Here is a 71,872-nt window from a genome sequence, read left to right as displayed (position 1 = left end):
CCACTGTTCTTCGGAGAAGATATATGTTTATTTATTGCATTTATGATGCACCTTTCTACTAAAGTCATGCCCGAGGCAATGCACAATGAAAACAGGCTAAGAGGTATACTCAGAATACTACAACTTCATATTTTATAGGATGAGTAACCAGAACTATGCTGTGCTTGGATTAATATGACACTCATGGAAGGAAGGGGAGCTGCGGTGGCTCAGGTGGTTAAGACGCTGAACTGCAGGCTGTGGAAGGTCGGTAGTTCAGCAGTTCGAGACCCGAGTGTGCCGCATGATGGAGTGAGCTCCCGTCTCTCTAGTTCCAGCTCCTGCCAACCTAGCAGTTCGAAAGCAAGAAATTGCAAGTAGATAAATAGGTACCACTTCAGTGGGAAGGTAACAGCGTTCTGTGTGCCTTCGTGTTTAGTCATGCCGGCCACATGGCCACAGAAATGTCTTCGGACAGCACTAGCTCTTTGGCTTTGAAACAGAGATGAGCACCGCAACCCTAGAGTCGGATTTGACTGGCTTTCGAGCAAGGGAACCTTTACCTTTTACATGGAAGGAAAAAGCAAGCAGAAGGCAGTGATGCTTTTTTCCCCCCAGTAGTAACAAATGCTCACTTTGAAACTGGTTCTTCAATAAGTATGTCTAGTATATTTAAGCCATAATATAGTAAAGATCCCAATATCAATCCTAAATCATCTCAAAATTTTATCTCTGTGTACTCTTTATGTTCACTGCCTGTATTGAGCTGCATAACTTGCTCTTGTAAAATCTGTTATGTTTTCCTCTTTAAAAGTTCTATACGGGAACAGGAAAGGCTGTAAGAAGCATAGACGTGCCGTGAAAATGTTGGCAGACAAGACTTCTAAGACAACACCATGATAAAAAGACTCCCTCCTTCTTCTGCATTCTATTAGTATTGTCAAAACATACCAAGCAGTCAAATACTACAAGAAGAACAGAATTTCTTAAAATTAATTGTGAGCAAAGAATTTGTTTCCTTGGCATGGCGAACCAAAGAACATCAAGATGATCTCAACCTGCATCACAGGCAATTTGGGTAGCCTTCTTCTACCTGATGAATTCCATAGTTCATAATTGCAAATTGCAACAGCCTCTGGATTAAACTTCCAAAACCTATGCTGTGGAGTCAAACCCTTGTATGCATTGCCAATGCACCACATCACACAATGGCAATATTTCCCCCCTGTTCTCTGTACTATTTTAGATTTCACCTTCAATAATCTGGGTGTTCATGTTTAGAAGAAAAAGAGAAGAAGAGATTGGATTTATACTGCAGCCTTCACTACCTGAAGGAGTCTCAGAGCGGTTTACAATCCCTTTCCCTTCCCCTTCCCACAACAGACACCCTGTGAGGTAGGTGGGGCTGAGAGAGCTCTCTCGAGAACTGCCCTTGAGAGAACAGCTGTGAAAGAACTTATAACTGACCCAAGGTTACACCAGCAGCTGCATGTGAAGGAGTGGGGAATCAAACCCGGTTCTACAGATTAGAGTCCGCACTCTTAACCACTACACTAAACTGGCTCTCCAGTTTGTCACTTATCCTGCAAGATTCTAGCCTGACCCACCAGTACTCCAAACTTCAGGCATGGGAGTGTTCCCTCTAAGCGTAGTTAGTGTGAGTTAGAGTTAGCTCACACATTTTTGTCTTAGCTCAGGAAGGATGGCTCCAGAGCAAACTGATTTATGCAGTAGCCAAATGGCTCGCTCACAACTTTAATGCCAGTAGCTCACAAAGTAGAATTTTTGCTCACAAGGCTCCACAGTTTAGCGGGAGCACTGGAGAGAACAGTACCGCTAAATGTAACATCTATTGCTCAATAAGAACACTAGTGGTGAATCCTTTTGCAAAGGAACAGTAACTTGGAGTTGTTTCACAGTGATAACCCCACAAAAGACAGATTCAGGTGGGTAGCTGTGTTGGTCTGAAGCAGCAGAGCCACTGGACTCAAACTTTGTTCTTTTACCCCACAGAATCAGCCTTTGTATGAAACACAAAATAGCAATAATCCAAGTTCAAAAGTGGAGAATCCTGTCTTGAAGGAATGAGTTACTGAAGGGGCAGAATGAAAGAGTAAATTTCACACCACACTAGAAGTCTCTAAAAAGTAATGAAAGTGATCAATTTGGTCACTCGCATTATTGCTCAGAAAGCTGTAGGAGGTGTGAAGTTTACACTTTCATTTTGCTCCTACAATAATGCATTCCTTCCAGACAGCATTCACCACTTTTGTTCTTGCAGTATTAAATTTCATTTCAATGTACGCACCGCAAGCAAGCAAGTCAAAATTAATCTCTGCTTATTTCAGTGCTCGTTTCCCATCAATACATTCTAGATTAATGACCTATATCTAATACATGTCTATTCAAAACTACCTGTATCTAAAAGACCTATATTCAAAAGGTGTACAGAAATCTGCAGGTTGGTCAACCAGCACATGAATCACTGACTAGTGAAAACTGCTAACAAATAAATGGAGTCATAAACATAAACTACCATGGTCACTACATTTAAGCATGGGGGGGAGAATACCATTTTTGCTTTGAAAATTCAAATCAGGCAGCAACAATGCCATTTTAGCAGTTACTTTCAGTCTGCAGCTCAGCATCTTAACCTCTGAGCCACCACAGATTATACTAAATACATATCCACACAATATCAAGGAACCTATTCTTATTTATTATTGCCTATCACTAGGAGTGTATTATGAAGCCAGTCAGAAAGTTGTTGTTTTTTTACTAGGTGCCTGAATATTTGCTGTCTTTTTACGGCTACAACTGGACCAGACAGCTACAAAAGTTACATTTCTTTTCTCTATACTTGAAAAGGAACAAACTTGCTGCATCTCCATTCTCAATGACTGAAGCAGCTAATAAATACCAGAGAATGTTGCTTTTCAATTCCTCTACCATCATCTTTATCTAAAAGGGCTACAGAAGGGATGTGGGAAGTGAAAGCACAACCTGGACTTCCTGAAGAAATGCAAATGTATCATCTGAGAGCAGCCATCTCAGCACTCATCTTGTGCTTCCTTCTTGAGTGGTAGGGCAGCTCCTAACGACAATTCTTTACAGAGATTCTTTAACCTGCATTCAGTTTAATCCTACATAACCTCCCTGTTTCTCCCTCTCAATTTAATTCACTCTCAATTAAAAAACGAACAAACAGCAACACTAAGGGGGGGGGGATCCCACCCGGGGATCCCACCCTGTTTCAAGCCTCCAATATCAGAAGTGGTTGTGCATTTCCACCATCACTGCAGATTCTGGTAACACCTAATCAATTTCTCTATAACTTAACTCAGAATTTGCCTAAGAACCCTACCATCCCACTCATGTCCATACTTCTGTTCATCTTATGCATATACTCCTTGATATCATACAACACAACAGCTCTTGTTCACTAGTGCGTCCTCCTTGGATAAACACATGGAGCAGAGGTCCATCAGTGGCTATCAGCCACAAGGTATAGATAGGAACTCTCAGTCTGGGGCAAGTGCTGAACAATATTTTTGGAGCTGGGGGGGGGCAACAGTGGAGGGGCTTCTAGTGTCCTGGCCCCACTGCTGGACCACCTGATGGCACCTGGTATTTTTGGCCACTGTGTGACAGAGTGTTGGACTGGATGGGCCATTGGCCTGATCCAACACTGGCTTCTCTTATGTTCTCTTATTTTTCACTGTGGAACTAAACACATATGTAACCTTGGCATTTGACACATCAGAATTACACTTCCCCTGAAAAGTGCCGCTTTCCTGCCAATTTTTCATGACCTGAAATGAAAGAATACATCAACTGGCCATGCACACACACATCAGCTATGGGGAAAAGATATGAGATCCAGTGTAGTTTTCTGGTTATAGGGTGTCAGACTAGGATCTGGGGGTCCAAATCCCCAAATCCTCTAGATGACTCCGGGTCAGTTTCTTTCTCTCAGCCTAGCCTACCACACATGGTTGTTATGAGGATAAAGTGGAAAGAGGAAGCACCATATACACCACCCTGAGGTCACCGGAGGAAGGGCAGGGTTAAAAAAAAATGTGATGCACAGACAGAAAAGAGTGAAGCCTTGGAATGCCTTTTATCACAAGTACTTCGAAACTGAATGAATGGCCTTAATCCCAAGGATATAAGGCTCAAAAAACTCCCTGGAGAGTAACCTCTCCCTGTAAGGGCTCAAACACAGTCCTTCTATAACATATACTATATTAAATTTTCTTAAAGGTACAACATTTCGGATAGACAGAAAAATGTCTCACAAGTATTATAAACACACACAACCAACAAACTATAATTTTTTGTATGTACAGTTTACATACCTGAGGGACCGCCTTTCCCCATATAGGCCCCAAAGAGCACTTCGGTCGGGGTCACAGCCCAAAAGGGGCCAGGCTAGCTACCACAAGGGCCAGGTCCTTTTCGGTGGCGGCCCCTATCTGGTGGAATGAGCTCCCAGAGGAGATCAGGGCTCTGCGGGACCTTTTACAGTTCCGCAGAGCCTGTAAGACGGAGCTCTTCCGCCAGGCTTTTGAATAGAGGCCGCCGCCGCCACTACCACCACCGCATGTATGCGGAAGCAGGACTGTCAGGGTAGGCCTATGAGAAATTGGAACAACACGGCTTAGGCCGTCCCTCTCCCTTCTGATTTCAATCTCGGACCTCTTCCTGTCATGTAATGGAGAAAGTGTAATTTTAGTCCTCCATGTATCTTGTGAGTTGTAATTTATGCTGTTTTTAATGTATTTGGTTTTATAGCACTTGTGCCTTGTAAGCCGCCCTGAGCCTGCGTGCGGGGAGGGCGGGGTAGAAATGGAATTAAATAAATAAATAAGAAAAGGGGTCAGGGAAGAGCTCTACTGTTGTCCCTTTCCTAGAAAACATACAGCACCCTTCCACTGCATATTCAGAGGGTGGCCAGGCTGCTAAAATGGGGGTTGTTCCAACAGCTTCAGTACATCACTACTGTGCCTCAACATGGGGGGGGCAGGGAGAGAGCCTCTAATTTCCAAAGTTAGGGTGTGCTCCAGCAGTTCCATCTCCCTGTATATTTAGAAAGGAATCACTACCCGTTTGCTCCGGGAGCTAGGGATTAGGTCTGTGCTCACACCTTCTTCCACAAATACACCTAAAAGATTCCAATTACACCCCCACAAATGCCAGAGACTAGGTGAAGCCCCCACCATTACAAAATACACCCTAGAAACAAAGAAAGACATCCCCTTCAAGCCTACCCTCAACAAAAGAACAGGGGAATCTGATGGAAAGTTTTCTTCCATTTCAGCTAAATTCCTACCCATCCCCAAGAACATATGTTCAGAAGCTGCCACTCCTTCCTTCTGTATGTAATCAAGATCCTACAAAAGCATGGATTAGAACCCAGTCCACATACAGGCTTTGTAGTTCACATGTACCTCACCCAAGCAATGGCACTAAGAACCAGCTAGGGTACGACCACACAGACTGCACCACAACTGGCATTTCATTCACAATTGTTCAAATGAGAGTGCATGAGGGAAACCCCGCAAAAGCTACTATCAAGGGACTGGGGAGAAGGGGAGATTGCTTCTCCCCATGGCTGAAACGAGAATCACAAGCCTTTGAATGGGGGAGGAGAGAAAAGCCAGACGCAGAAAGACAGCCCATCCGCTGGATAAGCCTGTGGGCAGAGAAAGAAGCGAGCAGATCCATTCTCTTTCTTGTCACATACACAAGCTCACACTCCCCTACTCCATGTCCACAAGAACCTCACACGCCTACACACACCCATGCAGTGGGGTTATAAATCCCATTGAGCCTACAGCATGTCCTGAAATAATTAATAAAGCATTAAACCCAATCCCCCCCCTTTAACTACAGGGTGGGGTAAAGTACAATTAATCCATGTTAAGTGACAATTTACTTCGTTTATATCCTGCCTTTCTAAGACACCCTTTAAATACTCCCCTGACTACATTAGTCGATTGAGAGGAAATTATTTTCTACCTACTGTTGTACTAGCAACAATTTTAAAAACTATTAACACCAAAAAGAAGAATCCTCATTAAACTGTTCTGCGACCCTAAATACCCCCTGCTCCAAAGGAGGACATAGGGAGCCCCCCCGGGGGGGGAATACTTCCAAGACATATCAGGCCAGAGGGGGCAGGCGACGACAGGCACCCTCCCCACCACTCACGCTCAAAGTCGGAATCGGACTCCTCGTCGACGTCTTGCCTCCGCTCGTCCTCGCCGTTGGACTCCGTCTGCATGGGCTCCCCGTCGAAGACGACCCCTTTGCCCCTGGCCACCTCCCGCAGCTCCTGGTCCCGGGCATCTCTCAAGCGACTGAAGTACTCTGCGGCGAAGTTCAGCAAATCCGGCGGCCGGTGCCGCAACACCTCCACCGTGTAGCCCTGCAGCAGCTCCGTCAGACCCGGCGGGATCTCGATGCTCATCTTGCCGCCTCGGACGCGGCACCCCTCCCCCGGCTAGGCAGGATCCGTCCACCGAGCGAGCGCGAGGACGGGCCCGGTTGCTGCTGCGGCGGGGGCCTCCCTCGGCGCCTCCCCCCTGCAAGCCCCGCTGACGCCCAGGAGAGCTGCGCGCGCTGACAGGGCTACCGCCGCTCTCTCTGACACGCGAGAAAGAGAATGGAACGGAGAGTTAGAAGAGGGGAGGGGCCGCGACGGAAGCCCAGGCTCATCTGCGCACGCCCAGCAGGAAGCGGCGGCGGCCGCCGCTCGAGGAAAGGGGCAGAAAGGGGGCGGGGTACCCGAGAGGCGTGAAGAGGGGAGTGGGCGGGACACCTGCGTCACAATGAAGAACAAGAGGCGCTCGAGCGATAGGAAGAAATTAGGCAGCGACCGGGGGTACTGCGCGTGCGCAGAAAAGGGCTTTTAAAAAACCGAGTCCCTATGAGGGCTGGGCCAACTGTCGTTTGGCGCGTGGAAAGGCGATAGTGGGGGGCGGGGAAAATGGGAGCCAGTTGATTCGTGGTTAAAACCGCTTTTAATTGCCCTTTCGAGCGCCGCTTCAGTCTGAGCTGCGGAGACCTTGGAAGTTTCCCGCCCATTTAGATTCAAGGATTGTAACAGCTTCAAGCTTTGCTTTCACCGACCGAGAAAGTAACCAAAAGCTAGTGCGACAAAGAGTCCGTTAAGAAGCGTTAATTGGAACATGTTACTTAGGTTTTCTGTGCCTGCGGTTTTAAGTGTTTCCTGAAGTAGACTGGCCCTCCCATTCCCCTGGTTTTCTTTCACAGCCCAGGAAAGTAACCTTTTAATACCAAAGGTGACGTGCTTCTTGTGGCTTTTATAGTTTCGGTGGTAAGGACGCCGGGCTGCTGTCATATTGGTTGGGTTTTATATCTGATCATGTGTAACTCCAGATAAAAGTAGACTATCTTTAGTTGACTATCTGTTGATTAAGAGGCAAAAAAGACGTTTTCTCTGGGTGCTTTGCTCGATCGTAGTTGGAAAGCAGATCCCTTTGGTTTCAATGGTGCTGACTTCTTGGTATAATGCTGGCAGACCCCTGATGGTTCACACTTCTGTGTAAGTTTTGGGCTACACACAAGCCAAGCCCTAATGTCGGTAATGGAACTAGAAATACTGATAATATCTTAGGGCTATATATGAAACCAAATGCTGTATAAAATAATTATAGGTGGATAAACAAGAAGCAAGTTGTTCTCTGGCCTGAAATGGAATCTTGCTTTGCTCCATTTCATGTATGTTTGTGTAGTTGTTACTCCATTTGTGTCCCTAAATAGCCATAAGTACCAGCATTTCGTAGATGAAATCTGTAAGGCCCCTGCTCTGTACCAGGGATCACTACTTGTTTCAGACTGCAGTATATGGGACTGGAATACATTCATTTGCTTCAGACTACCCTTTTTTACACTGATTCGCTTTTGGTTAAAGATGTGCTACAAGTAAGTGCCCTATAATTTACCAATAGGTCCTAAATGTGTACCTGAATGCTTGCAGTATATGAAATGCCATTGTGCTGGGTTGTCCCTTTGTGTTTATGCAGCTGCTCTTACATGCACGTGTAGTAGAATCAAGATGCAGGCATGCACACCCTCTAGGATTTAGCAGATAATGTCTGGCAGAGGAGGCTGGGAACCATAAAGAATGACAGTGGCAGTAATTCACACTTACATAATGGTATCCCCTAAAGGCACAAAATAAGTACAGTAATTTAGGATGGATAGGGACCACTGGAGTGTATGGTACAGGGCACACACCTTTAAGGTGCAACAAAATTTGCTATTTTGGCAGACAGCACTATATCTCAAGCTGGAGTACATGAGATAGCCAAGGAAGAGGGGATGTAAGGCATTGCTTGTGTCTGATTGTACCCTTGTAAATAGGTTCACAAATGTTACAGACCTGCACATTCTTGGCCACCTGCCCACACATACCACATTAGTCATTTGTGGTACAGTGAAAGATTCCACTCTTTTCCATTTTTAGAAAAGCTTTCTTGCCTGGAGATTATTCATGCTCATTGCAAGTAGCTATGTGCAAAGCTGTCTTATTGATAAAATGCTTTTAAACAATCATGGGTGAAGTTTCCCAAAGTGTGATGCAATCATTTGCTTCAAGCTTGGTAAGGGGAGAACAGAGTGTAGAAGCCAGTGTAAAAAAAATGGATAGGAGAAATATGATAATATCTATAGCCACTGTTTTTTATAAGCTGGGTTGACTACAAAAGACCTAGCAAATGTATGTAGTTCCATAATGTTTGAGGAACAGTGTTTTAAGAAGTTAGGTGTATGTAATGGTTTACAGGATCATTTTGGATAAAAATTCCAAACTACCGTGTTTCCCCGAAAATAAGACACTGTTATATATATTTTTTTTTCCCAAGAAGACACACTAGGGCTTTATACCACAAATGCATAGAAATCCTGCTAGGGCTTATTTTTGGGGTAGGTCTTATTTTCGGGAAAACAGGGTATATATCTTCACAAAGCTAAGGTGCAAGTATGTTACACATGAGCATGTTTTTCCACAGTCTTGTATATTAAACATCCAAATAGCCAGATTGCTTACAAATGATTTATGGGTTTCTATGTTGCTCATAAATAGGAGAGATCCTGTATCTGTAAAATCTGTAACTTGGCCTTTCATACTTTTTTCTATAATGCAAAGTCTTTATTTTTGTACACAGGAGAAGAAATTAATTTCTGACCTCTCTGAAAGGAAAAGTCTGGTAGATATACAAGCACTTGGCACTTTTCTGCCCTTAAGATTAAAAAAAATCAAGTGAAGTAGGGCTGTTGCTTTGATGATGCCACAATGTGTTCTCACTATAAATGTTTCTACATTGCTACTCTTTCATTTCAGCAATAGGAGGAGGAAGAAACCAATCCATATTTGAATTAGAAGTTCCACTCACAGATATATTTTGGGCTGAATGTTGATACTAACAGCATATTGATTTTTTCGTTGTTCCTCAAGGAATCATATACATAGCTTTCGGCCTCTTTCCTGCTACCTGTTCCACAGAAATAAATACTGCTTAATTGTTCTTATGCATAGTTTCACTGAGAATTTTATTTATTTTTCAAATTTATATGTTCCCTTGTACGTAGCTTTTGTTGAGCGTTCATTCTGGCAGCTTTAAGAGAGGCTGCTTAGAAATCCTACTAGTGTTAGTTGTAGTGCCATTACATTTATTTCCTATTTATTTATAGTATTGCTTTCACAATTGTGTGTATTGCACATTTTCTATCAGTAAATGGTGGCACATTAGCTTAGCTGCTATGATATTGTGGACTATTTCTAAATATTTTAACTAACTAGAGAGAAAGCTTAGTCATTAACGGACAATATAGCATAATAACGCCTGACAGAGATAAAAGGAGAAATATCCTTGTGCGATACATCAGCCAGTCAAGAGAGCCGAGAGATAAAGGCCAAGGGGGCAGAAAATGCTCTGAACAAACTAAACTTAATTCTGATAAGACAGAGATTCTTTGGGTTAGTAGAAAGGCAGAGCAGTGACTTGAGATCTCTCCCATATTGGATGGGGTTTTTCTCCCCTTGAAAAGCCAAGTTTGCAGCTTGGGAGTGCTGCCTTTACCTTTCTAGTCTTCAGGTTGCAGACAAACTTCATATACCCCTGAAAAATGTAGAATGGGAAGAAATAAAGAATTTTGATGTAAAAAAATAATCTTGTGCGCATCTACTATTTTATAGCCATGGTTTAATTTTACTGTGTATGTGAGGGCGTGTCTGCATGTGAAAATGTGTGTTGGCAAGCAACAGATAACAAGCCGGTAGTGGTATGCTATCAGTGAATGCCACTGGTAGTAGATCTTGCGGCATGTAGATGTATATCAGAGAATAGTATATTCTCTCAAACACAGTGGTAATATATGGCATATAGGTATAATAAATGAAGGTAGGAATCTGCTTAAACTGCTGAGGGTGAGGAGGACTCTCCAGGCCTCATATAACTTCTTTAGGTTAGGATCATAGAATTAAAAGTTAGAAGGGGCCTAAAGATCATTCAGTCCAACCCCCTGCACCATGCAGGATGACCTAGGCATCCCTGACAAATACTCATCCAACCTCCTCTTAAACACCTCCAAGGATGGAAAACCCACCAACATCCCTGGGCAGCTAATTCCGCTACTGAATTGCCCTTATTGTTAAAAAGGTTTTCTTAATATCTCACCCATAATTTTAAACCCAATATTATAAATTCTGTCCTCCACTACCAACTGAAATAGCTCTCTCTACCCATCTCTAAAAGACAGGAAGAATTATATCCCGCCCAACCTTCTCTTCTCCAGGTTGAACATTCCCAATTCCCACAGCCTTTCTTCATAAATCTTAGTCTCCAAACCCCTAATCCATCCTCATTGGTCTCCTCTGCACCTGCTCTAGAAAGTTTCAGAGGGCTACTGAGGTTCCCCATCCTGTTTCTCAAGAAAAAAAATTAACTGACATAAGGATATCAAGATTTTTTTATCCAGCCATAACACTACATTACTAAGGGTAAGGCTGACCATGGGAATTCGTCTACCACTAGGTCATAGAAGGACGCTCCAGGCCTAGAAAATAACTTCCCAGGTCTCACCAAAGTAAGAATAATCAGCACAGAATTTAGGTTACACACACACTTGTACTAAGGGCAAGCTTTTTTAATATGAGTAGTTTTGGAAGCTTATCTTAATGCAGTGCCAGTCTGAAATATTTTAAACCTGTGCAGTCACCTTATCCCATGTATCATAATAAAAAGTGCACCAGATTGCCTGACAGCTGTCTCTGTCTAGCACAGAAAACACACAACGCGTTGAAACAAAATTGGGGGGGGGGGTTTAACATTGTTGCCACATTCTAGGATTTTAAATTATGAATCTGATTTTTCCTCTTTTGGGTGTTTGGGTCCCCAAAATCTTAATATTGTTGATATGTTGTCATTTGAAAGATAATTGCTTGAAGCACCATCTTTGGAACCCAGGGAAAGAAACAGAGCATGTAGTTCTAACACATTATTTTCTCTTTCCAGATCTCTTACACAGCAGCCAGCTATTTGGCTATGTGCTGCTTTTGGCATTGATCTGTTCTTGCTCCAGTTCTGCATGTTTGTTGGCAATTTCTGCTAATTTGTATTTTGTATATAAATCTGGTTGTTTATATAGAAGAAAAAAGATGTGTTGCCAGTAAATATTAGCTAGTCTCTGAATGGCTGTGTTGGGTTCTTCTGATGTTTATATGTCCATACATGGAGAACAAGGACATATAAGAAGCAGCAAACTAGTTTTTCTGCAGTATCTGAAGGTCATTTAACATAGAGGAAAGACAAAAGGTATTTCCTCTCCCCTTATGTTCACCTGTTTTCAGGCATTGAAAGGCAGTAGGGGAATTATACCAAGTCTGTTGCAGGGACTTAAGTATTGTACCTGTATCCTATTCTTTCTCTGAAACTCAGAACAGTTTACATGTGCCTCTCATCCTAGTAGCTTAAAGGGCTCAATATTCATAGCTTCAGAAATAAAACTATATCACATGCCCTCAGAGCATTCTCTTACGCTTCATATACAAAGCCTTCTGCTGTACTAACTCCTGAGTCCTCATTTTCTTGAGCTCAGACTGCTTAAGGCTATTTGCACCCAAAACCTCATGCCCTGCTCTTTTGCTAGTTTGTTTCTCTGATGTGCTAGGTCTGATCTCACTCTGACATTTTGCTTTCATGTTGTGTTTGGTACTTGCTGCTTCTGCTTGCAGTGCATCATTCTGCAAGAGCAGCTTCAAATTCTCCTCCATTCGTAGCTGCGACAAATGTTGATGGCTTGCATCCTGGGCATAATTAGACTGCTAAATCCCATTGATTTCAGTAACATTGAAGCAGTCCATCTGTGTACAAGATTGCTGTCAACCCCACCAACTCTCTTACATGCAGCCACCCCCCCCCCATGCAGTTGTTCATATGAATGTGCATCAGCAGCATGACAATTTACAGTACTCACCCAGTCCCCACTGAAATGCTTGGTTGCATCCATCAGTGCAGATTAGGGAGGCACAGTCCCATCTAGGACCACTCATTTTGCCAGAGTAGAGCTGAACTGGTGCCAATAACTTTAAATGATTTTCGGATCAACAATTTGCTTTCCACTCCCACTTCAGCCTTTTGGTTCTCATATGGTACTCATACACTGGAAAAAATTACTCATTTTTCCATTGCTATTTGTATGGAAAAGAAGATTTACTGTCTCTTGACAGCAGCTTTTAAATAAACTTTAAAATGTTAATATAAAAAGGTTCAGCATAAATAACTTCTGTAATAGTATGTAATCCCTGCAAGACTTCATTTGATGCATCCAAACAACAGCCAATTTTGGTAGTAAGGTTGTACCAAAATAGGCGCTTTTTTCCAGTGGGCATGTTCCACTGTGTAAAAAGTTGGGAATTTAGTTGCAGACATTTGACAAGAATTCCTCAACTCAGTATCAGAGAAATGTCAAAGCCGTGCAGCTCTACCATTCTGAACAAAATGAGACTGGCTTCTTAAATAAAGAACTCTTTAGGCAGATATATAGTGCAATTAAACTATGCATACCTATAAATTGGAAATTTCCTCATCAGTCTTCCATATCAGAAGTTGGCTGTTACATACAAACCTAAGTCCACTGTGGCGTTGCAGTTAGAATGTTGGACTAGAACTGGGGACAGTTGGGTTCAAATCCCCACTTAGTTATGAAACTTACTGAGTGAGCTTGGGGTAGTCATTCACTTCATTCACTGTTATGTACGCGGACCGCCACTAGGGGTTCGCGGCACAGGCAGGAGCTTTGCTCCCTTGAACAATAGGAACATATGATCCTAGTTCCCCCAGCCCCAACCAATAGCCACTTTGGCAGGAAATTCAAACCCTCCAATGGACTAGGGGTGTGCTGGGTGGGTGTGTATATAGTTGGCCTTGCAGGGCCGTTTTAGTTAGTCTGATGTTAAGTACAATAAACGTGTGCAAACACATGTCACCGTCCGAGTCCTCCATGCAGCGAACCCAGTACTTTTCATTCACAACACAGGATTATTGTGAGAAGAACTGAGTACACTGCCTTGAAGTCCTTGGAGGAACTGAGAGATAGATAGTAGGGTCAAAACAAAAATACCATGGCCTCTTGGTTGCCCTCATCACATAAATTGAATGGTCCTTTTATTTTTTTTATTTGTTATTTATAGTCCTCCTTTCTCATTGGGACTCAGTGCAGGTTACACAGACTAAGTCAATACAGTCAACAGGATGGGACATTCAATAAAAAATGAAATAGGATTTGGGTTGTACAATCAACCAGAACTCTAAAAACAGAACTGAAATAAGGTATAAATGTTAAAATGATCCATTAAATTATGCAAAATTACATAGCATGATCCATCTTAAAGCAAACTATATATAGTAATATAGACCACAGTCTCTAATGATGTGTCCAAGTAAAATTTGTGAATCATTTTGTACAGTGCTACCCTATTGGCCTGCACAGAAAAGCCCTCTTGAATAATTTAGTTTTGCATAGTTTGTGGAAACTCAAGAGAGTGGAGCCTTCCTGACCTCCTGAGGCAGACCATTCCACAAGGTGGGGGCTACCACGGAGAAGGCATATGTACAGGTAGTAATTGGTTTTGCCCTTTTGCAGGTTTGAATGATATGACATAATACTTTACTCCACCTCAGCTTGCTTGGCTCATCAACTAGACTCAACATTTATTTAACTTTCCTATTCAATATTCACCCTCTCCCTTTGGCTCCTCATTTTGCTTAATAGATTTTTCTTCTGCATGTTGAAAACCCATTCAGGAAAACTGAATAATTAGTTAAGTATCTGTGAAATCATTTTGTTTTGTTTACTTCAACACTTATTCGTATATTTAGTATTTTAAAACACACGTAAATCAAATTAATGTTTAATAAATTCAACCAGAAAACTGAATTTCATCTGCTACTATACCTCAATTTTGAAGGCTTTTTTTTCAAAAACCCTTGGCTAAACACCATTATACCTGTTACTACTTGTTTTAATTAAGCTTGTAGCACAGCATGTCATTCAATTTACTGATAATTTAAGGAGCAATTTTGTATTATTATAACCATTTTTCCAGAGAGTATTAGGAAGTGTTCCCTGGGGCTTTGTTCGTGATAGCCACCACCTGCTGGGTTTTTAGCATACATAATAAATCAAAAACATCCATAGGTGAGTGAATGGCTCAGAAGTATTGCTAACAGGGCATGGAGCTTCCACTTCTTTGAATCGTGTTCAGGTCCCTAACTAACAAAACTAATTTGCATCCATCTATTGTTCAGTGAAATGAGTTTGAAATCTAATTAAACTTTCTAATGAGGGAGGTAAAATATCAATAGTTATGATGGATTGCCATGACAGCCTGGAAATTCTACCTCAAGCATGGAAGATCCCTTTATCATAAGTCATTGGAGCTAAGAGAGTAAAAAACAGGAGAGAGAATAATTTATTTCCTTATTTGTTTCACCACTATTATAAAGATGATTCATTAGATGGACAGTTCAAGAGAAGGAAATTAGGAAGGTGAAATTATACTATGGGGTGGAGAGAGTTGACAAAATGAAATTTTTCTCCCTCTCCCAAAATACTAGATCTCGAGGGCATCCAATAAATCTGATGGGCAGTAGATTCAGGACAGACAAAAGGAAATACTTCTTTACACAGAGAGTGATTTAAATGGGGAATTTGCTGACAGAGGTTGTAGTGATGGTCACAGGCAGTGTTCCCTCTAAGCTGAGTTAGTGTGAGCTAGCTCACAGTTTTTAAGCCTCTGGCTCACAAATTTTCGTCTCAGCTCAGGAAGGATGGCTCCAGAGCAGACTAATTTATGCAGCGGCCAAATTGCTCACTCACAACTTTAATGCCAGTAGCTCACAAAGTAGAATTTTTGCTCACAAGACCCCACAGCTTAGAGGGAACATTGGTCACAGGAATAAACAACTTTAAAGGGGGATTTGATAGATTCATGGAGGATGTCTATCAATGGCTACTAGTCATGGTGACTAAGGGGAACCTCCACATTCAGAGGCACTAATCCGCTGAATCCCAGAGACAGGAGGCAACATTAGGGAAAGCCCTCAGCCTCTATGCCCCTGTTGTTGAGCATTCAGAGGAACTGGTTGGCCACTATGTGAGACAGGATGCTGGACTAGATGGACCGTTGGTCTGATCCAGCAGGGCTCTTCTTATTTTCTTATAATGTGATACAGGGTGAGTTCAGCTATCCTCACATTGATTGGGTAAACATGTACTCATGTCATGCAATATAAGTGAGATTCCTAGACAGAATAAATGACTTTGCACTGGAACAGTTGGTCACAGCCAATCAAAGGGGCTGTGATCTTGAATTTCATTCTGAGTGGGGGTTCAGGATCTGGTGTGAGATGTAGCTGTACCAGTTGGGAGCAGTGATTGCAATGCTATTAAGTTCAGCATTTATGTCAGTGGAAAGTTACCCCTGAAGTCCACAATAGTAACTTTCAATTTCAAAAGAGGGAACTTGACAAAAATGAGGGGAATTCAACTAAAAGAATGCTGAAAGGAAAATGCAGGAGAGTCAAATTTCCAGACAATGCTTGGAAGCTATTTAAAACTACACTTGTTGAACCCCAGATCAAATACGTCCCCCAAATTAGGAAAAATACTGCCAATTCTAAAAAGATACCTGCATGGTTAACCATGCAAGTCAAGGAGACCATAAAAGGGTTAACAATGCAAGTCAAGGAAGCCATAAAAGGGGGGAAGGATTTCTTTAAAAAGTAGAAGGTCTGCCCCAATGACATGAATAGAAGGGAACACGGTCTGAAAAAAGAAGCATGCTAATAAGCAGGCAAGCGCAAATAGAGAATTTGAGGAGCAGATTGCTAGAAGCATCAAGACAAACAATAAGCATCTATTTAAATTTATCCAGAGTAGGAACCCAGCCAGAGAAGCAGTTGAGTATTTGGATGACCAAAGAATAAAAGGATTGCTAAAGGAAGATGAGAAAATGGCAGAGAAGCTCAATGAATTGTTTGCATCTGTGTTTTTGGAAAGTGTGGGGCATGAACCCAGGCCACAGCCACATAATCTTTGTCTTAGATTTATCTTCAACCAACTCTTACCTAGCCATTCCACCACTGCATCCAGGTAGGAGGCCAAGACTGGAATTCTGGCTACTGGTTGCTCCTTAAATAAGAGGTAGAGCTGGGTGTCATCTGCACATTGATTAGCACCCCACTCCAAACCTCCTTACAATCTTTGTCAGAGGGCATGTATAGATGTTAAATAACATTTGGGAGAAAATCGACCCCTGTGGAACTCCACAGATTGGCCTGCAGTGACAACCTCTCTCCACCCATGATGACCCTCTGGGACCAACCCTGGAGGAATGAAGAGAACCAGCTCAAGGTCGTAGCCCTCACACCAGGGCCAGATGGTCTACTGTGTCAAAGGCAGCAGACAGGGCCAAATGGTCTACTGTGTCAAAGGCAGCAGACAGGATCATTAGTGCCATCCTGCCTGCATCAAGGTATAACCGGAGATTGTCAACCAGAGCTGTCTCAGTCCCGAACCCCAGGCAAAAGCCAGATTGGAAGGGACTGGAAGGACCAGATAGTAGATGATATAAAAGACCTCTGCCTGAGATCTGAGCCACTGCCAGTCTACATAGACAATACTGACCCTGATGGACCAATGGTCTTGTAGGGGACATTCAAGGGTTCAAATGGTTGTCTATTGATTATTGCTGACTTCCAGGAATCTTAGGGAGAGATTCTTTGGGGTTCTCCTGTTGGCCACTAAGCAGATTTGTAGAAAACAGGTGTTCTAAATCAAATTTAATTGACAACAGAGGAGTTTTTCTAACGGAGTGTTTCAGTTCTAATGAGCAGGTGCTCTCATGACACCTTTTTTAATTGGACTGATACAAACCATCCCAGCTAGACCTGTCAAAAGTGCAGATCAATGTTCCAGCCTTTGCTTCAAAGAATGAGGTTAAAAGTTCACAGCAGTTTATGACTTTTAGCAACTTTAAATGAGAAAAAATCAACTAGGCTTCTCTTTCCTTAAGTTTAGAATGCTTTAATATATCAACATTGAACTATTGGAGTCTATAAAGCAATATCTATCTATCTATCTATCTATTTGCCTTTTTCAGCCTATTTTGAAAAAGGAAAAGACTTTGTTTGTATAGACACTTAGATGAACTGAATTGGTGTGATGTCAGTAAAAAGGACTTTAATTGAAATAACAGAACACTATTATAATTAATTGTCAAAGTTAAAGATTGATAGTGGCATCCTTTACTTCAAAGGATCTAGAAATAATTGGTCAAGATGTTTTTAGAAAAGCTTAATCGGGGAAAACCCCTTTTCTGATTTGTGTGTGTGTTTTAGAACTTTATATTATGTTTAAAGCTGAATATTTACTAAGATTATGGTAGCAGCAACAAGCTTTGCTATAGAAAGTTATCAAGCTTAAGACAAAAGATGCTTGCTTAAAGAGAGACCATTATACACTTAAAATTAACCTGGCAAAAATCCATAAGCTACTAACAAGCAGAAAGTTAAAAACAATGACCAAGAGCCAAACAGATGTGTGGAAATTCAGCTAAGAACAAAAGTCATTAATCATGGTTATTGTCATTAATTAGGAGCCAATTAAAAAGTACAAAAAGTACAAAATTTGTATTATACAAGAAGGACCCCTGCTGGCTGAAGTATAATAATATATTTTGTAGCATTATAAAGTTTAATACTTTATAAAATTAACAAAAAAAATTCTGATGGACAAAAATAAAGGATAATAGATAAATTCAAGTTATTTACAAAGGCTTTCTGCCGTAGGCTACTTTGAAACACTAAAAGAATACATGTAAAGGGTTTAATTCTTTAGAATGTCATTATAATGATATATGTTTTTATATTTTTCATATTTTGTATACCCTTAGTGAAAATAAGCTTATAAAATGCTTTAAGAGTAGTTATACTTTATGTACATGCATTAATGTAAAGGGGGACATGATAGAGCTTTATAAAACTATGCACATGGTAGAGAGTAAACAGAGAGAACTTTTTCTCCCTCTCTCAAAATACTAGAACTTGAGGGCATCAAATGAAGTTGACAGTCAGTAAATTCAGGACACAAAAGGAAATACTTCTTTATTCAATGAGTGATTAAAATGTGGAATTTTGCTGCCAAAAGATGTTGTGATGGCAACAGGCATAGATGGCTTTAAAAGGGGATTAGATAGATTAATGGAGGATAGGTCTGTGAGTGGCTACAAGCCATGGTGATCACTTTCAGAGGCAATAAACCTCTGAATATCACTTCTGGGAGGTAGCATCTGTGGAAGGCCTTGGCCTTTATGCCCTGTTGTTGGCCGTCCATAGTAACTGGCCTGCTACTGTGCAAGATAGGATGCTGGACTAGCTGGACCACCGGTTGTTATGTTCAGATGATAATGTAAAGCTGTGCCAGACTTCTCTTTGGAAACATAAGCGAAGAGGAACAGGGCTATACGTCAGCTACAAGTCCAGCTTGTCTACTGGGCAGATGGATCCTAGGCATGGAATCTACAGCTGCCACCACAAAGTTCTTGTGGTGTTCTTGTTGGCTTCATCCTTGTCTTAGCTGAATATTTGGCCTTTTCAGGTTAAAAGGAAAAGCTAGTGGTGTCTACTCAACAGTGCAAATCACCTTCCTGACCATTTCTTGAAACATGTCCCACAGTGTGACATAGAGCTGGTATAGCACAGAATGCTGTAACAGTGTCGTAACCAATGACCAAACCTTACAATTTGTTGTGTATGATCAGATCTCTTTATGTGTATTTTAACTTGGGAGGGATCAATTTTGATTGGTGTTATAGCATTGGGACAGAGAGGGTTTAACCCTCCCACACACACCATTTCCCTGATCAAAATCTATGCCCCGCAGTTGTTATTGTAGATTATTATACAGAAAGGTATATTATACAAAGAAAACCTATATTTTCCCTTGCCCTATATATAGCTATCTCTTTTCCCCATAGGAACTAATAGAAAGTGAATGGGGGAGATATTTCTGTCACAGAAAAGGCATAAAAGGGAATGGCCATGTCCTGACTGCTCTGGCATTGTGGTCCTGATCCAGTTCAGGGGCACCAGTGAAGGCTTTTAACTGCTTCAATATATGTCAGGAGATCTGTTCATGGATCTTCAGTGTGATGTCTTGTTTCACAGTGTGGAGTCGACCTGTGAAGTTTATAAAAGGCACTGCATGCCATTGAGGAGAGCGGAGCTTCCAGTTGTAGGCTGGATTCCATCAGCGCTCCCAAGCTACAAACTTGCTCTTTTGGGTGGAATGCAACCCTCTCCAGGACAGTGTAGCTCCTCAGTCCTTAGACAGCTTTGTCACTGACCATTAGCACTTCAGTTTTGTCTGGGCTGAGCTTCAGTTTATTGGCCCTTATCCATCCGCATTTCTTCAGGACCTTTGCAGACTCAGGTGTTAGGGAGAAACAGCCGGGTGTCATCCATATATTGCTGTCACCTCACTTCAAATCCGCAGATGATTTCCAGGGATGTGGGGCATGTAGGATAATGACCAGGTGGTGAATGATTCCTACACTATTCCTAGATTTTTGCTGAGCAAATTAGTTCTGTCCCTCCCTGTTTGGTACTTCCCAATGCTTACAGGTTTTAAATGACAGCAAATCTTAGCCAGTGTCATGATGTATGAACAACCAATTTAGAGTCCAGTGGCACCTTTAAGACCAACAAAGGTTTATTCAAGGTATGAGCTTTCGTGTGCATGCACACTTTATCAAATACATAGAATGGCAAAAAAGTTCAGACTTATAGCCAGAGAATGAGCAGCAAATTAACATGCAACATGATGATGATCAAGATATGCAAAGTGACACTAAACAGCAAGTTAAGGTTATAAGGTCAAAAGTTGTAAAGAAATAAATATGTCAAACTAGCAGAGAAATGTCTAAAGGTGTCTTTTGTAATTGTGGGAAGCGACTGGGAATCTTCATTCTCTCCTGTCAGGCAGGGAGGGCACTTAACACTACATCCCCCTCCAACAAATGCTGCTATGCCAGCAGACATATGAACGTACTATTTGAACAAGAAAGTTTCTTTTTTACCCTGATGATGCCTGGGTGGTCTCCCTCAAATTTAATAAGGGACCACTGTCTTGAGGGTTACTGGCCGAGTACATTCTGCTGCCACAGAAACACATACAAATAAAGCTGCCTTTTTCTATGTTGTAGAGCCTTTAGTGCTGTGGTTTCAGTTCATCTCTCTGTTGACACCTAGTGTCCTGCGCAGAAAGAACTCTGTTAATGCACGTTACCCAAAGACATTCCATTCCACTTCACTTGATTCTAATATTTACCTTTGCAAAACTTAGAGACTCTCCCCTTTATAATTGCTGTAGACTTCTGCCAACAACACTATGACAATGACGCCTTAAATCCTGCACTTTGTGAGTTTGTTTGCCTCAGTTGGTTTTTTCCAGATTTCTTATAATAAATTCTACTCACTTGCACAATCTGTACCAGATACCTGTGTCAGTTCAAGCTCTTCTTGTTTTTTTTTTGGACCTTGCTGACTCACAACTTAGATAATGGTCTAACTAATGGTTGCTTGGAGAAACATTTTGCAACTCCTTCCACCCACTCTGCCCTCTCCCTCCTCCTCCATGTTTAGCAAGCTTTTCCTGTTTTTTAAAAATAAATTATACTTCTTTTGTTGTTTCTGAACTATGACTATGTGCATTTCCACTTGTTCACAAATCTTCACTACTAAGAGACCTCTTTTTCAACTTTCTTTTTCATTTCTAGGGGGTGAGAATCACTTCTTTGCAGCTGGAGTGGAAATGTAGCTTTCTGACATGTTTAAGTTTTAAAAAAGAGATTCCTCTCCTGACAAAGTCAGCTTACCCTTCATTCTCTCTCACTCCAGCATACAACAGTGTCCTGTCCCTGGCAAGCCAATCAGAACCATAGTGCGTAGCCCCAGTTCCCTCAAAAGTCACTTTAAAATTTGTTTCCTACCATATTTTACTAGCACTATATAAGCAGCACTAAGTAGATTATGGGGATCTAGAATAGTGCAGTATAGTTTGATCTTGTCTGATCTCGTAAGCTAAGCAGGGTTGGCACTTGGATGGGAGATCACCAAGGAAGACTGTAGAGGAAGGCAATGGCAAACCACCTCTGCTTTTTATTTGCCTTGAAAGTCCCTTGTTGGGGTCACCATAAGTCAGCTGCAATTTGATGGCACTTTACGCACAAAAAGTAGATTTTATTTGGCTAGAGCTAGCTTTGCACAGCGGTACAGAGATGCTGCTTTAGGAATAAAAATTTACACTAGGCTTATTGCTTTAAAAAAGAAATAAGTTCTTTACTGTGAAGGAATTACATACAGGATAGGAAGGAGAAGAATTAGTAGTGGTAGTAGAATTAGATGGGAAACAGTAGAGTAGTATTCTAGTTATCTGTCTAGGATGGAGAGAGACTATGGAGAGATTGCTCTCATGATGGTGATTAGACAAAGAAGGGGCAGAGATGAATGTGTCACCTGAATGGAAATTCCATGTGAATAGCAATCCAGATAAACAAAGGGACAGCAGCAGAGCAGACAAGAGGGATGGTACAGAGAGACCTGACCTACTTATCTTTCTAGCTCTATTGCCCCTTCTGAGGTCCTGGGGTGTGTTAGTATTAAGAGACTGCACAGTTCATTTCTCCCAACAGATTCTAGATCTGCTCCAGCAGCCCCTTAGAAAGACACAGGGAACCAGTAACATTCCTGCCTTCTCATTTTTCCTTCGTACACCTTACATAGAGAAAAGCAATATTGTCCTGGAGCACTGGCACAGCATTACCTGTGGACACTTCTGGCTGAGGACAGGGATGCTGGACTGCAGCAGCACCATAACCATATAACAAGTTGTCCCCACACACAACGAGCTTGGTACAGTCTTGGAGCATAGGATCAGACAGAATTTTTTAAAGATGGATGAATGACAGGCAGTTCCCCCAGGGCATATTATGTGTCTTAGGTGCTGTCATGAGAATCCCCAAAGTAAATTTCTACACTTAGTGTTGCCAAGATGCTTATGAAGATACAATGGTAATGACTCCAAATTGTTTCCAATTATTTGGTGTCTTTACCATCATATCTTCAAACGCATCTCAACATCCCTGAGACAAGCACATCACTGGCAGCTGTCATTTAGTACCTACTGTGTTAACGTTATGAAACTTTTGTCACAGTAATGTTGATTACATCCTATTACAGATGGCCTGAGATGCAATATGATATTCCTGGCATAGTTCTCAGTGCTGATAAAGTTGTTGGCTCTTCAATTAAAAATTAAAATTAAAAAACTACTTTTAAACTGGCAGGACTGTGATATTTTTAAAGAGAAGAAGAAGAGATTGGATTTATACCCCGCCCTTCACTTGGCGTCTCAGAGCGGTTTACAATCTCCTTCCCTTCCTCTCCCCACAACAGGCACCCTGTGAGGTAGGTGGGGCTGAGAGAGCCCTTTCGAGGACTGCTCTTTCAAGAACAGCTCTGATAGAACTATGGCTTGCCCAAGGTCATCCAGCAGCTGCAAGTGAAGGAGTGGGGAATCAAACCCAGTTCTCCCAGATTAGAGCCTGTGAACTTAACTACTACATCAAACTGGCTGTTTAACATCTACATGAAACTGGTGCGAGAGTTCATTCAGGGGTTCAGAGTGAGGGGTCAAGAATATATGTGGATGACACCCAGCTCTTTTCTTTCTAAATGGATGGTCCAGTGGCTCTGTGGAGATCCTGAACAAATACCTGGGAAACGTAATGGGATGGCTGAGGACTTATAAACTGAAGTTAAATCCAGAGAAGACTGAGGTGCTGTTGGCCAATGACAAAGCTGCTTGGGGGGCTGAGAAGTCAGCTTGTCATGGAGGGGGGTTGCACTAACCCTTGAAGGAGCAGATTTGTAGCCTGGAGGTACTGCTGGATCCTAGCCTACAGTTGGAGGCTCAGGTCTTCTCCGTGGCACGTAATACTTTTTATCAGCTTCATCTGGTATGCCAGCTATGTCCATTATTTGAAAAGCATGACCTGGTCACAGTGGTTCATGCTCTGATCACATCCAGGTTAAATTACTTTGAAAAGTTTTGAAAGCGATCTAAAATGTTGAGGCTGGATTCAGGGGTTGTACCACCGCTGTACTGAAAGGACTGCACGGTCTGTCCATCTTTTTCTGACTCATGTCTGATGAAGGGAGCCTATACTCTTGAAAGTTTATATGCTGAAATTCTTGTTGTTCTCTGAGGTGCTACTGGACCGGAATCGAACTGTTCTACCGCAGACCAACATGTCCACCCTCTGAAACCATCTTTTTCTGGGCACAGTTCAAAACACCAGTTCCTACCTTCAAGACCCTGAGCAGCTTGAGGCCGGGATACTTGAATTACTGCCTCCTGGTGTACTGTCCCCTCCACCAGTTAAGAGCCTCTTCATGAGTCCTGCTCTACGTGTCCATCTGCAAAGGTGAGACGACAGGTGGCAACCAAAGACTGGGCTTTTTCAACGGTTGCAGCTTGTAATTAAACAACATTGTAGTACCACCTTTTCTTTTTAAGGGGAAAAAAAGTACAACTAATATACCTATGCCTCTTCAGGTAGTTTGATTGCCAAGCTGCAGCACTCTTCTGAGAATTCTTCATCCCAGGCAGTGTAAAGTGCCACCAAGTCACAGCCATCAAGGAATGGAACAGAAGTGGTTTGCCATTGTTGGCCTCTGTATAGCCACCCTGGACTTCCTTGGTGGTCCAGAGCTGGTCCTCCTTAGCTTCCATCTGACAAGATCAGACCAGCTTGGGCCATCCTGGTCAGGGCCTTCGTCTCAGAGCACCTTCTAATAGTTAACCTGTTAGTGACTACAACTTAAAGGAGCGGTGGCGCAGGCGGTAAAATGCCTGCCTTAACAACAACTCTCAAGCAGCCACTATGGCTGTTCGAGAACCACCACGGTCGGGGTGAGCTCCCGACCCTTGTCCCAGCTCCAGCCCACCCAGCGGCTCGAAAGCAAGTAAATAATGCGAGTAGACAAATGGGTACCTACCCTTAGAAGGGTAGGGGGCACCCTCCTCTGGTGAGGTGTGTGGTGAAAGCACCAGCAATGGCGATGGAGGTGAGACATCGGCTGCAGCAGGGTACCGGCAGTGGAGACGGTGTGGCGGAGCGGCGGCAGCGGCGGCAGGAGCGATCCCTGGTGGCCAGCAGCAGAACACCGTGCGGCTGTCGTCGGCGGAGGTGGAGACCGGGAGGCGCACGATGACGTTGAAGGCGAGCGCGGCGGAGCCTGAAGGACACAGCCAAGGCCGGAGGTAGACGTGGATCGTGTGCTGAACGGTCTCACTGGAAAGGAAGCTAACCCGCCTTGAGCGCCAGATGAACATCCCGCCCCGAAGACTGCCTGGGAAGAAACTGGAAAGAGCCGAGCTGGAGAAACAACAACCACCACCTGGATGTCGGTAGGCAGCCCTGTACCTACACAATGTGGCCCTAGTCAGGGAGATGTGTTCTTAGAACCTTCTATGTAAACCGCCCAGAGACCCCCAAGGGGGTTAGGGCGGTATAAGAAATCGAATATATATATAAATATAAATAAATAAAATATATAAACTTTCCTCTCTTCCTGGCGTTGCAGCCACTCTTCCCTCGACTTTGTACATCCCGATTCCAAGGATCCCAGAGAACCCAATTCAATTGAACGAAGCAACAGCAGCAGCCAAGAGCGTCCATCTGGTTGCTATGCAACATGTCTCCGCTTCCCTATGGGATCCTTTTGGTTGCCATGGTGACAACAGGGTGAGCAGATATGTCACATTGAATTGTGTCTCTCCTCCTTAAAAGAGGCAACAGGGACTACTCTGTCCTTCAGGAGCATTCTGGAAGTGAACAGCAGCAGCTGGACCTGCAAGTTCAAGACAAGGGCTACTCTCACTCTCTCTCTCTCTTCTCACCAAAACCCAACTAAGTGTTTTCTCTTCTTCCCACCTGCATCCCTTTCCAATGGTAGGTGAAGAAACACTTGGTGGAAAGCGCCCTTCTTTGCAGTCCATAGTGTCATAGGAACCTTTTGGGACTCTGGGGTCAGCCACCTGAACTGCGATAATCCCTTGGCCAGGAACTGTGATTGTGGCAATACAAATACAAGTAGAAAGAACAAACAGACCTTTTGCAAACCATTCTGTCTTGTTTTATTGACCTACTTGTGCACAGTATGTTAAATATCATTCTTGGTGACCTGGGAGGAAATAAAGTGGATGTGATGCACAGGCACACCGGATTGGATGAGACCAGGTGGTACAGTGTGCTTTTTAATGATTCATAGCAATCTATAGGGATACAGACTGAGTGACCTCTCGGGTCTTTCCCAGTGTCATTATGTAGGACTGCTCAAACAGCTTTTCTTCATGGCTGCAGCTGTCTACCACAGAGCAGAAAGTGATTGCTAATGAGGACAGCCGAGATCAGATTTGAGCTCATTTGGGAAGGGGATGGGGATGAGGATGATGGGCCTTTCTGAGCCTGAGTTGCTGTCCTCCTGATCTTGAAGGGCACCCGACATGTCAAAAGTGGGATTTTGGCTCCTTGGATAAAAGAGTGGAAACCCAGAACCCCAAACGCTGGAGGACTATGTTCCCAAGCCTCTACAGACAGACCTTTGCTACTGAACCAATAAAGCTGCAGCCAGCACCCCACTTTTCTTCTGCTTGTCAGCCAGAAGGAACAAAACGTTTACGGTATGGAAAGTAAAATGGGTCCTTGGTCAGGGGGAAAGTAGCTGCTCTTTCTCATACAGAAAGGTACTAGGGGGACCTCCATTTTCCTTCCATGGCAGGCAGAAACTGAACAGTTACAGTCCCCTCCCCCACCAATCACAGTATCTCTTCAGTTAGCAATGTTGTGCCTTCTTGAAGCTTTTATACTCACAGCTAGCATTTGGTTTTTTTAAAAAACATCTAAATTTTAATCCTTTCCTTTTTTTTCTTAGTGAGAACTGTTTTTATCAGGCTTTTGGTATTCCACTAAAATCTAGAATTAATGACAATGGTATGAAAATGAACTAATCCTCACTCGTCTGCTTCTCTCAAGAACAAATTAACAGAAGATCTTTCATGATATCTCTGAAAAATACATCGTGGAGGCAATAGATTTTTATTGTACAATTGTACTAAGATGCGGCCTTGTTAGCAGATACAAACTAGTAATTGTACACAACTGGCAAGAAGTTTTGTGTGTTCCCCCCCGGGCAGTTATCATATCACCAAAATGTCATGATAGCATCTTTACTTATAATTCATACCATCATAATGAGAGTCCAAATCACACAATATGTAGTTACAAGTAGTATATATGCATGTTTTACCCACAGCGTGTGTATTTTCACATATTTTCACATTTTCTCATGCACCTATTTTCATACACATAGTTATAACAGCTGTTTTCACATGAACAACAGGAATCCAGTATTCACCTTGCTTTGACAGGTTTCTTCATCCGATGAATGCAAAATCAAGAGGATGAATTGCCTATATAATGAACACAAAACACATATACCTTGCGTATACCAGCAACGTGCATTGCCCTTCACAGACTGACTTATCTCTGGCTTCAAAAGCTTACCCTTTACATTTCAGCAGATGGAAGGGAAGACAAGAAGAATGTGTACATAGGTGACAGTCATAATAAAACGTTTACAGCAGGTTATTTTATAACTGATAAATTTTCTTAAAGCATTTTACTGGGACAGAAAAAATCTATGCAATGAATTGAGTGAGGGACAGAAGTACTAGGTAATTTCAAATTCTACCATCACAGAAACTCGTTCTGGACAGGAAACACAACACTGCACAGATGGTTAATTTCCAGGCTTTTAAAATGTTTATCTGCCACACTTTCAAATGCTGAATTAGATCGCTGGCCTTTGGGAAAGTGGCACCACAAAAACATCTATTAATTTGGCTGGAGTTGTGGTAGAAAGCTTGCAAGCAGCTATCTTATCATGCAGCCGCAGTGGGCAAACGAAGAAATTATGTTAGGATTTATTAGGGAAGGGGGGTGGGACAAAGAACAGCAGCTATTATACATGCCAGTGTATGATGTGATCACAAACAGAATACTGAGTATCCTTTTAGTTGCCCCAACTAAAAAATGCTGTCATTCAGTGGGGGGGAAACTGCAAAAAAAGGGAACTAAAGCAACAAAGGGATAGGAGAATATTTGCTAAAAATTCTGGAGTCTTTTTAAGTTTCAAAAAAATACATTGTAACAAGTTTCCAAGTTATGAGTGAGTGGAAATTTTTCTCTTCATAATACTTGGGTCGCACAAGAAACTTATTGGTGATGTCAGGACAGAGAAAATAAAGTACTTTGTACAACGCTTATTGGATCGGTGTGAGAGAAGGTGGTATGGTATAACCTGATCTCGTTTGATCTCAGAATCTAAGTAAGGTACTTGGATGGAAGACCACCAAGGAAGACACTACAGAGGAAAGCAGTGACAAACCGTCTCTGCTTCTCACTTGACTTGAAAACCCCTTGTTGTGACTTGATGGCACATACATATGTATTGAATTGCAGAATTCACTGCCGCAAGGGGTGGTGATCAGCACTAACTCAGATGGCTCTAAGAAGAATTAGATAAATTAACAGGTAGGACAATTGGCAGCTATTAGCTACCATTGCTATATGAGACCTATAAGTATCATATGCTGGGCCAGGTGACAGGGAAAGGAAGTTGCTTGTGTGTCCACTGCTTGTACACTGCTAGATGCCTCTGTCTGGGTGCTCTTGGAAACAGAACAGTGGTCACCTTTGGCTCTATCCAGAAGATGGCTGTTGGCTTAACTGGTATGATAAGTTCAAGAGACAGCAACCTAGAAGAGCAATGGAGGTAACAGCTCAAAGAACTCCACTTTTCCCGGGATCAAATTGCTAACAATGCACTGCAGTGAGTAATGAAATACACCGCAGGGAAAGGCAATACCTCACCCAACATGGAAGGGGGAAAAAATCCAGCGTTACCACTTTAAATACAGCAATGCTAGGCTTTATGATGGAACTTTTTGGTGTTTGACAGGAGATGAGGCCACAGTCACGAAGCTACGAGATTTCAGAACCAGCAATTAATATTTCACAAGTTCACAGGAACTTTTGTGTAGGCTTAATTATCTTACTTTGGCAGAGAGAGGGAGTATATTCCAGGGAGTTAATTTAACTTCAGAATGTCTTGCATATACAAGGGAGACAGAGAGAAATTAACAGAATTACTGCCAGAGACAGCCAATAAACCTTCGTGAACAAGAAGCAGGATCTGAATTGCCCTGAAGGAATCTCCCATTACCCCGGGGAATTAAAGTTCAACATGTACTTTGAGTGATACATTCTCTTACAGGCAGCAAAAAGCATTCTACACACAGCAGGGAGGCTGGTTACATCAAGGTCATCCATCTTCTGTTGTTCCCCACCGAGAATCTCATCTAGAATTTAAATTCCTAACACTCTCAATTTTAGTCTCCATTTAGAACAAGTCAATGGCCATCGCGATTTCTTGTGGGTTTTTTAAAAAAATGTATACAGCTTGTCTTTACAAAAGAGAGGCAAGGTTCAGACATGTGCAGCAAAGCGAGTAAGAACACGAAGAAACATTCTGGCTGAGAATCAGCAAACTTTATTGAATCCTAAAAAAAATCCAGGATATCAATTCATCCTAGTGAAACATTTTATAGACTGATAGTTCTGTCTCAATGCTTTGTGCTCTGGATGTGCTTCAGTAAAAAAAAAAGATTATACGTGATAAAGTCCTCTTGAGGCAGAGCTGCAGTGAAAACAGAATAATTCTGAAGGTAGTTTATCCCAATTCAGTCCTCTTCGGCCTTAGAAACAAGTTTTAAAATCCCTCCTCACTTTGAAATCCTCATTATACAGCCATAGATACGGCCCATAACAGAATTCCTCATTTGACACCCCAAACACACCATGCGGTTAACATGGCACTTATGAAGTTGCGACTCAGGAATACATCTAGTTACCCAGAAAGCACCTACCGGAAGATCATTTTAGAGAAACGGGGAGGAGATACTTTTTGTACTGACCACTCGTTCCAACTCAACATGGGAGTCAGCAAAAAAACATCCAGTTGATTACTCCTTTACCTCTCTAGTTCACCTGTTTGAGATTGTCACCGTATTCTAAATTCAGGGCTCATAGCCCTTCATTGATTCAGCCCCCTGGATTCAGTGACTCCCAAGCTACATTTCACTTGGGTTCTGCCCTCTCCAGGCCCCTACATTCAAATTTACATGCACAGTCCCCCTCCCCCCACGCAGCATCGACATGCGATTTGATTGTGGACCACATACATCAAGGCAACCAACGGAGACTTCTGGCCAGTGTCTACCGTGAAAGTGCCATGTGAGAGCACCTTGAGAGGAAAGGGACTTGCACAAGTGTTCCTACATTACCCCCATGCATTTCAGTGGAGCATGCACACGAACACTGGTGGCAGACAGTACCCAAGAAATGCAAATCTAAGCAAAATACTCTTCTTACAGTGGTGGCAAGCCATTATTAAGTTCTATCCTGAGAATTAAGTGCACTGTGGCTGTTCCCCACCTCCCCCTTGTGTTTCCCAAGGAGGCAAACAGGAACAGGCCTTGCTGCCCATTAATAGCAATAAGGTTTTCCTATTAGCAGCATTACCCACGGTGGAAACTTTGGGTTCAGAAGGCAGGCTTTGTGTCTTGAACTTCTCTTGAACTCCGGATGGGAAGAGTTTCAGTTCAAGATTCCAGGTGGCAACACAGCTCCACCCAGAGGGTGTGAGTAAGGCAATAAAGATTAGTAGAAAACTAGCTGTTTCTAGCGCTTATTTTGTTTCATCATTCTATCCTGTTCCTCCGAGATAGATGCATTCTAGTTCCTGGTCACTGAGCTCCCTTTGGAACACACTCTGCCGGTCCTCACAGACTGGGCGCAAGCCAGTTTAGGAACTTCATGGCAACTTCAAAGCCAAGGAAACAGGCCTGGAAGAAAAGCAAGAAAGGTTAAGATGAGGTTAGTACTGACAGAGGTCTGGGTTCCAGGTCCCCCTCCCTCCCTCCCTCCCCAAGCCATGAAGCTCATTAGGTGACCTTGGGCCAGCTGCTCTCTTTCAGCTTAACCTACCTCACAGGGCCATTGTAAGGGTTACAGTGGAGAAGGGGAAAGCCATGAATGCTTCCCTGAACTCCCTGAAGGAAGGGCATAATAAAAACTTGAGAGTTAAAAATGACTGTAAACTGAACGGAGGACTAAAGAATTCCCACTGCAGCCCACTACTACACAGGGAGCAGTATTTTGTAACAGTTTTATGTTCATTTCTTCTTCGCTTAGCCTCACTGATCTTTAATGGGAGAATGATGACGACGGGGATAAACTTAGTCTGTGAGATGACATGGTCTAGTGGTTCATGCAAGGCATGCCCTGGGGGACCCCCCTGGAGGTCCAGATCTCAGTTCTGGACTGGTTAGACGGGCTTAAGTCAGATGATGTGATTTCTTAATTTGTTTGTTTTGCGAACATCACCCAGGTGGAAATTTCCTTGCATTTCTCCTGTGGGCTGGAATGCAGATTTTATGATACAACGGACCCCCCGAGCCATAGAAATAAAAATTCCCTTCTTCTTGGTCTGTACTGTCATTTACATCCCATCCTAAAAGCGCTTCCTTCAAAACCAAGAAGGTCAACTGGGTGTTTCGGTAAGTAATAAAATGGGAACAAGCCAACAACCCTCTCCTTCTCTAGGGCATCAGGAAGTGCCACAGGGTCAGACTGCTGAGTGGTGTGAAACTTACACTCCCATCAATATTTCCCTTTGGAGATGGAGGAGCTTTGCATCTGTACCGTCACACTTAAGAACATAAGAACATAAGAGATGCCAATGTTGGATCAGGCCAAAGGCCCATCCGGTCCAACACTCTGTATCACACAGTGGCCAGAAATACCAGGTGCCATCAGGAGGTCCACCAGTGCGGCCAGGACATTAGAAGCCCTCCCACTGTTGACCCCCCCCCCCAAGCACCAAGATGACAGAGCATCACTTGCCCCAGAGTCCCTATCTATACCTTGTGGCTAATAGCCACTGATGGACCTCTGCTCCATATGCTTATCTAATTCCCCTTTGAAGCCGATGACGGTGAGTCAAAAGACTGTCTAGTAACCCTTGCACTTTAGCTTGGCTTGATTTCCTGCGTTCGGTCATTCTCGTGGCGTGCACAAGACCGGGTTGCATCAATTGGTTTGATGGGGCTGGGGGCAAATGGACCTGCCTTGCCAAATGAACAAACAATGTCAACGGGCCCCGTTTCAATATTTAAGTTCCCAGAATCCAACAAAAAGTCACAGTCCGCTTACAGCATTGGCAGGGAAGGCCCTGATCATCACGGCTGTGAATCCCTTGTACAGAGACATCACCCCCTCCTCTCGGACAAGCTCTCTCAGGACGTCTCGGAAGCCATTGGGGTACTTCCCCGGTGGAGCTGTTGAGCAAGGCAAAGAGGTGTAAGTTAAGGCGTCAGCATCTTGTGAGCAATGTTCCCTCTAAGCTGTGGAGTCTTGTGTGCAAAAATTCTACTTTGTGAGCTACTGGCATTCAAGTTGTGAGCGAGCGATTTGGCAGCTGCATCAATTGGTTTGCTCTGGAGCCCTCCTTCCTGAGCGAAGGCAAAAATTGTGTGAGATGGAGGCTAAAAACCTGTGAGCTAGCTCACACTCACTCAGCGTAGAGGGAACACGGCTTGCGAGCCTTAGCCGCTGAGAGGACCTGGACAGGGGAGGCACACAATAAAGCTGACTTACAGTGAATCAGACCATCAATCCCTCAAGGTCAGCGTTGTCTGCTCAGACTGGCAGCAGCTCTCCAGGGTTTCAGGAAGAGGTCTATCACCTGCTTCCTGGTCCTTTTTAACAGGAAATGCCGGAGACTGAACATGGGACCTTCGGCACACAGAGCAGAGACTCTTCCACTGGACCACGGCCTGTCCCCAGTGGAATGCAAACTCCTGCTCCTCCCCCAACAATCTAACTGTCCAATGCGACTTATATGAGGACTGCCACCGAGGGTGAAAACACTACATCCTTCTGCCATGACATCATTACACTAAACCCAATACAGACCGTGGTACAAGAGACGTGGTCCTTGCCCAGAGTGCTTGCGTGTGTACATTAGAGGGATAAGAGAAGAACAGAAAGAGACTGATGCGTGAGTAGAAGGGTGCTGGTTACAGGGCAAGGAAGGAAGGCAAGGCTAGAATGACCCTAGAAAACTTTCACTGAAGAAGAGGGTCTGGGCGAGACACCCAAATGGGGAAAAGGGCACCCTTCCTCAGAGGAAGGCTTCTGGAGTCAGCTGCCCCTGCAGTGAGCCATTTACTGATGTAGCCAGGCAAATCACAGCTCCTTCTGGGTGAGTTGTCTGCCAGACCTGATGCTCCAGCCACCCTGCAGCACACCCAACGTCTGCGAGCAAAGCGGGTAAAACTTTATGAGAGAGATGGCTGCCTTCTGCTGTAATGGGGTGAACAGACAGCTTTGCAAATAAAGCCAGAAAAGCTCTATGTAGCATTTCACCACCCTACCACACAGACCAGCGAAAGCCGTTAAAAGCCACAAAGATGGCCTGAAAGAATCGACCCTACCAATTTACAAAAGCTCCCCAAACTCACTGTTGAAAAGCCATCTGGACTTGACACAGCTGACTACACATGTGGCTATTTACAGGCCAGGTCATGCAAGTGGCCTTCAGGTTTACCTCTGAAAATGCTCCACAAAGGCCTTGTACAAGACTGCAAAACTGCAAGGGTACCCCACGTCAGCACTGACTCCCCCCCTGGTGTCTGGAGTCATGGTAGTTGCGGTTGGTACCAGCCAAGGAAACGGGCATCAGCTTGTTCTGGATGCAATTGCAGAACCCCTAAAAGGTCATGCTCCTACCTCAGGATGATGATCCGGTCCAGTAGAAACACAGTTTGGAAACCAGATAGGGCAGAAAGCAGCAGCAAGGCTACTGGCTGCTACATCTGCATGAGAACACATTCCACTAGTCTGAAAAGAGCTGCACCGGTTGCCAATTTGTTTCCAAGTACCATTCAAACAGATGGTACCTACAATATAAAGCCCTGCCTAGTCTGGAACTGGAGTATCTTAAAAAGGAACCCACCCAAGCACTAAGATAAGCACCTGAGACCCCCTTTGCATTTGCCCCCATTCACTAGGTGAGGTGACTGGCCACAGGGGACTGGGCTTTCTCAACATGCCGATGGACCTCCCACCCCACGACTGTTTACCTGACACTTTCTCTCTGTTAAAGTTTTAGGCGCCAGGTGAAAAAGTTTCTGTTTTCTCAAGCCTTTGGTGATTAGCACTTCCCTTTCTCTTTCCTGCTAGACTTTCCAGCTGTGTTTCAATCCGCAGTTCAGTTTTAAAACATGCTGCTGTTTTACATTTGGTTGTTCTTCTACTTGCTGCTGTGTATTTTAACAATAGCAGTTCTCCACTGCTAATCTGAATGACTTCATTTTATTTGCTGCTGTTTTGCCTTTTAATTGCTGTTCCACCACTTGTATAGTAGTTAGAATTTTTTTTTTGCATCGTTCGCCATCTCAGAGAGTTAACTGCTGAGAGATGGTATAAAAATAATTTAAAAACACACAACTATTGATTAGAAAAGCAAGAGAGTACCAGAAAAACATCTACTTCTGCTTCATTGACTATGCTAAAGCCTTTGACTGTGTGGATCACAACAAACTATGGCAGGTCCTTTAAGAGATGGGAGTACCAGACCACCTCATATGTCTCTTGAGAAACCTGTATAAGGGTCAAGAAGCAACAGTTAGAACCGGATATGGAACAACTGATTGGTTTAGAATAGGAAAAGGAGTACGACAAGGATGTATATTGTCACCTTGCTTATTTAATATATATGCAGAGTACATCATGCAAAATGCTGTCTTGGATGAATCACAAGCGGGAATTAAGATTGCTGGGAAAAGATCAACAACCTCAGATATGCAGATGATACCACTCTAATGGCAGAAAGTGAAGAGGACCTAAAGAGCCTCTTGCTCAGAGTAAAAGAGGAGAGCGCAAAAGTGAGCTTGAAGCTCAACATCAAAAAAACTAAGATCATGGCATCCAGCCCCATCACTCCTTGGCAAATAGAAGGGGAAGTCGTGGAAGTAGTGACAGACTTCACGTTCCTGGGATCCCAGATCACGGCAGACTGTGACAGCAGCCATGAAATTAAAAGACACCTGCTCCTTGGGAGGAAAGTGATGACGAACCTCAACAGCATGATAAAAAGTAGAGACATCACCCTGCCAACAAAAGTCCACATGGTCAAAGCAATGGTATTCCCAGTAGTCATGTATGGCTGCGCGAGTTGGACTATAAGGAAGGCCGAGCGCCGAAGAATAGATTCTTTTGAACTATGGTGCTGGAGAAGACTCTTGAGAGTCCCTTGGACTGCAAGAAGATCAAATCAGTCAATCCTAAAAGAAATCAACCCTGACTGTTCCCTGGAAGGCCAGATAATGACACTGAAGCTCAAATACTTTGGCCACCAAATGAGAAGGGAGCACTCACTGGAGAAGACCCTGATGCTGGGGAAGACTGAAGGTCAAAGAAGACGGGGACGGCAAAGGATGAGATGGTTAGACAGTGTCATAGATGCAACGAACATGAAATTGAGCCAACTGCAGAGGACAGCGGAAGACAGGAAGGCGTGGCGTGATCTGGTCCATGGGGTCGCGGAGAGTCGGACTCGACTGTGCGACTGAACAACAGCAATTGATTAGAAGGGAAGGAATGAGACAGTGAGAACGAGTTCTGCGCTAGCTGTCATAATGGGGTAGAAAAACTGATATGAAGCAGAGAACGATGCAGGATTAAACGAGAGAGTGCCACAGGCTATTGTGCCAGAACAATGCTCAGAGGAGCACTAAGGAAGACCATAAGAACACAAGAAGAGCCCTGCTGGATCAGGCCACTGAGGGTCCATCTAGTCCAGCATTCTGTCTCACATAGTGGCCAGCCAGTTCCTTTGGTGGTCCAATACCAGGTTACAGAGGCTGAGGCCTTCCCCTGAGGTTGCCTCCTGCCACTGGTATTCACTGTGAGCAAATGGAGCCTTGAACAGATAATCCCTGACTTTCTGTTGTTCTCATAAGAATATGGTGGGATTTCAGTGCAATTCTATGGCAAACGGCCTTGGATATTTTATCCACACCCACCGCATTAAGAAGTCAGAAATCAGCAAAGCAAGAGGCAGGCAGTCACCCAAGCGGTATGCCAGTACAGCCTTCTTTTAGATAAATAATGTGCCTGAAAGGAAAGGATTAAGCCAGAGGTGTCACACTCATTTGTTATGAGGGTGGGATCTGACATAAAATGTCTCTTTGTCGGGCCAGGCCATGTATGCCATAAAACAATGCCAGGTACTAGAGATAGAAACTGTGTAAAGGACAGCAGCTGGTCAGCTCTGAGCTATTGTATCCTCGCTGCAAGGCCCCCTGGGGTGGGAGGGGGAGTTTGCAGAGGAAAACCCACAGAGGCGGACCAGAGAGGCAGCAGGGCAATGCTGGGCAGATGCTCCCATGATGCTTGTCTGCTGCAGGCGAGGTTGTTCTGCTGTGCTAAACCCATAATGCTCTGCCCTCTCCTCCCCCCCCCCCCAGCACTCTCTCCTTTGCATCAGTTGCTCGCGGGCTGCATAAAAGCCCTGGATGGGCCAGATCCGGCCCCCAGGCCTTACGTTTGACACCCCTGGATTAAGCATTATGTGCCTGACAGCCGACTGGTGTACTGAGTAGAGTTGTCAGACTAGGACCCAAAGCCCCTCTCTGCAATGAAGATCACCAGATGACCTTGGGGCAAGTCATAACCTCAAGTGAAGAGAGCTGTTGTGAGGATTAAATGGGGGAGGAAAAACAACCACCCTGAGCTCCTTGGAGGAAAGGTGAGATAAAACTGAACATAAAAAAGCAACAAAAGCCCATCTTCAGGGCTACTCCTGCCCCAAGATATCTTTATTGGAGTAACAGCTGACTCACCTGTCTGGAAGCGGGATTTCAACACATCTGGTGGGATCCCAACAGCCCAGTTGAAGATCCCTGCCATGCCACCAGCTAAGAGAATCCTGGGTACACTGAGGTCACTGACACTGCAAAAAGCATTTAAAAAAAAATAATAGAGAGAGACATAAAGGGAAACACTCTTCATTTATGAAGGGCAAAACGTCCGGGGACCAGAAAAAGCAATAAAGAGGCACCAAAATTCTCCAGATATCTACTTGTACCATCCCTTCTGTAAGTAAAGGTAAAGGTAAAGGTTTCCCTTGCTTGAAAACCAGTCGAATCTAACTCAAGGGGGCGGTGCTCATCTCCGTTTCCAAGCCAAAGAGCCAGCACTGTCTGAAAACTTCTCCATGGTCATGTGGCCAGCATAACTAAATGCCGAGGCGCATGGAATGCTGTTACCTTCCCACCGAAGCGGTACCTATTTATCTACTTGCAATTTCTTGCTTTCGAACTGCTAGGTTGGCAGGAGCGGGAGCCAGAGACAGGAGCTCACTCTGTCATGCAGCGCTAGGGTCTCAAACTGCCGAGCTACCGACCTTCTGGTCTGCAACTCTCAGCGTCTTAACCTCTGAGCCACTGCAGCTCCTTCTGTAATCGGCCTTAGATCATGCATGACTGCATACAACTGCAACCTTTAAATTAAATCACAATGCTGGAATTTTTTTCTCCTTCATATGAGTTTTTGTCAGCAATGACCTGGGACATTAAATGAGTAAGAAAACGAGCTGGGAGAAGGGAATGGAGTTGGGGGAGGGAAAGAAGAGATGCAGGGAATTGACATAACAAAAGTCTCTTGACTGATGAAAGCAACCATGCAAAACCCCCACAAGTTTCTTTCTTAGCCTTCTAGAACTCATTGCCCTGCAGATCTTCCAGTGTTGTTCTGCACTCATCAAGTTTAGAAAAATATATATACTTTAAGTTTCTCAGAATCCAGGCTCTGCAGTGTACCGTATGCTCAGAATACAGATGGCTTAAAAGGTATGTGCTACGACAGCAGTATTTATCTCTCAAGGAAAGAAATCTGAAATCAATCTTTGCCGATCTGTCACAAAAGCATCAGGACAGACTGAAATCAATCCTCTCAAGGAAAAGAACAGACAAAAAGAATAGCTTCTTAAATTTGCTGTTCATCTATTTTCTTCCATAGCAAGGCGTACTGGCTCAATAGAGCAGTGCTCCCTTGCAGATACCCTGGTTGAAGGGACATTAGCATTTAACCATCAGATCAGTGGCAAATGAAAAGCTAGTTTAATGTACAGGTAAAGTGCAGCATCAACAATGACCCATCTGGAAACTGACAAAGAGGTGACAAGAAACTGCAATATTACAATTGTTTCTTCTTTTTTTTACTTCACGTATAGCTCACTGTTCTTGCTGAGACTCGAGGCAGTTTACAAAATATAAAAAAATCAATTCAATCAACGTAAGACATCCAATAAAACAATGCAATAGGACTCAAACATTGAACAAAGTAACTGACTGGCAATCAGTGGAGTGACAGCAGAATGGTGTGATATTCATGCTAAGTCTTTTGTTCACTTGCAAGGCACTATATACATATTGAGTATTATTAATGCTGCAGAGGAATTATCAAGGCTAAACAGTAATTTAATTCTCAACAGCACACAAAAAAAAGTTGGATGCATCTGTGGGAAAGCTCAGTGTTCTTACTTACCTCTGCCCTTGAGGCGTCAAAATATTTTTCAGCCATTCATAGGTCATGAAGTACATCCCACTGGCTGGAACATCTAGACGGTCAAGGAAACAGAGGCAGACTCAGAGAAACCAGAGGCACAAACAGGGACCGTTGCAAAATTCTGCCATGGGAAGGCAAGTTCTGTCAGCTTGCCACAAGCAGAATTCTGGAAATGACACAAACGATTACACTGGGTCCTGTAGTTAGAACCAAGGAGGTTCATCTCTTTGACTCAAATGGGGCAAGGGATGGACAGCAGGAAAAAACAGCAAGAGGAGGAGGAGGAGGAGATTGGATTTATACCCTGCCCTTCACTACCCGAAGGAGTCTCAGAGGGGCTTACAATGTCCTTCCCTTCCCTTCCCCACAACAGACACCCTGTGAGGCAGGTGGGGCTGAGAAAGCTCTTTTGAGAACTGCATGTGAAAGAACAGCTCTGAGAGAACTTGTAACTGACCCAAGTTCACACCAGCAGCTGCATGTGTAGGACTGGGGGATCAAACCCAGTTCTCCCAGATTAGAGTCTGCGCTCCTAACCACTACACCAAACTGGCTCTTAAATTATCTTCTTTGTGTGAAACACAAAAGGAGCTATCCAGTACCAACATATTACATGGGTCCTTAAAGAACACTTTCCCAGCACTTACCTCTCATGAGAGTGAGCACCGTTCCTTTATATACCCCTCGAATTCCAGCCTCACGATATAGTTGTTTGGCACAGTCCAAGGGCCCTCCATATTTAGTTTCTCCTGATGCTGCCTGGATCTGAAAGAACCAGTTTCTCATAACTATGACCTGAGTGTTTTTAAAATGTCCCACATTATTTATGAATCTAACCTGGTAAGGGATAATTCTATAAATTTTGACAACCACTTCAGAAGCAGCCTGAGACATGAGCTGCAGAAAGTCAGGTGATGATAAACTGACCCAAATGGTGGAAAGGAAATCAACATATCCCCAGTAACTCTTCCTTTCCTTTCCAGATCCTTAGCTTCTACTAGTAAATTTCTGACAGTCTAACCCAGGGTTCTCCAATGTGGAGCCTGCAGGAACTTGCCCAGGTACCCACCACTTGCTTCAGGAAAGCAGGCAGGACCATTGTGTAGGCAGGAAAATATTGTAACTGGGGGAAAGAGCTTATACCTCAACACCAAGCAGGTTTCCCAGATTCATCAGACAGACAGTGTGGGTCACCTCGGTTTCAAGAAAAGGCCTGTCACACACGCATTCAGAAGGTACTTTGTGTCTAAGAGGTTCTTCAGCCCTATTTGGAGAATACTGTTCTAACCTCAGCACAGAATACACTATTTAGGGAAAAAAGAGCCTTGGCTCTTTGGTGGGTGGTCTTCAGGCTGCAGCAGGACTAGCCAGCTTCTGGCTGGCTAGGTAAGTTTCTGTCTCTTCTCCTCTCCTGCTCTCTTCAATAGCATTCCAGCCATTGTTCAAGAAAAGTGATGGTGGAAACAGGATACATAGAGATTTGCCAAATATGTTTATCAAATTGGACAGTCAAACTAATTAGAGAATTGGATCAACAGAACAGCCACTCGTGTGATGCTATGATGCCCTCTCTTTGAAATGTAAGGAGGAGGATACTCAGTGAATTCAGGTAACGAGATGAAGGATGTGGAACTTCCATTAGGGCGCCATGGTCAAATAAGCCTTCTGGAAAAGAAGACAGATAAATGGCTTCCTTATGGCTCTCTTACCTGTAGAAGGCACTTGATCCTCTCTCCCGGAGCCATGATTGCAGTGGTGAACACCCCAGATAACATGCCTGCTGCAAACAGCTGGGGATACCTACACAGGGACATGACAGGACAGGAACTGTGGGATACCCATTTTCCTGCACACAGCTCAAGAAATGGAGAATCCCCTCTAAACCAACTGTAAAGTGCAAAACTATGTATCTTGCAATGGTAACAAGCATGTCAAATCTTTGTTTCTTCAATAAAAATGTTAAATTGAAAAAAAAGAAAAAGAAATGGAGAAGTTTCTCCACCAAAAAACCTTACCAGATCACCTTACTAACAGTGCCGTCCAAATCAAGTTACTCAGAATCCTAACTCAGGTCTACTCATTGCACTTACTCCCTAGAAAGTGTTTTTAGGATTGCACTGTAAATCTACAGCACTTCAGGGCTGCAGCATTTATGCTCTTCTTTTTTTCCCTCCACTCAACCACCATTATTCCATTCCATCCCCAAAGAGCTAAAAATACCAAACCGCTACTTTAAAAAAATAATAATAATTAGGGCTCTTCATACTGAGTATAAATTATTCCAATTATGTGCCAAGAAAGCTAGTTCTGTACAAAATTCATCTATTCAATGAAGCAATTAAATAATTCTATTTGATTTTTTTCTCTCCCCAATTTATATTCCTCCACATGCCTTCCAAAAAAAAAAAATCCCCTCTGTTAAAAACAACACAATCAATACAATACAACTGAGTAAGAATTTTTAAAAGGATAAACAAGAATTACATACTGATGACAGAAATGGGCATGGAATAAAATTCACAATTCACCAAACATTTGTAAGTAGAGAAGAACAGCCCTGCTGGATCAGACCAGTAGTCCATCTAGTGCAGTGATGGTGAACCTATGGCACAGGTGCCAGAGGGGGCACTCAGAGCCCTCTCTGTGGGCACGCGTGCCATCGCCCCAGCCAGGCCCAGACCATCATTAAAGTGTCGAATTCTCTGCCAAATAATTTTAAGTAAATGAAAACATTTGGGATTGCTTTACTTACTTTGTTTGGATCATCTTAAGTTAATGTATGAATTGTTTTTTCTAAAGTAAAACCTCCGTATTCAGGTTAAATTGCCGTGTTGGCACTTTGGGATAAATAAGTGGGTTTTGGGTCGCAGTTTGGGCACTCGGTCTCTAAAAGGTTTGCTATCACTGATCTAGTGTAACAACCTGTCTCATACGGCCACCGAACCAATAGCCCTGGAGGCCTCCTAGCACTGATATTCAGAGACCTCTTTTCCACGAAGTCATCCACCAGGGCAATCAAGGTAGTTTTCAAGGCCAAAATTGTAACCAGAGACAAATGATCTATGTTCTTACCCATCTGTTTCATTTAGAAGCTCCACAGCCAACTATATATTTGTTCTAGTGTTCAGGTCCACGGACTCAAACGACAGTATTCAGAAGTACCTTAACCACTTCAAAGGGGAAAGAGCTGCCCCTCTGCCAAAGGCAGAAGCACCATAATCACTTCAAAGGGGAAAGAGCTGCCCCTCTGCCAAAGGCAAAAGTTCTCTCCGTCAGACTATCCCAGCCAGTCAGCATCACCTTGCCAAAAATGGTCAAGGTGGGCAAGGATGCATAACACTGGGCATCAGCATCCTCCAGTGTTACTAAATGAAACTCATATAGACAAATGAGGACCCTCTTCTAGTACAGGATTTTCCATGTGGAACAAACCATGTACATGCTTAATGTCTGTATGCTTTTACAAAACTTGTAATTCCCCCCCCCCCCAAAAAAGCGGGATTGGAGTCATGACAAAATGGCTGAGAGCATGGAGTATTCTGTAATTCTGTGCAAATATTTGATTTGGGTATAGAATTAAACATCCTTTTTAAAAACAAAACCAGTGTTGTAGCATATCTATGAGTATCTGCTAGGCGATACCAAAAAAAAAAAAAAACCTTAGAGGACAGAACCTGGCTTATACATTAGCTGTAGTCAGTGAGACTGTAACATAAAGCTGGAGAAAGACTCCTGGAAAAAAAATTCAAATGTTGGGCAGCAATACATAAAGACATGTGTCAATGGATAGATGAGGAATAAAAAGGACATAAAAATACCAATCACCACCAAGCCTACTCCCCCCCTCCTTCCTTATAAAGTGACACTACTATGTCTAGAGATTGTTTATAAAAATGGAAAGACACAGAAATAAGCATCGGGCAGACCCAAGCAGAAGGTATGCAGTATCCTGCTTCTTATATATGTAAAAGACAAGTTAAATGTAAGAAGCCCAAAATACAAAACACAGAAGTATATGCAATGCTTCTGAAAATCTTGCACCTGAGCCAGCCAGTATACGGGAGCAGGTACGCATGCAACACGCATGCATCCACACATATGTAGTCCTTTTTACAGAACAATATTTAAAAATTACTAAATTATTAACCTCCTAATGTAAATGCACCATGGCAGGGGTCCTCAACCTTTTTGAGCCTGTGAGCACCTCTGGAATTCTGAAACAGCATGGTGGCAGTGTTCCCTCTAAGCTGAGTTGGTGTGAGCTAGATCACAGTTTTTTAGCCTCCGGCTCACACATTTTTTGTCTTAGCTCAGGAAGGATGGCTCCAGAGCAAACTAATTTGAGCAGTAGCCAAATCGCTCACTCAAAGCTTTAATGCCAGTAGCTCACAAAGTGGAATTTTTGCTCACAAGATTCCACAGCCTAGAGGGAGCATTGAGTGGTGAGGACAGCCAAAAAATGGCTGTTACAGGAGGCAGAACCAGTCACAAAATGGCTTCCACAAGCTTTTCTTGAGTTGCACATTGAAAAGCCTTGTGCTGTAGTGTTAGCTGCTGCCAAAGCAATGTTTTTAAAGATCTGCACAGCCAATCAATGCTCTAATGGTCAACCAGAAGCCTTGCTGGGCAGAAGCCCCACCTGACCCAGCTCGCTTTCCAACAAACACTTGGCAGGCACCAAGAAATGTTCAGGGGCACCTGTTCTTGGACATCGCTGACAGTTATCACAAGTTCAACAAAAACAGACCTTAAATTATATACTAGAAGATGGGATTTCCTGTACACACTCGTGTATTTCAAAATGCAGAAATTCTTTATAAAGGAAATTTCAAAGGTATGTTGAAGAACAATGGCTTTGTAACTTAAGCAAAAGATAAAGAAGCCTGAACGGTGAGAACTGAATACGTTCCGGGAGCATTAGAGAAAATAAGGGGGGAAACGGAGTGGAAGGGAGGGGAAATGACCTTGCTTAAGTCCCTGAGAGTTTACAGAATCCCAGAGGGGGAAATCTTGGGGAGATCGAGGGACTACCAAATTGTTCCCCCCTCTTTGCAGTTCCTCATAGGCCCCAGCTCATGCCAGTGTGGACTCCAATGCAGCTTGAGCTGTGGACTACTTGCCCTGTGGACGACTTGTGCTGAGAAACAAAGGGAGAATGTCCCTGTTAATTCTCTAGATGTCTGTGTGACGTTTGATACCACTAACCATATAATCCCTTCCAGATCAGATGGCAGGGACAGGACTGATAGGCACTGCACTGTGGTGGTTCCATTCCTTCCCAGAAGGCAGCAGCCAGAAAGCAGTGCTAGGAGACTGCCACTCTCCCTGATGGCCACTGAGGATTCAAAACTTTACAAGGTTTAAAGAACCGGCCTGGTGTAGTGGTTAGAGTGTCAGATTAGGATCTGAGAAACCCAGGTTCAAGCTCCCACTCTCCCATGGGAGTTTGTTTGATGCCCTTGAACCAAGCAGACTTTCAACCTAACCTACCTCACAGGGTTGTTGTGAGGATTAAGTGGAAGAGAGGAGAATGACATCAACCACTTTGGTTCCCCATTGGGAAGAAAAGTGGGGTATAAATGAAACGGAAATAAATACACATTTTAAAAAGAAATTCCAGTAGGGTGACACACGAACCATACCTCAGCTACTCACATCTGCCATATATCTCCCCTTTCAGCACAGCCCTGATTTGGCAAACAGTATTTGCAGTTTATGGTTTTGCCCATGTTTACTCAGATTTCAGACCTTCCAAGTAAACATGCTTTGTCCGGCAGCCTGGTCCAATTTATGCTGACTTTGCAATATATCCCACTTTCTTAAAAAAAAAGCCTTACCCGTGACAAGAACACACAGGACCAAAGACTTAGACAACAGTCTCGTAATCCACATATTCTAGACTTCTCCTCAGCTAACATTTACCTATGAAGCTGCCTTATACTAAATCAGACCATTGATCCATCAAGATCAGTATTGTCTACTCAGACTGCCAGCGGCTCTCCAGAGTCTCAGGTAGAGACCTTTACGTCACCTACGGCCTGATCCTTTCATCTTGACATGCCAGGGACTGAACGTGAGATCTTCTGCATGCCAAGCAGGCCGCTGAGCCATGGCCCCCTCCCTGAAGGGAAGGGCAAGTCATACATGCGACTTGAGCATGGGTTCTACCCAGGGCTCTAGTCGGGGGGGAGCTCTCAGGTACGGAGCTCCGGAAGAGAACCTCTAGGGGGCGGGGCGGTCACGTGGTGAAGCCCCGCCCCTTCTTTACCCCGCCCTCTGCTTCGATCCTCATTCCGTTTGGGAATGTGGATGAAGCAGGAGGGTAAGTAGCCGGGCCTTCTGACACACTTCCGGTGATGTCAGGGGGTGTGGCCTTCTGTCACTTCCGGTGATGTCAGGGGGCGTGGCATATGCAAATAAGTTATGCTAATGAGTTATGCTAATGAGCTCCGGCAGCTCTTTTTCTACAACAAGACCCCTGGTTCTACCGAACGGCTGGAGCTTGGCACATAGACCTTATTTATGTGCTCAGGGTTGCTATTAAGAGAAAGTGTTACAAGCCTGTGATTATGTAACACGCATACCTTACTCTCCTGAAACACACTCCTTCCTAAACAGACACAGTTTTGCCTGGGAAGAGAACTGTGCAGCAACAACCCACACACGGTGTCTGTTTTTAGCCAGTGCCATCAGTCCCAAGCTTCCAGGAGCCCTAAAACTTAACCAGATTTATTCATTTTGTGTTTTTTTTTTTAAAAAAGTTATATTTATAGCAAGGGAAAGAGAACTCAGCTCTTGGCTGCAGTGCCAAACTGTGTAATTTGTTTGTATCACAGCGCAGCCTGGAAGCCCCCAAGAACGCTTTCCTCGAATGCTCTACGCAGCTCTCATCACTCACGTCAGAACGTCGTCAGGGGTCCTCTGTTGGAGTTTTTTGCCCAAGCCAAATCCAAAGAAACATATGGCAAACATAGGGGTCACCCCAACAATAGGAGCTGCCATCCCCTTGTACAAGCCTCGGATTCCCTGGAAGACACAGCAAGGGAGAGGATTACTGGATTTCCTGCATCGCGTCAGACGAGGGTGGGGGTGGGGTGAGACGTTAATCATCACAGGTACCAAAGAGGGACACCATACAAGATAGTTCTGAAGACAGTCAGATTGGTGCGAGCAGGTAAGACGCGGGACTACGTCATTTGTAGCCATACTCTTAACAAAAACATACCGCTTGGAGGACAAGAGAAGAAGGATCAAGGTGCAAGTTCATCTAACATGCTCCAACTGAGGAAAATGCTAACAGTTTCCATGGGGAGCCCAAAAACTTATCCTCCATACTGTATGACAAGATGCCTCCAAATCGTCTGGCTGATTATTATGCCGTAAGTTAGAAGTGTCCACTAACTGGAAGTGTTTGAAATGAGAAGCAATTAGACCCCCCCCCAAAAAAAACCCGAACTGCTGGGCTGCAGTGAGCAGGGGGAGGGAGCAACAGTGAGCTCCACTGATGGGAAAGGGAGCAATTTCACTCCCGTTCCCTTCTGTACTGCAGCCCACCAACCCACGTGGCTATTTCTCCACATAGGTCCCGCAGCCCCCGGCATCAACCTTCCTGAGGTCAGTGCTGCTGGGGAAAGGAGAAACCAGGGAAGAACTTTGGATGATGAGCAGATTACTGGATCTAACCCACAATTTGAAAAGAAGTATATCCAGGCCCAAAGCCAAAATGCTAGCCACTGGATCACAATTGTTCCTGTCACAAATAGTGTTTCTGCTTTGCTTTTTTAAAACTGACCAGATGGAGCTCAGATGGACAGAAAACATTAACCCCCTCCACTGTAACACCATGAGGATGTAAAAGGCTGCATCCCTCTTAACTGTAACCAAGATGTCAGAAGCACACCACTGACTTGCAAGATGAAGAAGAGTTGGATTTATACCCTGCCCTTCACTCGGAGTCTCAGAGCAGCTTACAATCACCTTCCCTTTGTCTCCCCACAACAGACACCCTGTGAGGTAGGTGGGGCTGAGAAAGCTCTGAGAGAACTGTGACTGACCCAAGGTCACCCAGCTGGCTGCATGTGGGGAAGTGGGAATCAAACCTGGTTCTCCAGATTAGAGTCTGCAGCTCTTAAACACTACACCAAACTGGTATCTATATCTACTTTCCTTCTTGGATGCAAATTCTCCCTTCTTTTTCCAATGTTAGCTCTAAAAATTGTGTGTGTGTAAAGTGCTGTCAAGTTGTTACCAATATACCGACCCCATAGGGTTCTCAAGGCAAGAGACTTACAGAGGTGGTTTGCCATTGCTTTCCTCTGCATAGCCACGCTAGGCTTCCTTGATGGTCTCCCTTCCAAATACTAACCAGGGTTGACCCAGCTTAGCTTTTGAGATCTGATGAGTTCAGGCTAGCATGGACTATCCAGATCAGGGCACCCTCTACAAACACTTAGCCAGATTCCCCATCTTAACCAGAATTTGTTACCCAGATTTAGGTACACAAAACCAGGTAAAAAGTCAACCTGATTGGTGTTAACAAAGGTTAGGGTCAGGGCAGATACAATACTGTTTTTAAGGCTAACAAAGGAAAGAAAGCCTGCACCTGTTATCATTCCCATTGTTAAGAGATCAACAACACTACTGAGACATAGGAACGTTTGCTATTATGCAAATGAGCCTGAGGGATCTTCAGGCTCACATACTCTCTCCCCTGTCCACATACAATCAGTAAATCGAGTATTTCTAGGTTTCTGAGAATTCATTTTTGATCCATTGTTGATATATCTAAACCACAAATGATAGCTGGTTGTCTTCTCTTCATGCCAGGATTAAACAATGGCTTGGAATCCTGATAGAGGTGAAAAAGAACAAACCACAATTGGCGCTTCAGACAAAGTGACAAATTATGGTTTGCTGCAAAAGTGGAAGCAGTTAGTTTCTCAAGCCACAAGTGAAGGAGACTTCCCCAGGATTCCCCAGGTTTCTTCATGTAACAACAAACCATGATATGAACATTCCTAATGCTATTGCTTTAATTTTTGCAAAAATATTCTGGAAACCACTAGGATTCAAGAGATGTACACTCCTCTTTAAACACGAAATATCTATATATCTACTTCCCAAGTGTGGCCCCCATCTACAGATACCTAAATCCACAGATCAGGGCCACACTTACCCCAAACAGATTTTTCTGCAAACTTGGGTGACACCCCCCCCCACCCCCCCCCGTTTGCAAAAAAATCTGAAATCTTAAAAATAGGAGCCTGGGAGCCATGCTGGGTCCAATGCCAGCAGTGGTGGTGCAGCCCAGAAGTTGCGCCAGGCCCATTGGTGGTGACTGCACAGCCCGGGAGCCCCAATGGGCCCGGCCATGGCTGTACAGCCTGGCAGCCCCGCTGGGCCTGCCGGTGGCCATGCAGCCCAGGGAACCCCACTGGGCCTGGCAAGAAAGTGAGGGGGAGGGAATTCCATTCTGCAGATCTTGCAGACCCAGACCTGTAAGATGTCTGATCTTCAAAATGTTGTTTGCCTGAGAACTGGGTAGTGACTTTCCCCCTCATCATCAGACCCCTTTTCAAACAACACGTCCAGTTTTAAAGATTTGAACTTGAGCCACCTGAACTCATAAGCCAAGAATATTAGTGTATCATTCCTACACAGTTTTGTTCCGATAAGTTACATGAAGAAATAACATTTCTGAAAGACTAATACAGTAATACCTCTTGAACAAGAGTCTTTTTGAAGCAGTCAAAAGTCCCAGAGTAGATCAGAGACTGTCCTGGCAAAGGTTTTGGCTGAGTCTGTAGCCTGACCTGCAAAACAGATACAGAGGAAGGTGTAAGGAATTTTAAAAAAACCCATTTTCAAATCTCCTTTTAATGAACAGGCTGATCTTTTACAAACATTTTTATTGTATGCTTTTAGCCTGAAATCTGCCAGCTGCTTGGTGATTTAATTAACAACTTCTAATGTTTTTATCATGTTTTATTTTGTAAGCCCCCTTGGACAGATTTCCTGGAGAGGTGGCACATACTTTTCTAAATAAATATATAAAAGAGTTGCGCTTGATTTGTTAAGACATTGACTTCAGGACAAGATAGCCCAGATACTCATCCACAGCTTTGATTGCCCCATTCACTTCCCCTGTTCCTAGCCCCCCCCCCCACACACACACAATTACTACTTTTATTTATTTATTTATTAAGATTTATACCCCGCCCTCCCTTCTTCCATCCCACTCCTTAGCTGGAGAACAGTGTTGCATAATGGCAGCAGCTAGGGGGAAGGGGTGCCTAGCCGTAATCCTTATGGATGGGATTATGGGGAAAGTTGGGAAAGATCCTCTAAGAGACAAAGTAATTCAACCAGGCTCCTTCTTTCATCCAAGTCTACACCTAGGGTTGCCGGCCTCCAGGTAGGGCCTGGGGACCTCCCGCTTTTACAACTGATCTCCAGCTGACAGAGATCAGGTCCCTGGAGAAAATGGCTGCTTTGAAGGGCGGACTCTGTGGCACTGTACCATGCTGAGGCCCCTCCCCTCCCCAAACCCCGCCCTCTCCTGGATCCACCCCCCCCCAAAGTCTCCAGGTATTTTTCAACCCAGAGCTGGCAACCCTAGCTACACCAGTGCTTTGGACAGTTATCTCTCTAAACTGAGACCTAGCAGTAGGTCTTGAGTTTTCCCCAAGCTGGGACCACACGGCTGCTCAAAGGGCAGCCATTCCCAGTTTGCTTCCCCCTCCCCTCGTTCATATTCTTCTAAACACAATTATTGATCACGTCCAAGTACAACCGACAAGACATCCCAATGCCTTTCTGCTATCTGTCTTTTGGAAACAGAATGCTATCGTCTTGTCATCCGATGATTAACGAGGAGGCTCATCTAAGGGCAAAGAGAAATGGTCATATAAGGGCACAGAGAAACCATACTTCAGCGTTTTCTTTTGTCTCCTAGGCAGCAGGCACGTCTAATGATCCAAATAAAGGCAAAAGATTTATTAGAAGGCAGGAGCTTTTGGAAAACAGGATTAAAGGGTTTTCACACAGATCGTAAATCTGGAATGGTTAAGGACATTATAAGTTGGTCAGCACTGCTGAGGAGGAGGGCAATGTGGCTCTCTGCCAGCCATTTCAGTATAGTTCTGAACCAAGTTAAGTGACATTCTAGGAGGAGGACTCCTTTCACCTGATTCAAATGTGTTTAATTTGTCTGTACCTACACAGGTTGCCTGAGCAGTTTTGGTTCTGTATGACATGGGAAGAAACAACCAGTTATGGAAGACACTGCATGAAACTTCTGCTCGGATCCCTTACCTTACCTTCAGTATTTTGAGTAATAACTGCCCGTGCCTTTTCAAAAATCCATCTTTACTGCCAGGCAGCTAGGAGTTTGCCCTTTTTTAAAAATAGGGACTGTGACCCACATCACTTTATTGTTACCTCTATAGTTTATTGTAAGTATGCTCCAGACTAGGCAGTTTCTACACTGTTTAACATATCATGTTTAAATGGAGTTGCCAATTCTAGGTTGGGAAATACCCGGAGATTTTTTTTTTGGGGGGGGGGAGCTTGGGGAAGGCAGAGTTTGGGGAGAGGAAGGACCTCAGCTGGATATAATGCCATAGAATCCATCTTCCAAAGCAGCCATTTTCTCCAGGGAAACTGATCTTGGTTGTCTGGAGAACAAGTGTAATAGCAGATCTCCTGTCACCACCTGGAGGTTGGCAACCCTCTGTTTAAACTTCATGCTTAGGTTTCAGCCCTGTTTGAGATTTCTGCTTGTTTTCAGATTTCCGTAACCCAAACTCTTGATTTACACTACGTAATCTGAGTCTCAGCGAGAAAAACAGATTATAAACAACCGAATAAATAAATAAATCTTAGGATACTAATTTTGTGCCCAATGCTAAATTCTTCTATTGTGCAGAATTACACATGGAGATGTGTAATTATCATTCCTGAAATTAGACACCCTTACATACACCTCAGTCAATGCTCCTGTGAATTGCATCGTAACAGATCAGTCCTGTGTCATCTCCCTTAATTGTTTGGAGAACAAAGGGGGAAAACAAGCTCTGCTGCCCCAAAGCAATTTAACTAGAGGCCTTATCAGCACAAAAGAACTATCTGGTTAAAGAGCCTGAAATGCAGTGCTAGAGCAAATTATTTGGCAGGACATTTTGCTAGACAGCCAGGTATCTGTGATACTCTGCTAAACCACAGATCTTTTGACCTAATTTCTGATCAGAAGATTTTTTTAATTTGATGGAAATATGAGTAACACTAAGGAAAGCACACGTAAGCTTATACCTTTGTTGGGCTTAAAGATGCCACTGGACTCAAACCTTGTTCTACTAAAAAAAAAAGCAAACTGCAAAAAAAGTCTCGAACAAAATGCACAACTTATGCAGATGACAGCTTTGACTGTAAAAATCAAAAGAAACTGCTCTCTGCCTTCAGTATCCCATCATTCTCCCAGATCAATGAGTACCCACCTAAGCATTTCGCCTCTGCGTCATACAGATAATTAAAGATCAAAGGGGCACACCCTCTGGGGCCACTCTGCAGTTGCCAATCCCCCTCCCCACAGGGATTCACTAATTAGTCCAACCTCCAACATCTTCCAGAAATACCATAAAGGGTTTTTCTTTGGAGGGGGATGCCAGTTGGTGATAGCGTTGAAGGGGGAAGAAGGGTACTGAGAAGTTAATCGGCACAGAGTTCTTATGCTGGTATTTTATTGGTCACAGGGGCAGTGTTCCCTCTAAGCTGAGTTACTGTGAGCTAGCTCATAGTTTTCTAGCCTCCAGCTCACACATTTCTGCCTTAGCTCAGGAAGGATGGCTCCAGTCCAGAGCAAACTAATTTATGCAGTAACCAAATGGCTCGCTCACAACTTTAATGCCAGTTGCTCACAAAGTAGAATTTTTGCTCACAGGACTCCACAGCTTAGAGGGAGCATTAGTCACAGGAGTATCTTGTTTTTGCTCTTGCAGACTGCCCTAAGCATGGTGCAAAAGTGAGCTAAAGAGAAATGGAAAGCCACAAGAACAAGTAACATGTCTGCCCTCCAGGGGAAGTCTTCACATCAACATTCAGCGAAAGGGTACAGCCCCATAACTTCTTCCAGCAGGTGCCACAATGCTGGCATGGCCCCACCAATACTTCAGCTCTTTTAACTAGCACCTCGTGCTAGTTAAGGGCTAAACTGGCAAAAGTACAACCTACGGTAACCATACAATAGGGCTGACCCTAGTACGGGACTCTGCACTACTGGCAACATAATGTGCTTTGAGGAACAAGGGAAACTGGTTGCTGAGGGGTAGCCCTGTTAAGTCTGTCACAACAACAATAAAACAGAAGCCCAGTGGCACTTCAAATACTAACAAAGTTTATTACAGCCCAAACTTGCGTGAGTAACGTCACACTTCATCAGATGCAAAGGACTAGTTTATTTTGCTCCTACAGGGCTACCTTAGACTAATTCCCAGCCGCCATAAGCTTTCATGGCCTAGAGTCCACTTTGTCTGATGCGTGAGAGGAGCCTTCACATGTAAGCAATTTCTATGTAAAGTTATGTTGGGAAAGAGCTGACATCGGAATGTTCTGATTTCTTCAGACGCAGCATGTCGGCCGTCTTAACGCCCAGAGGCTGGTTTCATCCCTTTCTCCACGCGATGCATGAGGGCTGTAGTTCTTTGAGTATTTCCCCGGCCCCAGAAACTCTTCTTTTAAAAAACCACCATTCATTCGGAAGAACCGAACTGGTACCCTCCTTAAAATCAACAGATGCAACTGCGGCATCCGCTTTCCAGGACTAGAGCCCACTTGCACAGTCACAGCGAATTCACGAAAGCGGATGTCCCAAATACATCTAGTAGACTTTCAGAGTTGTTGACAGACTTCATTATGGTTTTTGCACGGACCAGCTCTGAGAGCTACCACCTTCACTAGAATCTATTCTTATTCTGGGTTCCCCTTTGCGTGGTGCATGCCGGGGCTGGTAGTTCTCCGAAAGGCCTCTCTCGCTCCGCTCGCTCCCTTCTGCAGCCCACCTCGCGCGGTGCATTTCGGAGTTTGTAGTACCTGCTCGCTCGCCCCTCTTCCCCCCTCCCCTCACCTTGATAGTGTCTAACGGGTGCCCCACGAAGACCAAGCAGACACCCCCGAAGCCTCCTGCGAAGAAGTTCTTTACAGGGCTGATGGGCGCCTGAGAAGGCTTCTTTTGTGGATCTTCCGCCATGGCTGCTGCAGTGGCGAGACTGTCCCGTTCTGGCTGCCTCCCGCCTAGCTGCTCCGAGCGACCTTTACCCTCCTTTCCCTCCTCCCTCCCCCTCGCTGAGAGAAGACAGAGAAAAACCTCCTCTGCAAATAGAGCGGCCTCTATAGGTCTGACTTCCGCCGCCACTCACGGCTACCGTTTGAACACAGAGTAGTAATATCCTGCCCTTGGTTTCTGGTGTGCAGACCTTCACAGAGCGTGTGCGCTAATGGTAGTGAAGTTAATTTGAATTTTCCTTGCATTTGATTTTTGCTTAATTGCATTCATTTCCTGCATTTCATTACTCCTTTTCTCTGGAATATCCTTTGGAATTTTTTTAAAAATTCTTGATAGCCATATTTTCTCTTTTATATTTATCTATGGTATAATTATTGTACTGTAAATGGTAAACAGTTATTGTTCTCTTATGTTGTAATCCAGTTTGTTGCACTCTGGATAGCAAAACTAAAAACAATTCAAACTGGATTACAACATGAGAACAATGCACTATAACAGTATAATTGAGTCTTACATTATATATAAAAGAAAAAAAATATTACTATGATTTTTTTTAAAGTCTGAAAGTGGATAGCAATGCAACAAGGCTCAGTGGGAAATGTGGAGTAAGGAAGTAAATAAATAAATATGTATCTGCCTAGTAAGAATCTGCTATATGCAGCTGCTAAAGTGTGTTCTAGTCCACAAAAGGCTTTGTATTTTTGGGAAATTTTGTACTGAGCCCAGAAGCTAGTGTAGTTGTAATTGTCTGGATTGAAGACTAGTTCACATGTGCATGAGAATGAGGGAGCAGGGCCCTGAGGTGGTGAAAAAGAACTGCACCACTTTTAACTGTTGGTGGTGGACTACAACTTAGAATGTTCTTTTGCGTTAATAAACTCCATATAATTAGAAAATAGGCATAGCAGAGACAGAAGGTCGTTTCTCTTTTTGCTTGCTATGCTGGTTTTCTTTCACTAGAATGTTTGTAACACAGCAGAACATTTCACAATAAGTTGTTCCGTGTCCTCCATCTTGTCCAAAGTCCTACACCTCTGCCACCTAATTCCCCCTGTGTCCATAAACCAGGTCTCTCTGTTTGTTTGCCCTCATCCTGTCCATTCATACCCTCTAAATATTTGTTCAACATTTCTCCTGCCTCTCTGGAATTAGATCGGAAGAAGAGTGAGGACTAAGCATCATAAGTGTCACAATGACCATTTCATTCTGAATCTCCATATGATCTCCCCCAGTGGTGTCATGTTCAGAGGTGTTGAACTCATTTCTTACGTGGACCAGATCTGGCCAGGCCATCTGTGCCATAAAATGTAATGCCAGGTACCGGAGATTTAAACTTTATAAAGAACATAGGCAAACCCACAAAAGCCCCAATAAATGTATTTAATCATATGCAAAACTAGTTTCCCCCCCTGTATGGAAGCAGCACGTGCTTCTGTTTTGACCTTTAGATGATTAACTTGAAATAGAGACCCTAAGTGGTTTCAGCTTCAGCCCCTTGAACTGTTTAGTTGAAGATCTTGGAGTTTTTTCTTTAAGAGCACCACAGCTGCAAATAATAATTAGCTACTTGGCCTTGAGTGGCCAGCAGACAGTTTAATATCAGATGTTTTCCTTTAGACCTAAGCTAATTTACTTTCTAAGTTGTGCTGGGCCAAGGAGCATGAAACTTTGCGAATGCTGATATGTTTTATATTCACTGCTGGGGTGCGGTGATTAGTTGTTCCTTTCTTGTAATCATCTTCAATAAACTCTGCGGAGCTTTCTGAAAGCTGAAGTGTGGAGCATTGTTGTTAATGGGTGTCTCCCTCCCTTTGCCCAGAGTCGAACTGGAGACGGAAGAGGTGAGCCTTCAAAGCACAAAGTGCTTCTGAATTTTGATAAAGCAAAAACGAGTTGCTCTTTGCCATCCTGATGCCTTGAACCCTGACAGACCTTAGCAGAAGAACTGAGAGTGAAGCTCCTGGTTCACCCCCCCAAAAAAAGATACCATCAAAGGGGGAGTACCTTATATTCCCATCCATACCAGTTGCTTCCAGGCTGGGTAAGTGCCCTGGATGGGCTGGTTCTGGCCCTTGGGCCTTATGTTTGACACCCCTGTAGATGATAAATATAGGGGGTAAGATAGCATCCTGCATCTCCACATAGGCCAGAGCCCCATCCCAAAACAGAGCCTTCAAGGCCCTTTCCAGTTCACCTGGTCCAGAAGGATACTATGGTCAGTAATGAAAGCCACCAAGTGAATCCCTGCCAGTGCACCTCTGGAGTGAAAGCACACAATACTAGCAGGAACAAACTGCATGATCTCTCATTACACTCTGCCTTTAGTCTCAGCAAAGAAGATGGGTTATAAATAAAGTAAATAAATAAATTATTTTCGCTACTGATGACAACTAGCCTCTTTCTGGCACTTCCAAGGCCTTCAGGCACTAGGAAAACTTTCTCCTTTATAGTGCTGAATGCATAGTCTCTCTCTTCTAGAGGTTTTTTTTGCTTCCTGGTTTCCATTGTATGGAGGCCAGCCATACTTGTATCACAGGTTATTCCAGTTATGTTTTGTTTTCTGTAACTTTGGTTTGCACAGCTTTAAAGCGCATCTGCCTTGCATATTTGTATTTTATCATGTTGGTATCCTGCAGTTTCAGCAAGAAGCCCAAGGCAGTAAACATGATGTTACCCATTCTATCCTCACAATAGTATGGTTAGGTTGAGCAATCCTAGTCAACCCAACATCATCCAGTGAGCTTCATGACAGAGCTCTCCTTTGCTCACGGGCTCTGTTTCTATCGGATAGTTCTGAATCCAGTACTCACTTAAAAAAAAAATCTGCATACCCAACCAAAACCGGTGTGAAAAGCTTACAAACAGCTGTTTTTATATGTCATGATCTTGGGAGTCTCATATTTGATGGAAGCCATTGAGTTGGGAATATATGTGAAATTTGCTTTCCTTCCACAATATTTAAATGCAATGGCTACCAGTCTCAACATGAGGGAAATTATCAAACGTCCATTACTTGTGCCGTGCAGGACAAAAAGGTCAAATGCTGTAATCAGCTTTCTTCCTGTTTCAGGTCCCAGGAAAGGATTGCTGTTGGCTTCTCTGATATATAATCACTACCTGTGTGAGAAACTGAGCTCACCCTTCTCCTGTCTCTTTTAGTAAGCCCTCAGTCACACATGGGCCAAACAGACTATTCTGGCAAGAGAGCAGAATCCTGCTTCAGAGACAGAATCCTGACAAATTTCAACTGTTTGTTGGCTGGCAATGACAACAGAAGAAGTATGGAGAGGAAGGGTTCTTTAAAGACCATCTCAGATATCAGCTGCTAGACGGCCTTAGGTAGCCAGTAAGGGAAAGGCCGGCTTTGCTTGGTGTAATTCCAGCTTGGTGTAGAAGAAGAGTAGGTTTTTATACCTGCTTTTCTGTACCTTTTGGTGTCTGGCTTACAATCACCTTCCATTCCCCTCCCTCCAACAGGCACCTTGTGAGGTAGGTGGGCCCTGAGAAAGGTCTGAGAGAACTGTGACTGGCCCAAGGTCACCCAGCAGGCTTCATGTGGAGGACTGGAGACTCAAACCTGGTTCTCCAGTGGAGACTGTCGCTCTTCAGCATTAGCTGTGCTGGGTCTCTGTCTGGCATAATGGTTAAATGGTCAGACTAGGGATCTGGAAGACCCAGGTTTAAATCCCTGCTTTGCCATGAAACCGCTTAATTTAGGCCCAGTATCTGTCTACAGCACATACACTTATTTATTAGACACAGTTTTTTTATTCTGCAATGGGGACCCAAAGCAGCTTACAACATTGTTAACCGTGGAACATCTAAAGTAAGCTTAAATAGAGGAGACTTTCTGAACATGCACAGTGCTTGTCCTTCGTTACTGAACAACCACAGCCAATGTACAGATACCTTTATGATCAGGATACAGAATTTCCAGGACAGAGATGAGCTTGTGACTTCACAACCTGGCACATTTCTCTCTCCCCCCCCCCCCATTTTAAACCACCCACATAAAAATATGAATGAGAACTTGTGTTATAATTAGTGTTGCCAACTCCATGTTGGGAAATTCTTGGAATTTATTTTTGGGGGGGTGGATCCTGGGGAGAGTGGGGCTTGGTGAGAGGAGGGACCTCAGCAGGCGATAATGCCTTAGGGTGGCCAGGTCCTCCCTAGCCACTGGCAGGGGATGGGGGAGTAGGGTAGCCAGATCCAGGTTGGGAAACTCCTGGAGATTTGAGGATGGAGCCTGGGGAGGACAGGGACCTCAGTGGACTACAATGCCATAGAGCCCACCCTCCAAAGCAGCCATTTTCTCCAGGGGCTGATAAATCACCAGGCCCAGATGGCATACATCCGAGAGTTCTGAAAGAACTCAAATGTGAACTTGTGGATCTCCTGACAAAAATATGTAATCTTTCCTTAAAATCAGCCTCCATTCCTGAGGACTGGAAGGTAGCTCTGTCATCTGTCTCTGTCATCTGGAGATCAGTTGTAATTCTGGGGGATCTCCAGCCGCCACCTGGAGGCTGGCAACCCTAGAATTTAGACCTTTTTTCCCCTCCAAAGGTTTTCTCCCCCCCCCCCCCCGCAATACTAAGCTATGCTGTCCAGCTGTGATGTGCTTTTGTCGTGTCTTATTCTCTGGCCAGCAATAAGGTGCTGCCTGACAGGCTTTGAAACTGATATGCTGTCATGACTTGGTACAAAAAGAGGGGGAGGTTTTCTCCCCTGACTCTCTGGAGACTGTTGAGAAATGGAGGGAAGCCTGAAACTCTTCATGCCAGGCTTTCGAAACAAAGCCCAGCAGCTGGGAGGCTCCCCAGTTACTGTCCCACAGTTTTATCTCATGCGTGTCACACTGGTAGATGGTGACAGCGGGAGGATCCATCTGCTTCCTTTGCTCTCCCTAGATTTCTAGGAAATGTGCCTCCAAGCAGCAGATAACTGCTGCAGCCCACAGCTCTTACACGGATGTCCCTGCAAGTAAAAAAAATAGTCTGTTTCCAAGCACTGAGCTTTAGGTACACTTGGCTTTTCTCATCGCTCTAAAAAAATGATCAAGGAAGTTTGAACTAAATAGGAAAGAACAGAATAAAAGTTTAGTAAAAAGAAATAATTTTGACGGCTTGCTCAAATTCACACCCTATTTTTAATGGGCGGGGTCCCCCCCACCCACAGTGAGGAGGTATTACCAAGACATAGGCGGATAAAGGCCTCAGATCATTCACCACTAGAGCAGTAGAACTATCCTGGAGTTTGAGAAGGGAACAGAAGGCTATCAACGTATCTATAAATGAAGTGAATGGATATGTTGTCCTAATTATTTTAAATGTTGCACAAATAGTGTGCTTTTATAAATGAACAGGATTGTAGCCAACTGCAGTGTTTATTGTAGGTGCCATCTTGCTTTTAGGGTGCTCTCTTCTACCTTTGGAATCCACTTTCTCCATGACTTGTGGTATATCTGGCCTTAGGCAGTTGGCTGTTAACATTCTTATACTATTTTCCAGAGGAGCCTTTTGTGTGTGGATACTTATTTCCACCAACAGGGGGCTCACTCATCCCCAACAGCTTTTCCTACATAGTAGACTTCCTAGGTTTGTAGAAAAATCCAAAAACTAAAAAAATCCCCCAAACCTTTTGAAATGGCGTCTGCAGGGATCTGCTTCAGGCATCAATGGTGAGAGATTAGAATGTTCCGGGGAGGGGGTGTGGCTTCTAACTGGCTCTGTCAGTAAAAGTCATGGGGAGGGGGAGGGGCCCTTTCCAGGCCTCTTTTTGCCTTTCAGGGAAGGAGCCTTGGGGCCAGGCCTGACAAGGGTTGCCAGTGCCAGGCTGGGGAATTCCTAGAGATTTTGTGGTGGACTTTAAGGAGGGCTGGGTTTGGAGACGGGAAAGGCCTCAGCTGGGTATAATGCAAGAGAGTCCACCCTCCAAAGTAGCCATTTTCTCTAGGGATACAGATCTCTGCTGTCTAGAGTTCAGTTGCAATTCTGGGGGGGTTTCCAGGTCCCACTTGGAAGTTGGCAACCCTAGGCCTGGCAGCAATCTAGGGTTGCCAGGTCTCCCCTGGCCACCAGCAGGGGATTGGGGGGGGGGGGGATAGCCCCTGGCTCACAGATTTTTGTCTTAGCTCAGGAAGGATAGCTCCAGAGCAAACTAATTTATGCAGCAGCCAAATGGCTCGCTCACAACTTTAATGCCAGTCGCTCACAAGGTAGAATTTTGGCTCACGAGACTCCACAGCTTGGAGGGAGCATTGGTCCCCACTGTGGAGAAAGACTGTAATTTTCCTAGGTAGAAGCTGTGGGATGGAGATGGAAAGCAGAAGACAGAGAGGCAGATAAAGGTAGGTTGACTGTTGGGTGGGAAGGAAATAGGGTTGGCAATTCCAGGTTGGGAAATTCCTGGACATTTGAGGGGTGGAGCTTGGAGAGGGCGGGATTTGAGGAGGGGAGGAACTTTGGACTGGTGTAATGTCATAGACTCCACCCTCCAGCCATTTCCTCCACAAGAACCACCATTGCCAGCTTCCAGGTGAGGACTGGAGAGCACCCAGAATTACAAATGTTGTCCAGGCGACAGAGATCAGTTCCCCTGGATAAAATGGCTGTTTTAGAGGGTTGAGTCCAATGTTCCCTGTAAGCTGTGGAGTCTTGTGAGCAAAAATTCTATCTTGTGAGCTACTGGCATGAAAGTTGTGAGCAAGCAATTTGGCTGCTGCATCAATTAGCTTGCTTTGGAGCCGTCCCTTCCTGAGCTAAGACAAAAATCTGTGAGCCAGAGGCTAAAAAACTGTGAGCTAGCTCACATTAGCTCAGCTTAGAGGGAACACTGGTTGAGTCTATGGCATCATACCCTGCTGAGGCTGCCACCCCAAGCCTCACTGTCCCAAGGCTCCACCCCCAAATCTCCAGGAATTTCCCAACCTGGAGCTGGCAGCTCAGGTGAATTGATCTCTGTAGCTGGGAGATCCGTTGTGATTCCCAGACCTCTGCCACTGCTGCTGTGGGGGGGGAGAGGAAGTAGGTGGGTGGCTAGGAGCACTGCTACCACTGCTGCTGCTGCTCTGTGGAGTGGGGGATGGAGCAGAAGGAGGCTGGGAGAGTGATGGGGGCAGAAAGAAAGAATGATGGGGTGGGGGCAGAAAGAGTGAGAAAGAGGAAGTGGGGAGGCAGAAAAACAAAGAGAAAGCTGACAGGTCAGAAAGAGAGAGGAAATCGCATGTATGGAGGAGAAATAGAGTAAGAAAAGGGGGACAGAGGGGAGAAATAGTGTGAGAGAGGTAGGGGGTGAGGAGAGGAAGCAAAGGTGTGATGAATGAGATAACCATCCCGTAAGTTTCTTGCGGGTCTCCACTTGTGGTTTTCTAATTTTGTCATCCTAGTCCTATTGCATTCTTCATTGGATGTCTTATATTGTCTGAGAACATCATTTAAGATATTCTGTAATCTGCTTGAACAGGAATGGCAGGGTGTAAATAAAGGACATAAATAATAAAGGAGCAAGGTGGTCCCCTTGATACATCCCAGCAGAGATGATTACAGACTCAGAACAAAATTCCGAACGATGGATGAACATCCATCGGTGGTCAATGTGCAGCACAGGTTTAATTCAAGGCACAGCCAGCAGGGGTTTACCTGGACAGAAACAGGTGGGTGCACAGTCCTGCCTGTGATATGTGGTGGTGAAAAGTGTTGTCAAGTCACAGCTGACTTATAGCAACCCTGTAGGGTTTTTAAGGCAAAGAGACGTTCACAGGTGGCTTGCCATTGCTTGCCTCTGCATCAAAACCATGGTATTCCTTGGAGGTCTCCTATCCAAATACTAGCCAGGGCTGACCTTTCTTAGCTTCTGAGATCTGATAAGGTTGGGCTAGCCTGGGCTATCCAGGTCATGGCACCTGTGTTTGGTGTAGTGGTTAAGTGCATGGACTCTAATCTGGGAGAACCAGGTTTGATTCCCCACTCCTCCACTTGCACCTGGCTGGATGACCTTGGGCAAGCCGTAGCTCTGATAACAGCTGTTCTTGAAAAAGAGCAGTTTCTGACAGCTCTCTCAGCCCCACCTACCTCACAGGGTGTCTTTTGTGGGGAGAGGAAGGGAAAGGAGTTTGGAAGCCGCTCTGAGACTCCTTTGGGTAGTGAAGGGCGGGGTATAAATCCAATCTCTTCTTCTTCTTCTTCAAACTTAAACTCCCATTTCTCTCTCCCTTGTTACACCTTGGTTCCAAACCAGTCTTAAGATGCGGGGGCTGTATTTCATATGTTACTTAATTTAGGCCCCCTTACTAAAAAGTAGGAAATATTAAATAGGGGTGTCTTTTCGTTCATAATCAAAGAGCTGAATGCTCTTACAATTGTCAACTTCTGTCTTTCCTTTCTTAGTCTCTTGCCTCCCAAAATGTCACAGCCAGATTTGCAGTATTCTCCATCTGCAAGTGAAATCAGTTTCACTAAAACGTGGACCAACAAAGGACTTGAAGGAGAATTCGGCAGCTTGTCCTAAAAATCACCTTTTGTTCATGGAGAGGCTTGTTTGTATTACAAACACATGCTCTGTGCCACCCATCTGTTTTCAAAATAAACTGAAAATTATGAATGTATGATTTATAACATGTAAAAAGCATCTCTAAAAAGAATACTTGATACTACCCCCATGATTTCCCTACCATCACACTATGCCCTGCTTAAAACACACACAAACACAAATCTCCATATGTATGCATGCCAAATCCAAATGACGGGTGGGGGAGCCTCAAAAATATATACTTGAGTATACTTGAGGCTAAATAATGCAATTAGAGCAAATCTAGGGGGGAAGCAAATTTGCATTGATGATATTGTCATTGTTCCTTTCTGGAAGCAAATCCAAGCTTTAAGAACATAAGAGAAGCCAATGTTGGATCAGGCCAATGGCCCATTTAGTCCAACACTCTGTCACACAGTGGCCACAAACACCAGGTGCTATCAGGAGGTCCAGCAGTGGGGCCAGGACACTAGAAGCCCCCACTGTTGTCCCCCCCCAAAAGCACCAACTTTGGCACAGAGTTTTGATTCTGTTTCTTAACACTATGAATACCCTCTTAGATCACTCTCTGAGTACTATCTGTGGCAGGAAGACAGAGGAAAGCGCAGTGTATGAGTGTGCTGTGCTGACGTTATTTGGCTGTCTCTACTTGTCAAAACAAGACAGCTGCTTATTGTTTCCAAAACTGCTTTTGGGATTAGCCCAGAATAGCATGTTGCATTTGTCCAGACTGGAAAGAATGAATCAAAAGTTTATGCAATCTCTTCCTCCATCTAGTGGCAAACGCATTGCATCTTTTGCTGACCTGGCAATAGATTTGAGGTTTTTGTGCTCCAAAGTGCCAGATTTTCCTTCTGTCAACTGTTATTACCTAGGCACCGCTATTTTTCTGTCCTGTTAAATGACTGATGACCTCTGGCATGCAGAAGCTGCCAAATTAAAATGGGGAAACTACAGGTATCTTATAGGAGCTGCGGTGGCTGAAGTGGTTAAGACACTGAACTGCAGGCTGTGGAAGGTCAGTAGTTCAGCAGTTTGAGACCCGGGTGCCGCATGATGGAGTGAGCTCCCATCTCTAGTTCCAGCTCCTGCCAACCTAGCAGTTCGAAAGCAAGAAATTGCAAGTAGATAAATAGGTACCACTTCGGTGGGAAGGTAACAGCGTTCCGTGCACCTTGGTGTTTAGTCATGCCAGCCACATGACCACGGAAACGTCTTCAGACAGCGCTGGCTCTTCGGCCTTGAAACGGAGATGAGCACCGCAACCCTAGAGTCGGATTCTACTGGCTTTCGAGCAAGGGAACCTTTACCTTTTACAGGTATCTTAAGTAGCTTGAAGGTTACAAAAAAGGAGCACCAGGCTTCAAAGAGAAGTAGCCAAGAGTTGACAAAACTTGTCCAAAGCAGTTACAGGTAGCTGAAGGCTCAGCAGCAGAACTGCTGCAGCCATTCAGTTCTGAGACAAACTGATAATTTCAGATGAGTTAGCCATGTTAGTCTGTAGCAGAAAAATAAAAAGGGAGTACAGTGACACTTCAAAGACTATTAAAATTTATTCCATTTTAAACTTTCTTGACTCACAAAAGCTTCTGTTGGAATACATTTTAATCATTTTTAAGGTGCCACTGCATTCCTGTTTTATTAAACTGCTTTTAAGATGTTCTCTGGGCCCCTACCTGCAGAGTTGAAGCAGGTGGCAATCTGACAGACACGTTTTTTCAGTGGCACCACCTTGCATGTGGAATGTCCTCCACCATGAGGTTCACTTGGTGCCTTCATTGCTGTCCTGTAGACGCCAGGTCAAAACATTTTGTTTCAACCGAGGCTTTTAAGGGATTCCATCTTTAAAAGCTGTTTTTATGGTCTGGTTCTAGTCTAAGGATGGTTTTATAAATATAAGTTTAAGCAGCTGATTGTTTTATACAGCATTCATGCCCTGGATTGTTTTATTATTGGTAATTCTTGTTATTTTTATAATTATTTTGTATTGTTTCTATTCTGTGTGTTGCCTCGAGCCAGTCTGTGAATATACATTTTCTATATAAATAAAATTCTGTAGCTTTGCAAGGGTCTTAGATCCACCTGAGTTTTTCCCTAAGGGAAGGGTTCCCTATGTACAAACTGCAACTTTGTCACTGCATCCCACAACAGCCTCAAATGCCCCCCCCAATCTTGCTCCTGGGGGACAGGAGATCCCCAGAAACAGGATTGCCAGGGACCTTTCAGGCTGCTGTGGAAGGGCAGAGGCAACAAAGTTGTATTTCGGAGGACAGGGGAATCCTTCCAACTGCAGAAAAACTGGTTGATCCAAAGTATTTTCCGGAATGCATTCTCATCTTTTGTGGGGCACCAGCCAGAACTGCTCAGCTTAATTTTGGCTTGTGCAAATGAGAGTCTGCTGTGAAATACAACAGCACCTTGTTGTGGCTGAGCAGTAATGATGGACAAGCAACCTTCTTTAAACATGACCTACTGTGTAAAGTTGGAGTGGAAAGAGCTGGCACTAAAATATTTTTGTCTGGGAAACCCCCACTCAGCCCAATGTCACTTTCCTGAAAATTGCAGTATGCATTGGTTCTGGAATTAACTGAGGACTCCTGCCCATGTCACACTTGCCCATTGCACCACCAACACAGCTGTGAAATAGGCCAAAGAAATGTTTATTTACTGGCCTGCCAGTGGTTGGCACAATTTACAACTAGCCACCTCTGAGGTAAACCTTGGTGGTGTTCCTGAGGTGCCCTGTCCCTTGCATTGGTGAACACAGCGTAAGGAAAGGTTTATTTTACAGTGAGGGGAAAATAAACTTGGGACATTCAGGACTAACTTTGTACCAATGTAACCTGTTGAGCAATATATTGCAGATACAGTTTCTTAATAGAAGATAGATGACAGACAGAAAGACAGATGAGAAAGAGTCAGACTGGAGAGAACACCAGTAACTGCCAGGCTATTGTGAGCTCTAAAAACTATTATTTCTTCCATGGGCTTCATTTTAGGTTATATGATAGTTTTTTTAAACAAAAGACCTCCATCTGCCCCCTAGCTTCCAAATAATTCTGAAAGGCTACATATGAGATCCATATTCCAGTGTGTACCACCCCAGAGCACCACACTGAAGAGGACACCTTCACCTCAAGTAACTTGAGACAGAACAAGAGCCCTACTCTGCTTAAGGAAACTCTCAACCTTACCCGACTGGTGCCGCTATTTTAAACAGCTCTTTTCCGTGCCCCCCCCCCCCCCCCGAGGTTCCAAAGGCTCTGACTGGCTGTTGCTGGCTTTCTCTCCAGATCGCAAGGGTACAAATGGGATTGACAGAAACAAAAAAGGGGACGGACTTGGCTCTGTCTGCTACACCTGCCATTGTGAATCTTATCATTATCTAACAGTCTCTTTGAGGACTCCAGGGTTTTTAGATTCAGGTGGGTAGCCTTGTTGGTCTGAAGCAGCAGAACAAAGTTTGAGTCCAGTGGCACCTTTAAGACTAACAAAGTTTTAGTCTGGGTATAACCTTTCGTGTGCACACGTACTTCTTTTTTTAGCTAAACTTTCAACCTGCCAAGCTTTGACAGCAGCTTAAGACTCCTGTCTTCTTAACAGTAGTCCCTATCTGGACTTCCTGCAGAGGTACATGAGCCCCAGCAGCACAGCACTGTTACCCTTCCATAGGCCTCTAAGAACTGTTTTTGTTTCACTGGGCTTCTGTTGGTCTTAGATTGAGTATTCTGTATTATTGCTCAGTTTTAGGGTGTTGATTGAGTCATTGTACAGTTTGGTTGTTTTAACTGATCGTAGATGGGGTTGCCAACTCCATGTTGGGAAATTCCAGGATATTGGGGTGTGGAGCCTGAGGAATGGGGCTTGGTGAGGGGAGGGACCTCAGCAAGGTATAATATCGTAGAACCCATCTTCCAAAGCAGCCATTTTCTCCAGGGGAGCTGATCGCTGTAGCCTGGAGATCAGTTATAATTCCGGGAAATCTCCAAGCACTACCTGGATGTTGGCAACCCTAAAAGGGCTTTGCACAAAGACATGTGAACTTTTTAATGATGGAAAAACAAAGTACCATTATTAACAGAAATAAACAGTAGTCTAGTGGCACCTTAAAGACTAACCACATTTTATTTCCACAAACAGAATCAGAGGTAACAGAACGAAGTCTGAGTCCAGTGGCACCTTTAAGACCAACAAAGTTTAATTCTGGGCAGAGGTCATTTCGGGGGGGAACGCGGGGGAGCGCAGTTCCCCCGGGTGAGGTGCAGGGGGCGGGGCACATGACAAAGCCCCGCCCCCTGCTTCCGGCCGCCCCGCTTCCAGCCCTCGTTCAGCCAGGAGGAGGCAGGAGAAGAGGGAGGGTAAGTTGCTTCCTCCCCGCCTCTCCCCACCCCTGCCTGCCTGGGGCCTTGGCGGGGCTTCCTCACACTCCCGCTGGCCTTGCAGGTCCACCGCCGGGCCTCTGATGTCAGGGGGTGTGGCATATGCTAATGAGTTATGCTAATGAGTTCCCCTAGCTCTTTTTCTACGAAATGACCCCTGATTCTGGGTATAAACTTTTATGTGAAGTGTGCATGCACACAAAAGCTTATACCCAGAATTAAACTTTGTTGGTCTTAAAGTTGCCACTGGACTCAAACTTCGTTCTGTTGCTTCAGACCAACACGGCTACCCATCTGAATCTAGAATCAGAGGTAATTTTTGCCAATTTTTCCTTCCTGCAGCAGACCTCCAAGCCCCCCTACCATTCCTGGAGTTCTCCGTTTGCCCAGGAGTGGCATTTGGGGGCCTGCGTGGGGAGGGGAGGAAGTCCCACTCTGCTGACATAAATCCCTTCTGTGTATAGACATCTCTGGTGGGTCCAAGCTTTAGTACCCCTTTCCTTCTTTCGGAAACAAAACAGTAACAAAAAGTGAGATGAGAGTTTGAATTGTACCAACAAAAGGCTGAAGTTAACAAGAGAATCATCAACTGACACAACACATATTGTTAGTTTATTTTTCTTTATGTCAAACTCGGTTTTTGGTTTCATTCTTACGTGCAAACATTTGCTCTTACTGTTGATTTTAATTGAAAATGCACACACACACACTGTGCTACTAGACTCATGTTTATTTTTGCAGCAACAGACTAACGCGGCTACCCCATCCGATTTACTGCCTTAACAGAAATCCTTGTGAGTCAGGGAACATTCTCCTCACAGTTCTTTCAGGACCTAACATCGGACCTAACATCTTCTGGTTGTCCCGGAGGAATCTGACCCGCTGAACGGCACCAATGCCTAGAACTAGGCAATCTTTTGCCGCTGGGAGGCGCTGTCGGTATAATTACAGCACCGGCACTTGACCTCTGCCTCACCCGTAATATCTGTCCTCTTAGTTTGAAATGGACTCGTCCAGGTGTTCTAAAATAATATTTGGGCCGCCTTTCCATCCTTTCCTACAGCTGTTTGGTAATCTATGTGTCCAGCTGTCTATTGCTCATTTAAACGCCCTTGCAAAACACAAAACAAAAAAACACCGCGGGTCTCATACCACCTTTGCACGCACAAACCCATCCCCAGAAAGGATTTAATCTAAAAGCACGTTCTCGCTCCCCCACGTTCCTGAAAATGGTCGGCGCCGGAGTTTCTTTTGCAACCCGACAGTGTTTTCTTGTCGTCCCCCCCCCCCTCTTATTTTTCCCGCGTCCCTAGCATTCGTCATCTCCTCTGCTCCCCCGGCCTTTCCTCTATCCCGGCGGCGGAAGTGACGCCATGAAGGCAGCCACGGCTTCCGGTGCGCAGGCCACAGTGGCCCGGCTAGAGATGGAGGAGCCCGCGGGGAGCTGATTTTTCTCCCCTCTCCCGAGCCTCCGGCAGCGCCTCCCGCTTCACCCCCTGGCCCCGCTGGAGTTGCTTCTATCGCCCGGGACTTCGGCGGCTTCGGCCTCCGCCTCGTCCTACCCGCATCGTGGGTGAGCACAGAGGAGTGGGGGCCGGGCCTTGTTTACATAGAGGGGGAGCACAGGGGAGAAGTTACCCCCCGCCTCGCGATTGTGTGGCTGTGACAGAGGCAGGGCGGGCTGGAGGCAGGGGGCGCCTCGTTCGCTTTCTCCGGTAGACCCAAAAAGTGTGTGGCAGGAAGGGGAGAGGGTCTGAAGTCCCCTCTCCCCTGCCAACACCAGTGTGGGGTAGGAGGCTTCCTGTGGGGCTCGAGCACCTGAGGCTGCCATATACCTTTAGTCTGCCACGGTCAGTGTTGCCTTCTGTGGGTAGCAACGGCTTTTCAGGGAGTCAGGTAAAGATCTTTCACATCACCTATTATCTGATACTTTTAAAAAGAAGTATTGGGGATTGAACCTAGGACCCCTCTGCATGCATGTTAGGCATTCTGCTACTGAATCTTGGCCCCTCTCCTGAACTTATGGGTTCAGATTCTCTCCCCTACTGGACTATACATGAGATTTCCTTTGTCTTGGGCAACTTGCTATCTCTTTCAGCCTAATTTATTAAAGGAAACTTGTCTTATGAGACCTCCTGAACTTCGTGGAGGAGAGTACATATTTGGAGAAGAGGTGGTAGTTTTCAGCATAGGATAGAGGATACTAATGCTGAAGCTGTTGTTTCCTATTATGTGCTGTTTGTTGTACAAGACAGGGTTTTGTCACCTCATGATGTAGGCTCGAGAGAGTGACCTCTTGTATTAGAATTTAGAGAGTACTGCATGTGCCTGTTGACCAGAAGCAAAACCATGTAGTAGTGGCAGTATGTAAGTTGTCTTACAGGTTATAGAAACAATAGCTCTAAGCTGCTGTGGGGACTAGGCACTGCTTGAGGGATATACAGTAATGAACAGTCAAGGTGGTGCAAAACAAAATTGTGTCATGCTGTTAAAACCAACGTAGGTTACACAAAACAGTGTGCAGGCGCAGAAGGAGGAGGAGATTGGATTTATACCCCGCCCTTCACTTGGCGTGTAAAGTACAGGGTAGTGACATTACTGTACTTAAGTACAGGGTAGTGACATCAAGGGTAGGGAAATAAACAGCTGGCCACAGAATGGAGTGGTTAAGGTGGTGGTGGGGGGTTGGTCACTATTCTGTGTATGTAGGCAGCAATGGGGGGCACTGGAAACATTCTTAACAGGAAAGGTTTGTCCACTCTGGCTTCAATTTGCTCATTCTGAGTTCTCTTAACAGGCTTGTTCATTAGCTGCCCCTCTGGACCCTGCTTTTTATCATTCAGATAGTCTTCTTTACCAAGCCTGTAACTCTAGGTAGATCTGCAAAATGTGGTGGTGGTATAGTCAGTGAGTGAGTGGAGATAGCACAAACTACTGTTTGCAGAATTTCCCTTCTGCACTTTTTAAAGCTGTCATGTCACTATCCCTGGCCCAGAGTCTCAGCATTTTAAGCCCTCCCTTGCTTTTCTGCTTCTTTCCAGCCCCTTTTGTTCCATGCCCTGTGAATGGTTTTGCCCAGTCTTACTTTCTCCCTGGTTCATCCTTTCTTCAATTCTCTGACTTCACAGCCCAGTATTTCCTCTCACTCTTGCTCTTCAGTCCATTTTATTTATTTACATTGCCCCGTTTTCTTTAGCTGGCCAGTGTCTTTTAGCCTCCGTAGCGCTTCTGTTCCCCTAACCCCTGTTGACCTTAACCACTTTTTCTCCAGAGCCCCCTTAATGCAATCTGCCCTCTGATCTGATTCCCCCCTTAATGTCTGATCTGCCCTTTTTCTTGATCCATCATCTTTTCCACCTATCCTTCCCTCAGACTCTCCTTTCTGAGACAGTTGCCCTACTGTGCACTCTTCGTTAACTATTTTGCCTGCCTGTCCTTTATGTTCACAGCCTGCCTCTTAAAGCTTTTCCTGAGCTGAAAGCCTATGTGATATTTTATTCCCAGCCAAACTGACAACTTTATTTCCCTCATGGAAGCTGAACTGCAAATATACACAGGTTTGTTTCCTGAGCGGTTGGAAGATTTGTGACATTCTCTGCATTTGAACAGGGGGCTGATCCTGTCAGTGTCACAGGCTTCATTGAACAGATAGAAGATTTTTGAGGGAAATGTTTTCCAATTGGCAAGGAGCCCTTCGAGTTTTCTGTTCAAATCGAAATCAGTGGAGTTAGACTGGAGAACATGTGAATTGTAACTCTCCCTTCAACAAGAGGCTTTTTAAAGATTGGATGAGGAATAGTTCTGGTGGGTGGTCTTTGTAATGCAGCTGGAATGTACAATGGAGGCAGGGTGTTTTTCCACCATCTGAGAGTGGCTTTGTCCTTCCACACCTGGTCAGGTACCTGGGATAACCGAACCCGGGAAAGTAGCTGATGGTGGAAGCAGGGTGAGTATATGGATCCAATACATTTGAGGACATTCTGAAGTTGAAAGATTATTAGCGGTCAATAATCCCAATATATTTGGCTTCTGATCCTCATTTTCTACTGCTGGAGAAAACTAGCTAAAGTCATACCAGGACTTTAGACTAATTGCAAATGTTTTTGAGGGGGCCAAAGATCTTATTATTTTATTTCTGTTAACAAAATTTATTTCCTGCCCAATTTGGGCCACCAAAGCAAAACATTATAGAACATATAAAAGCAAAACAAAAACTAATAGCAAAACAAAAACTAATAGGAAGGAGGGGTCATTGGGGGAACTTGAGACAAAACCAGAAATTTTTCATCTGCTGGCAGAAGACAGTGATGGAAGGGGACAGATGAATATCCTTAGATAGGGTATTCCACAATTTCAGTGCAATGGCCAAGAAGGCCCTCTCTTGGATCACCACCTGTGTAACCTTTAGGCAGGGGCACCAGAAACAGGGTTTCACAAGATGGTAGTAGTGATCAGATAGGTTTGTATGGGAGTAGGCAATCCTCTTCTCCAAATGAGAAATTAATGAAGGGATGGGTTGTGTAATTACCATCTCTGTGCTGAGATACTACAGTAAAGAACTTCAAAGTGACAGGTAAGACAACCTTTTTGCCAAAGTGCTAAAAATCTCCACAACATCTGACTCTGAAGATGCTAGTGCAGGAGTGTCGAACTAATTTGTTATGAGGGCCGGATCTGACATTGTTGGGCTGGGCCACGTGTGTCATAAAATGTAATGCCAGGTAGTGGACATATAAACTTTATAAAGGACACAAACACACAGGCTTAAAACATTAGCACTCTTGCAATATTTTGTTTATTTAACAGTGTCTGATAACTGACACCTCTTGCTCTGAATTATTACATCAAAATGTCTGTGCTGTTGCAATCTTGAGTATGCTGCTCAGGTGTGTAAGCTGCAAACCTATGATGATGCAGCAGCAGCAGAACTGGAAGAAGAAGCAGAAGACAGCCAGTTCCACTATGGGCCTGATAGAAGCCCTCCAGGGGCCTCATCTGGCCCCCAGGCTGCATGTTTGACACCCCTCTGCTAGTGTGTCAACAAACAAAAGATGGGGAGGAGAGAGGTCATACTTGCCTATACACATTGGGATGAGATAAATACAACAGAATCTGACTGTCTTGCATGGAAAAATTCTTACCCTCTATAACTAGATGGCTGAATTGTGCTGAGTATAAAATAACAAGGGGATTGTGCTGAGTATGAAATAACAGGGGCTGAAAAGATGGAATGTAAGTTGAATAAATAACAATGGATCTAATTTTATTTATATGCATTGTTGAAATTTTTATTCTGTCTTTCTGCTTGTCTAAGCACTCTTGGCTAATCATTTCTTTTTTTTAAAGTCATGATGTTTTATCAGTTTTCTAAAAGCAGCAGTAAAAAAGGCATACTACCACAAAACTTTGGTCTTGGGTATTTTTTATTATGTTCTGAGATGCCAGATGGGTGTTTGCCCAAAGATTGTCCTTGACTCATTGTAATGGTTAAACTTAACTGCACATCTTGGCAAAATGTGTTGGGAAATATCTCTTGATATTCCACGCTCTTTTGGTCACACTCATTCATCTACACGATCTGTAGCTCATGTATCTCACTACTCATCTGTGCTGTACTTGCCTATATATGTATCCCAGCAATCTCACTATTTAAACCATTATATTTGTAGTAGTTTGAATATAAGCTTTTTATCATATGTAACAGGAGTCAGGACTTTTCTTTGATCTGAGCTGAGTCCTGTATAAAGTCTTTCTATGATTGGTTCGAGAAGGCCAGGCCCTAAATCTATTAGATGTATTTGAGTCCTTTTGAGTAAGGCAGACTGTAAATGTTATGCAACAGATTTATGTGCTACTTTGGCAATAGTGAGCCATCAGTGAATTCCTAGCCTTGTTGGCAAAAAGATGGAGGTTGTTGCTGGCTAAAGTCATGACTTGCATACGTTGTTGATGAGAATACATCATCTGAAGCAGTCACTAGGTAATGAGATGTAAATCTTGAGAATACCTGTATACTTTGCAATCGTTTTTAGAGGTGAAATAGTAAGATGGCCTGTTTTCACACTTTCCAGCTTTGGAGTTGTGGGTTTGTGTGGAAGTGATAGCTCGTGATTTGTCTGCCTTCCAGCTTCTGACTTCTAAATTTGGTTCAGCATGAGCATACTTCTCAGCTTTGCTGTTAGGAACTGTTTTCATTAAAGCCAGTTTGCTTCCTGTTTCTGAGACAGGCAAAAGTGCATCTCACAAAGGTCATGAGAACTTGAGTTGCATACTTTGAAGATATGAGGTGTCGCG

General features: G+C 44.2%; 3 protein-coding genes across 4 annotated transcripts in view; 1 reads left to right on the top strand and 2 right to left on the bottom strand.

Moving 5' to 3' along the window:
* PRKAR2A (protein kinase, cAMP-dependent, regulatory subunit type II alpha) overlaps positions 1-6,673 on the bottom strand; it is a 142,868-nt gene extending 136,195 nt beyond the window's left edge. The window contains exon 1 of the mRNA XM_015422148.1: positions 6,193-6,673. Coding sequence (XP_015277634.1) covers positions 6,193-6,451 — 259 coding nt within the window. The 5' untranslated portion in view covers positions 6,452-6,673. The remainder of the gene's footprint in view (positions 1-6,192) is intronic.
* A 22,562-nt stretch (positions 6,674-29,235) lies between these two features.
* SLC25A20 (solute carrier family 25 (carnitine/acylcarnitine translocase), member 20) lies at positions 29,236-52,705 on the bottom strand. Its single transcript, XM_015422122.1, has 9 exons — positions 52,509-52,705; positions 48,109-48,201; positions 45,288-45,415; positions 40,099-40,189; positions 39,037-39,154; positions 38,369-38,441; positions 36,664-36,773; positions 31,970-32,094; positions 29,236-30,600 (listed from the first exon to the last, which is right to left on the bottom strand). Exons 1-9 carry the CDS (start codon positions 52,629-52,631, stop codon positions 30,538-30,540), a joined length of 924 nt encoding a protein of 307 aa, XP_015277608.1. The 5' UTR covers positions 52,632-52,705; the 3' UTR covers positions 29,236-30,537.
* A 14,224-nt stretch (positions 52,706-66,929) lies between these two features.
* The window catches only part of ARIH2 (ariadne RBR E3 ubiquitin protein ligase 2), a 51,046-nt gene continuing 46,103 nt past the window's right edge, over positions 66,930-71,872 (top strand). Inside the window, exon 1 of one of the 2 annotated variants that reach the window (XM_015422144.1) lies at positions 66,930-67,151. The gene's annotated coding sequence lies outside the window, so the exon portion shown is untranslated. Of the gene's footprint in view, positions 67,152-69,116; positions 69,136-71,872 lie in introns of those variants that run through there. The other variant, XM_015422146.1, reaches the window with a different exon arrangement.

Source organism: Gekko japonicus, unplaced genomic scaffold, assembly GCF_001447785.1.
Source record: "Gekko japonicus isolate JY-2015 unplaced genomic scaffold, Gekko_japonicus_V1.1 scaffold292, whole genome shotgun sequence".
Taxonomy (NCBI): Eukaryota; Metazoa; Chordata; class Lepidosauria; order Squamata; family Gekkonidae; genus Gekko; species Gekko japonicus.
The sequence above is the reverse complement of the archived record's forward strand: the minus strand, read 5'-3'. Positions and strand labels throughout refer to the sequence as shown.

What these genes read in the sequence shown, in the direction of transcription:
- SLC25A20 (XM_015422122.1), bottom strand. Translation starts at nt 52,631, where the DNA reads ATGGCGGAAGATCCACAAAAGAAGCCTTCTCAGGCGCCCATCAGCCCT. An exon ending in ACCCGTTAGACACTATCAAG is followed by an intron (nt 48,202 to 52,508) that starts GTGAGGGGAGGG and finishes TCTGTTTTGCAG; the next exon opens with GTCAGGCTACAGACTCAGCC. An exon ending in ACCCCTGACGACGTTCTGAC is followed by an intron (nt 40,190 to 45,287) that starts GTGAGTGATGAG and finishes GTCCCTGTGTAG; the next exon opens with GTATCCCCAGCTGTTTGCAG.